At 43.1% G+C, this 72,089-nt stretch overlaps 2 protein-coding genes across 3 annotated transcripts; one reads left to right on the top strand and one right to left on the bottom strand.

The window, feature by feature from the left end:
• Positions 1–16,274: 16,274 nt before the first annotated feature.
• On the top strand, positions 16,275–17,416 carry NKX2-4 (NK2 homeobox 4). Its single transcript, XM_074820590.1, has 2 exons — positions 16,275–16,647; positions 16,749–17,416. The coding sequence occupies exons 1-2, from the start codon at positions 16,275–16,277 to the stop codon at positions 17,414–17,416; spliced, it is 1,041 nt and encodes a 346-aa protein (XP_074676691.1).
• Positions 17,417–20,460: 3,044 nt separating this feature from the next.
• On the bottom strand, positions 20,461–71,833 carry XRN2 (5'-3' exoribonuclease 2). Of its 2 annotated transcripts, none has more exons than XM_074817551.1 (30): positions 71,671–71,833; positions 64,750–64,877; positions 64,555–64,666; positions 63,356–63,467; positions 62,185–62,243; positions 62,019–62,108; positions 60,851–60,923; positions 60,694–60,744; positions 60,179–60,336; positions 59,674–59,748; positions 59,434–59,567; positions 59,284–59,341; positions 59,088–59,195; positions 58,035–58,079; positions 56,704–56,835; positions 55,309–55,424; positions 51,856–51,991; positions 48,154–48,261; positions 47,985–48,074; positions 47,402–47,474; positions 44,732–44,815; positions 43,825–43,922; positions 43,593–43,672; positions 41,720–41,776; positions 39,487–39,555; positions 39,254–39,388; positions 37,740–37,867; positions 31,642–31,702; positions 25,938–26,079; positions 20,461–21,270 (listed from the first exon to the last, which is right to left on the bottom strand). In XM_074817551.1, exons 1-30 carry the CDS (start codon positions 71,743–71,745, stop codon positions 21,208–21,210), a joined length of 2,850 nt encoding a protein of 949 aa, XP_074673652.1. In that variant the 5' UTR covers positions 71,746–71,833; the 3' UTR covers positions 20,461–21,207. The 2 variants fall into 2 exon arrangements, with proteins under 2 accessions (XP_074673652.1, XP_074673653.1); XM_074817552.1 differs by lacking the exon at positions 71,671–71,833 and adding an exon at positions 65,361–65,379.
• Positions 71,834–72,089: the final 256 nt, after the last annotated feature.

Raw genomic sequence — 72,089 nt, 5'->3', positions numbered from 1 at the left:
AGTGGAGATCCAGATGCCCGGAGAGCCGGACAGCACTTGCTAGCTCGGGCTCCAGCAAGATGCTTTCCTATCTTTCTTCAAGGCTCTTTCTCATTTGAAGTGGCAGAGTCGCACTTTACCCCAGGAAGCACGGGCAGAATTGGCAGCCAGCTGCCTGACCCACTGCCTACCCGGCACCCATGGTGGGATTGCACGGTGCACTGATGTTGCCTGCCCTCTGCACACAGAGCAGCAGGAGCTGAATCCCAAATATTTACCTGGATTTGCCAGGAAACCAAAGTAATTTAACCATGATCTTAAATCAGGAAATAACAGGCTAATATGGGATGTGTTGGACAGCAGCTAAAGTCTAGGAATGCAGTGCTGAAAGCATTCCCCTAGTTTTAAAACCTTGCTGTAAATTAGGAAGCATAAGGGCTAAACACCCTTTTTCCTTGATTCTGAAGCAGGTGATCAGTTGATACTGTCAGTTCCTCGCAGTGGGGGAGCTTTTGCAGATGCCCAGCAAGTCCAGTCTCCAGCTGTCTGCTCCAAAAGGTCTTCCTGGACTCGGAGAGCCCTTTGGACAAGGGTATGGGTGGGTAACCCTCACCCGAGAGCCCCTCCCAAGAGAATCAATCATGTTTTTTTGTGGGGATTTCAGTTTCAGACTAATGAAAAAGAACAGGGAACATGGCATGTGCCTCAGTATAAAAAGGTGCCCACCCCTTCAGTCAGGGTGCTGCTCCCAGGGCTATTTGCCCCCTGAAATACACATAGTCCTGCTGTCACCACCTTCGTTGTGACAGTCCAGCTGCAGCCAAGGATGATCTAGAGCTTCCCAAACAGAAAAGTCCAGTTAGCGCCAGCCTTTCTGGCTGATAACCAAAACATCAGCTGGACCACAATAGACTGGGTTGCATTGATATCCTTCTTACGTTTTGGCACTGCGGATGCCATCCTCCATGAAGGAGGACAAGCCAGAGCCTCTTCCCAAACAGCCCCGAAGGACAGCACCTGCTGTGTGCTCAGCAAGTACTGATGCAGCACCCTGTTGATGGGAGCAGACCTGGTGATCACTGCTTTGCATCAGGAGGTGCCAACAAGGACTCACAATTTTATCCCTGCTTCTCACAAGACCGTGGAAACATGCTGACGGAGGGTTTGGACTTCTAACTTCACAGCTCTAGGAAATCAAACATGATGTCTGAAATCTTTTCTAGAAACTTTACATTAGGTCTCCACAGACCACAGTCACATTTTAAAACTTTGACTGTGTATTGTACCACTGTGAATATGAAGTGTAGAAGGGGTGAAACTCTCACAAGATTTCCAGTTTTCACGGTTATGTGGTAAAAATCACATTGGCTGAATCACGCCAGACCTTAAAACCAAAGAATATCTCAGCACAGTTTAGAAATACTTATGTTTGGGCAAGTGTATTACAAATCAGCCCAGATCCTTACCTCTGGACATGCAAGCAATCCCTTGCAACGGGGAGAAGTTAAAACAGCTCCTCAACTTCCCCCAGTAATTCACAGGAAACGGGACCTCTTTAGTGAGAAATTGTTCTGGTTATTTATCCACCACAAAAGCCAGTACTTGCATCTATTTTAAACACAGTCTAAAGTCTGTCAGCATTTTGCTTTCAAGCAGTGTGAAAGTTGTTAACGCACAGGAGTGCTCAGGAACACACGACAGCATCAAGCCTCGCACGGCCACAACTTATGCCCTTGTTTAAGCTCAGTCCTGTGCCTCTAGTTTGCACGAGGAACGGCTATGATTGCCAAGGTGAACCCAACACTTACCTGTGCAAGTGGCCAGCAAGGACCAGTGACAGGTTTTCTACTCATCAAATGCTATTAATACGTGGAAATAAAAAAGCTACTCACAGCCCAGGGTGAGACATTGGATATCTGTGGTGTAAGGCTCACGCCATAGCAAAAGCCAGCCTGAGCTCCACCTCAGCCAGGGACAGGCTGCTCCTCACATCATCGCACGAGCAACACCGTGCAGACAGGCACGCAACGGCTGGCAACAGCTCCAGCCTCGCCACGCAATTAATTGCCTTCTCTCCATTTTATGAGAATTTGCAAGAAGCTCTTGAAAGGTTTAATGGCTTCTCTGCACTGTGATTTTGAATTTAGTGGGTCAAGAAGCAGCCCCAGCTAAGATCAAGTCTCACTCTGAGCACCCCGGGGTGTCTTGAGGAGCTCAGTTCAGCTGCACAGCTCTGAAAAGTTTTCCATAAATTAGGTGTCAGGAATGGAGTTAACCAACCCTCAGCTACATGCTCAGATGTGAAGTCTTGAAGACCCTCATCGCTTCATGAACACTTCATTATACTTGAGCCAATTATCACTTGCTAGGAAGGACTGTGCATCTCATATGTCGTGGTTCCTGAACAAGGATCACCCACAGCTCCCCAAAAAGTTTCCAGCTGTGGGAAAACTTGAGGTTTAAGTCTACAAAATCAGCAGATGACACTGCAAGTGGTGCCACCAGCCGACATTCAGACAATAGAGCTGTTAATGGTTAATATAATATTTTCATTTCATTGTACATGAGAAAAGATAATTACTTTCAGGGTTTAAGAACTGAATGTGTTGATCCAAATGTAATCTCTGTATTTTAGCATTTGATTATTACATTAGAAATATAAATGTCAATGGGCTGTAGTAACCTAAGTTATCAGAAGAAAAAAGAGATGTGTTACTTAAATTACGGTACAGAGGGAAGAGCAGAAGCCAACAAGGGATTTGTAACTTTTCTTAATTAAAAAGATATTACATCTGTAAACCATTTCAGGAGCCGAGAGCTTTTGTTTTTCCTAAATGATTCTTTTGCTACACCCAGAACAAGTGAAGACCAGGACGATGCAACCAGAAGGGAGAACTGCGGACCATTTCCATTTCTTGATCACCCAAATTGGAGATATAAAGATCTGAATGGCTCATCTTCTCCACTGAGGAAGACCCATGTTTTACAGCCACTTAGTGACAGTGTAGGTGTAGCCACCTACTAATTTGTCAGGAGTTAATAAGGGAATCCCAAAATACACTCTTGGAGACCGAGGTCTGAGCAATGCTTCATCAACTGCTCAGCTGATCATCAAAGGCTCAAAGACTGAAGATGCTTTTGTGTTTCCATTCCTTAACTTTTTTTTTTTCTTCAGTCCAGTTGGCATCTTGCTCTGGTACCTTCTTTCATCTCTGTAAGCCCAGATGGGCTTGTTTGTCCCTCTTATCCTAAACCTGTTCTAACAAATCTGGCATGCAAAGAATTTTCTTTACACCCCAGCTCAATTTAATGCAAAAATGATGCAGAGTCTAACCAGTAGCCCCAACAGAGCAAGGCCCATCTATTAACTAGTTTAGAAATTAAGCATTGTCCTCAAGGAAGAGATCCCTATTCTGAGCTTCTTGCTAAAAGCATCCAACACAAACTGGAAGCCAAGACTGTGTGCAATAGTTAACAAGAGTGTGCTGCCACGAATTGATTCAAATTGTTATGATTTGCTGTTGAACAAGCTATTGCCTTGATTTCTCAGCAAAGTTCAAGTTTACAGCAGACTGATTAGTCCCACTAACATTCCTGAAGCACCTACCGTTGTATGAAATTTTATTAAATTGCCAGCATCAACGGCTGTTCAAAGTTTGTGTGCCTTATTGCAATTGATGACAGCAAAATAAGGAAATAAAGAAAGGAGGAGGGAGGGGAACTCTGTTAAGGTTTTTTCTTTTTCCTTTTCAATAAAATGTCAACTCCATTATATAGATGTCAACTCCATTACTGTAATGCTCCTTCTGTAACCTCAACATGTAACTATCTGCTAATAAAACAAGTTTCTCAAAGGGAGTGCTGAGGGCAATCATACCCACCGTACGTTTCAATCTGTTTAAGAAAATGCCTGTTTATCCCGGTAGACACAAATACCATTTTCATTATTCTGTTTTCCTGGTTGTCTTTGTCACCCAAAAATAAAAACCTGCTCCCTATCCCAAGGAAAATGCGGTGGTCACAGACCTGTTCTTGTTATAGGAGAAGCCAGAAAATATAAAGAGCAATGCCCAGCATGCTGGCAGGGCCATAAAAAAGATGCATTAGACAGCAGCAAAGATGGTAGAAAGAGAGAAGCTGCTGCCCCAGGGTCCTGCTCCAGCTAGGAGACCTGCAATGTGCTGCCAAGCCCTCCGAGGGACCTGCCTCAGGCAAATGCACCCACCCCCCACCCCCCAAAAAAAGCAAGATCCAAAGGCCTGGGCGACCCTACAAGCAGTGCGCACTGTAACTGTCAGCCCACAAGCCTCAGCCACATCACCAAACCCCTGAGGGGGCTTAGACAGGTGTGTGTGTTCATGAGGTCAGGATACATTTGGGCAGAGAAGATGGGTGTATGAAACCAGGGGCTGTTGTAAGCACCAATCCCCCCACAGCTCATTTTTTTAAAAATTCTGTTTTTAAATCAACAAAATTATGATGGGGGAAGACCCTCACTCTTTGCCAGGCAATAGCTGTGAGAAGCCTGGAGGAGGGCATATTTCCTCCTGCAATCTCAGGTTTGTTGGCTATACACATCAAATATGAAGACGAAGATGAGTACATATTTAAAAAAGAATAAAGAAATCCATTCCAGAAAGGGAGCTGTTTAGATAATTGATTTCCCTTGGACTTACAAGCACTAAATAACACCCACTGAGCCACATCTCTGAGATAACCTTTTCCTTCAAATCTCTCTTCCAAAGGATTGGCCTTTGACAGAGGCATCTTTCAAAGTGCAAATCTAGCAAGCTTTAAGCCAGCTCATAGGTAAGACCTTTCTGAAAGAACGCGATGATGATTCCTCAAGCAATTATTTTTTCTTAGTATCCTTTGCATAGAGAGAGCTAATTAACTGCCTGCCAGGTTCTGCAGATTCACAGTGAAAAATGAAGTAGTACAAATGTCATAATTAATTAGCAGTTTAATGCTAGAATGAACATAGCAAAGGCGCTATAAATATTCAAGTGAGAGGACCTCCATACCAGCATGCGCTTGCTGTGCAAGCCTGCCCCAGTGGGGATGTTGTTGGTGATTTCATGAGCCAGGGACCACACAACAGGGCCCCAGATCACCATCCTTTCGCAGTAAGCTCAGCTGGAACGACAGAGGAATGAGCACCTTTGTGCTGTTGGTTGTCTTCCCCCGAGGAGCTGTGCAGGGGAAGCTCATGCTGGGCAGTGATCTCCACTGCTTGTAACCCACCACCACCTCCACAGGCTCTGTCCCAGTGGGTCTCAGGGCTCAGGCTGGTTTGCACAGCCCCAAACCCCGCTGCTTTCCAGAGAGATAACATCAGTCCTACCTTTTCCCCTTCTGCTATTGGGACATTTTTTTTCTGTATTTCCAGTGAGCTCAATGGCAACAGTGAACATCAGCTGGTTTCCCAGGGCCTCTCACAACACAGTTCCCACCTTGCACGGGGTAGGTATGAAGACACAGCCATTATTTGCACATAGACCTGAAGGCTTCAAAAGTCTCATGTGAGTAGCAATCCCATTCTGCAGATAGAAAAGGAGCACATCAGCACGCAGAGTTACCAGCTTCCCCATGGACCAAGGCACACAGCGGGGTTAAGGCACTAGGTTTGACCCAGGTCTAACACCAGACATGCAACGTGGATTAAAAAAAAAAAAAAAAAAAAAAAAAAATTCAAAATGGGCTCTTGGGAAGAAAATCCCCTGAGAGACACTCAGCCCCAGCCTTGCCTCTTGAGCAGACACGCCCAGCACTTGCAGGCAGTGGGGAGCATACTCACCCATACTTGGAGCCCAGCACAGGACACTTTGCATGCTGCTGCAGGCTCTGGGCCAGCCCTCATAAGCCTACAAGGTATGATGAAGCAGCCCAGGCACAGTTCTCACCCTAAAAATAAATGACCCTGGGGCTCAGGCATGGTTCCCACCCTGAATAGCCCAAGGGCTCTGGAGCAGAGCAGACTCCTGGGGAAAAAAAAACAGGAGGGGGGAACTTACAAGTGGCCATGGCTCCTCTCACGCATGGTGCTCAGGCATCCACGGCTCCCTCAGCTACACTCTCCTCCCCATCCACCCGTCAGAGATCTTCAGGGGTAAAGAGGAAACAGATAAATGAAACCACTCTGTCAGGCACCCATCTCCAGAGCATCCCGGGCAGGAGTGCCATCACTGCCATTCGCTTTGCTTTGCTGGTTATGGAAGGCAAAGTCTTTTTTTTTTTTTTTTTTTAAACGCCACTATCACTTTGCAGACTGGAACTCCATGGTGACAAGCACCACCAGGAAACCTGTGACACGCACGGGTCAGAGCCTGCACAGCACGTGCGGCAGCAAGGGAAGAAAACAATGAACTGGAGCAGTAACCCACTGTATGAAAAAGAGAATAGCCTTGAGGATGAGAAAACACATAGCAGAGAGAGAAGATCCTTAACTTAAGTCTCCCCTTTTTTTAACTTAATGAAATCTTTTATTAACACAATCTGGAAGAGGCCAGCACCTCTTAAAAATCTGCTTGGGTGCTTTGTTCAAGTATCAAACTTCTCTTTCCTTTGTCTCTGCTGTTTTAACATGCCTGGCCTGTCAATGGCATATTTCAGCACTTCAGAAATGTGACATTTCCAGGTTTTTTTTCCCCCGAAGTGCTGCCTCCTGCAGGTGTCAGCGGTGAAATAATAGCTCAGTTATGTTCATCTGTTATTAGGGTACCACACACTGTGGACCTTAGCCTGTGAACGCCACTCCTTGGGATGCAGCAGCCTGTTCCAGAAGCTGGGAAGGCATCAGCAGGGCACTCACCCCCCTACAGCCTTCCAAACCCCAGAGGTAATGTCCCTGTGCAACAGCTCTGGATCTAGGCAAAGGTGGCTACAGCGATGGGGATTTCTATGGAGGGAATCTCGGAGATGCACCTCTCTACCACTTGCTCATTTGAGAGCAGAACTAGTCTCCTCCAGGTTCACATCATTCATAAAACCAGTTTAACCAACTCCTCCCGAGACCTGGCCTGTCATTTCCAGCTCAGTGGCTCACTGCACCACTCTGCTCTCCTGGATTCGCATCACCTCTATACCAGGCTGTCCCACAAACTTTCACATGCATTGAGAACCACAAGATGCTAAGCTACAGACTCACTGGATATATAAATCAGATTTAAAGAATGTCTACATGGCCTTTGCCAGCCCTGCGCAAGAGGCTGGCTCTTCCTAGGAACAGCGTGGTGTTGTAATCGAGCTACTAATCCTGGCTGAGCCAGGCAGGACAGCACAGCAGAGAACAGTGAGATGGTAACACGGCTGCCCAGCGCTCAAACCAGAGCTGGCTCCACCCTTGTGGGATTTTCTTTCAGTACCTGGAGATGCTGACAGGCACCTGATAAGACAGACACGAGTTGGTACCCAACTGCAGAGTGCACAGATGTTCTGGGTGCGTTGAAGTGGTCCAGCAGCACAAGATGGCAGCCTGAAGTGCCTGATGCCCTTGCAGAAGCTACCTCCCAGTTAGGAGCATGACTTCCATTGATTTTTTGCTAGGGTTTATGGCCCTTCATGAGGTCTGAAAAACCCCAGTGACATCACACAAATTGTCAGACAGCCTGGGCACCCCTGAGCAGATACAGGATAGCCTAAAGGGAAAACTCCCTCTGCACAAAAGGGCAGAGAAATGAGGCAACCAGGGCACAGAGACTCCCTTTCCCAGCCAATGACCACCTTGCACCCCATCACCAGCCACCCCCTCCCATGTCAGCCCAGCTCTGCTCAGTCCGTGTGACAGCATTCAGACCCAGGCTCAGTTTGGTTAATTAATTTCAAGTGTTGCCTCTTGATTCCTGATAGCCAATACTGTAAGTCATCTTACATGCATTGGCTTCCCTCAGCATAATTTAATTAAAAGGAAAAGCTCAGACATGATTTCTTCTTTAGAAAACTGTCTTTCTGGCGGCTCCATTATCCCCTTCTGACTTCTTGAGAACATTTGTTCTTTTATTCTGCATATTCCAGTCCTCCCGTTGCAGAAAGTATCACCACCAGTAATTGCCCAATGCCATGGATCCCAGGGACTCGCACACAGAAGCCACAGGCAGCCAAGTTGGAAAAGCTGACTGGGGTCCCAACATGCCTCACGCAAGCTCAGGTGCCCTTTGCAAGGTCCTGACTCAAGGTGATCCAGCAGCAGAGCCAGCTGTCACATCACAGATCCCACAGGCCTATTCCAGCAAGAAAGCTCTGCCATGCCTGGTCTTGGGCTCCTTCCACACCAAGGGACAGGTGAGCAAGCCCCAGAGCTGCCATGGGGGGTACAAACCCCACCATGTCACCCGTCCAGGGTAAACACACACTGAGGGAGGGAAGGAGAGGACAATATTTCTACCCTTTTCCCACTCTTCTGGCAGTCAGTGATGACCCTGTTATAACCCTCATCTCCCATAACAGCCAATTCCCCCCTACCACCAGGCAGCCTCACCTCATGTACTCACACTGCCCTGTAGCCATGTCCTCCCCTCCTAGGTGGGACGAGCCAGAGGTGCTACTCAGCTCCCCCTCACTTCATCAGCTCCCCCCTTCACAGGGGGACAAACATCCTTGAAGCTTAGCTGAGAGCCGTTTAACACCAGCACCCACACCTGCACCGCTGATGAACGAAGCCCTATGGACCAGCTTCCCTCACTCTCCACATCACTGGGAAACAAACCATTTCCCCAAGCCCCAGTCTGTGCCAGGCCTTGCACCCATGCTGCCCATCAGACACACTCCTGCTCCACAGGACTTGCACAGAAACTCTGCCTCCAGAGTTTCTCCCTGCTCTGGTTGCCACCTTGCTCTGCTCAGCCTCCCAGAGCCAGGGCTCTGAGTAACTATGGTTACTTCTAATTGTACAAGGAATATTATTCTTACTTCAAAGCTAATGGAGAAGATCCTTCTCTACTTTGTAGTAGAGTCTACTTTGTGATTTCCTCACACTGTATCTAAATCTAACCCAAAGAGTCACCTTGACCATGGGCTGACATAAGGATGCCAGCAAAAGAAATCAGGAAATGTCATCTTCACTGTGAGGGTGGTGAGACACTGGCACAGGTTGCCCAGAGAAGCTGTGGCTGCCCCCTCCCTGGCAGTGTTCAAGGCCAGGTTGGACGGGGCTTTGAGCAGCCTGGTCTAGTGGAAGGTGTCCCTGCCCATGGCAGGGGGGTTGGAAGTGGATGATCTTTAAGGTCCCTCCCAACCCAAACCATTCTATGATCCAGTGAGTATGGAAGTTTGTTCATTTTTATTCTCCTTTCCAAAGAAAATCTGTGTGTTGCTAAATGCCTACCAGGGTTTTTGTGTAGAGCCAACTCTGTGTCTGAAGACTAACTTCTCAACCCACTATCCAGGCTGGATACAGGCAGCCTTTGACTCTTCAATTCTCCCTGTTAACATAGAACATTTTGTACAGTTTACCAAATAAACTGTTTGCAACCCGGACTCCTGAACATGCATTGAGACCAGTGTCTGAGGGCCTTCCTGCTCTCCAGAAGAGTTTGGCGTCCTGAAGGGAAAGCAACACACAGCCATGAAACCCTTGGGCAGAGGAGGACCCTGCAGCTACAGCAAACACCAGTACAAACTGGGGGGCAGAGTTTCACAAACCAGCAATGATGTCAGACCTGACAAAGAGCTCAGCCCAGCTCTCTGACCTTGGCACAGGAGAGAACGGTTATGGGGAGATAAAAAAATTAGTAAAATACTTAAGTAAGGGGCCTTAGGGGAAACACTGTGCCTTCTTCAATGGAGGGAAGATGCCACATAGATTTGGGCAGCCTCCACATCAGCAGGATGATGTTTCCCGGATGACAGAGCAGGACAGGAGAGGCGTCATTAAAATTCACCCCAGCGTCACAGAATTATAAGAGGCCCAGCATCCTGTGCATGCACCTAACCAAGCTGTCAACGAGCATGAAAACCTTTAATAATCCCTTTGTCAGCGTTAAGCTCAACCCAGGCCTGCCACCACGTGTGAACAAACAGGCAGGTCCCCTGTGAAAGGGCTCTTCTTCCAAGCTAGAGGCAATGACGAGCAACATGCCTCAGTAGGAAATTTTAAACAGCGACAGAAAATAACCTGAGCAGTAACTCAGGAACCCAGATTTTACTGACGTTCCCTCACAGAGAAATCATCGAGCCCCACACAGTGCAGAGATGAGGAAAGCCAGCCTCGTTATTCAAGCCTACTAATTAAAAAGGAAAGGAAAACAATATGGAATAAAAGAACACAATATCAACAAAGAGAGAAGGGGAAGTTGGCCAGGAGGCTGCGGCACAGCACAAAGGAGCCAACAGCAGCACAAGCCTGCTGCTAGCCAGGAGCGGTGCAGGGTTCAATGAACCCTGCAGAAAAGGCTGGGATGCCAAATAAATATTTACATTCTGTTATTTGAGGAAAAGCTGGACGAGATGCCACCATCACACAGCACTGGCGTATTTTCTACTGCATCAATAATTAGGAAAACATTTAAAGCAGCTCTTGGATATTTCACTTAACCGGGAGGACCAATGTTTCCCACACCTGAGAGCCCCACAGGGGACAGCTCTGTTCACATCAGCACATGCCACCATACTTCATTGCCAGAAACTTTTCTCAGCCAGATCTGAGGGCACAAGACATTTACCTGTGATCTCTGTAGCTGGAAACATCCGCTTCCACAGGCTGGAGGAAAACTGGCTTGCACTCCCACGGCCACAGAAGCTGCCACTGCAGACCTACAACAGGCAAAGCAGGAGGAGGGCAGAGTCCACAGCAGCTCCTGGGGAGCACTTTGCCTGTCCATGGGCCCTAGTAAACTTGTGTGTCTCAATGCAGGAGCCAATCAAGGCTCCTAATAACAGCCCACATCTGTGCGAGCTGCAAGAAGCTGCAAGCTGCCGTGACTCATCCCCGCGGGCTGCCAGCTCAACGGCCAGCAATCACTGGCAAAAAATGCAAGAATCGGGAGCTGGCAGCGGAGTCAGTGCCTGTTAATGTGCACAACACATCGGGGTGAACAATCTTGTCATTATTTCAATGAGAGGAAAACATGCTTAGCGGAGGTAACTGCTGATACCGTCTAACCCAGGCCCAAGGGAGTCACTGAATACGGAGCCAGCGCAGGATGAAATCAATGTAACCCTCATTAACAGGATCAGCAACTGATCTCAGGCGATAGCTGTGCCCGCCGCCTACCCACAGGTGTTTCTAGAGGGGTTTTGTGCTGCTCAGCAACTTCTCCAGTGGTTTGGAAGGAAATCCAAAAGGACTGCTAGTGTTTTCAGCCACCCCCCAATTAACAGCATGCTAAAAGGCTACAGGAAGAGTTTACTTTCCAAAGGTGGTCTGAGCCAGCAGCCAGCTGTGGTGGCACACTGTGTTTAGTGCACCCAGCTAGGTGATGGGGTAGGCACTGACCCAAGCCGTCAGCGAGGATGGGGCAGGCACAGCCAGCCAGAAAAATATGCCCTCGCTCTGCAAGGCTGCACCTCCCAGGAGCAGCAGGTGACAGGACAGACAGTCAGGGGCTTAGAAGGTGATTTCAGCCCTACATGCAGCATCAGTGGGGCACTGCAGGCACCCTGACTGCTGCGGGTGCTGGGAAAAGGGCAAGGAAGGCTCCTCAGGAAAAAAGCCCCAAGGGAAAAAGTCCATCTAGCAAGCAGGGCTTTCAGGGAAGGATTTGAGAACTCCAATACATTTAGTGTTTGTTTGCCCAAAAAGTGGCATGAGGAAAACCTACAGTCGTGAGGAAAAATACTGTAAAAAAGTCTGTCATTGACTTTAGCATAAGCAAAACCCCCAAATCTGCAGCAACATCTCCTGCGGCGACGGTGTCCCCTGCAGTGGCACCACCAGGCATTCCTGCCAGCAAGCACCACTCCCTCTGAGCAAACACCCTGGCCATTAATTCCTGCCCACAATTACTTTTTAAGTGCTTGATTTCCCCTGGAAAGGGAGATGCACACCCACCCAGACACAGGCAGCGAGACCAACATCTGCAGCAGGAGCAGAGATCTCTTTATGCCACATAAATATCTTTCTTTCCCTGTGAACAGGTCATTTAGTGACACTTAAAACTACTAAATCTGGGGTTTATGTGGAAATGATTTTAGAGTGCACTGGAAACCCCAGGTTCCTTTTTCAATCTAACAACGTCTTTAGAAAGCAATTCTTTAAGCCTCCATTTCCAAGACCCTTTTAATCTCTGCAAATTATTGGTAAGAGCTGAATCAAGGCACACTGCCATCAACTGTGATCACAACACCGTAACTGGGCAATGAGCGACTATCGCTGATTATTTAGAAGAAACTATTGCTTTTAGGCAAGCTACCACAGAAATAAATTAGTATTTATACGGGATTATTGAAAAACGCCCCCCAAAAAAATCAGGCTCTATCTATATGTCAATTGTGTCTTGCCAAGGTCAATATCTTTACCGTAATAGGCACAGTCTCAAATAGCAAGAACAACTTACGTGTGGAAATGAGCACCGTAGGGCCAAAATATGTCATTATTATCAGAAAGACAAACTGATCTCTGAAATAACATCTGCACTTTCACAGCTTTAAATAAAGGTGACCTTCTGCAGAAGGTGTGTAATCAAGAAGCTAGGAAAATAATTCAAAAAAATTAAAACCTAATAGTTTGACTTGTCGGTAGGTTCTTTCCTATCACCATCAGCCTTATTGCATTTGTTATGTCTTTTTTGAAAATCTGCTTTTGAAACTACTTTGCTTGAAATCTGCAGCTTGATCTTCCCAGGCTATAGGAGGACATGGTCCATTTTTGCATTGCACTTCCAGGTAATGACTGATTAGGTTAGAAAAATATACATTCTGTAAATGAGGGTGATTTTAAGGGATTTTTTTGTGAAACATTAGCCATATCAATAGGATTTTCTTTACCACCAGTCCAGCTCATTCTAATGAAATGAAACATCTTCTCCGTGTCAGAAAATCCAGTCACTGAAGTTGAACTGGAACAAAGGAATGCATTGGGTTTCTGTTAAAGTAAAACAGCAAAGGGAAAAATCACCTCGATACTCCATTTTCACGAGGACCGAATATTGATATATATATATACAAATAAATATATATACAAAAGGCTCTGTTTTGGGAAAGTTAGAATGCCCAGTTTAAGAAATCATGAAAGCCTTCATTACAATGCTATGCTTTTTATATAAAAAAAAAAAAAAAAAAAAAAAAGTCATGCTACTGATGTGGGAAAAATTCTGGGTGTTTTCTGTGCAAAATAAACATGAGGAATTTTGTTGGCTGCATTTCTTCCAGCTCCCCCCAGGCTGTGCTTCCCCTTTGGCTTTGTAAGGAGATGCAGGGAGCAGCAGCCTCTGTCCCCAGGGAATCGGGGCACAGGGTGTCCCCTGGGTCTCTGGAGGAGCCTGTGGGCAGGAGACCCAGGTCAGTCCCCGCTGTGCCCCCCAGGGACCCGCTGCAGACCTTGAGAGCCCCATCACTGGTGAATCAGCCTGCATCACTCCTCATCCCGGCTCCTCTAACGGGAGTTTGGATGCGGCTGTTGTGTTCGGGGTCATTTTCCCACCAGCTCAGCCTCCCTGGGCTGCCCTTCTGCTGGGCAGACCTGTTGTATTTCCCTCCTTGTACATAATGTCCCCCAGTTAAACATTTCGATGCGTGAGCAGAAGCCACAGGGGCTGGAACTGTGCCCATCGCTTGAGTCCTTATGGACCACCTCATTTGTGCCAGATACTGAAAACCTGGGTCATGCCTGCCAGGCTCACATGCACAGGGCCAGCCATGCTCATCCCTTCACCTTATTTCTGCCTGGTTTGTTACCAAAGCAGCACTGAGGCCTCAGCAACATCCCAAATCTCCTCCCTGCCGCAGCGGCTTGCAGGGAATCATCCTGGGGCACCAGGAGCAGCCTCTCCCCTCCCCGGAGAGCAGCAGGAACACCACTCACCACCTCTCCCGGACAATCTCCATCCACCTCCTGGGGGTCTTCCCTGCACAGAGCCAAGGCTGCTGCAGGGTCCTTGGTTTGCCAGGCTGCAGGTTGATCCCAGGGCTGTTTCCTTGCAGGGCTGGCTGGGGTCCCCCTTCCTCCTCCCACCTTGCCAGGAGGAGTCCCCTGATCCCCATCCACTGGGGCGATGTCACCTGCCCCAACAACAAAAGGGCACCTCGTAAGTCCAGGGAGGATGGAGTTTTCAGCAGCTCCTTCCTGGAGTGTGACTCCCAAAAAGGAGGAGACATGCTCCAAAAATATGAAAATAAAAGTATAACTGTCAGACTTTTGAGGAAGACTCTGGTGAAGTAAAAGCTGAGCTCAGATGATGCTCAGCGCTGCAGAGTGCAGTGAAGCTGTACTGCCGGCGACTGGAAATGGTGGGCACAGGCAGCGGGGGCTCTGCTGCAGGGCCCCATCCCTTAGGGTGAGGGGGCAGAACTGTGTCCTCCGCCGGGGACATCTCCAGAGGCAGGCGGGTCACCTCCAACGGCGGGGGCAGGGCACTGAGAGATGGCAGCAGGCCCTCTGCGCTGCTCCCAACGCGGGCAGCAATGGGACAGCGAGTGTTTAAAATGGGGGGTTTTTTGGAAGCAGGGAGGGGGAAAACAGGCGTAGGAAAAAATAACGCAGCTGCCGGGAATTCTGCCTGAACTGTGGGAAAACTGCAACTAAATAAAATGTTACAGGTAAAATCGGTGGGGAGGGGGAATTTCGGAGAGATGAACAGCAAGAGCAGTAGCGCACGCAGAGGTCTGAACGCGTTTAACTACCGCCCTGCACTGGGGATCTTCCGAGTTTAACGGGGGGGAGCCCAAACTTCAGGAAGCAGAACTGCCCTCTCTCTGATTTTTTGCCTTTTGTTTTTCTTTCACTGTCACGCCGGTGCTGGAGATGCTTTACCCAGGTGCTCTCACCAAAGGGATGGGGGAAAGGATGGAGTTTGGAGAGGGGGTGGGAGGGGAATGGAAGGGAAGGGTCCGGTCCCGAAGTGCCCAAAATGGGGCTCAGCGGGGCGTGGGGAGGGCTCGCAAACATATAGCGCTGTATAGCAGGGCGCGTGTATCCGCGCAGCGATGCGCGGAACTCCGGCCGCGGCTCGCAGGTCCGCCCCGCAAGGCCGCCCCGTCGCGTCCCCCCGGGGCAGAGAGAGAGCGCAGAGACCGCCTGCAGCACCCCACGGCCGCCCCCGGAGCGGGCAAACGCCCCGCCCGGCCCCACCGAGCCCCGCTGTGCCGCGGCCAGGGGGCGGAAAGTTTGGCTGCGCCCCGTCCCCTCAGCCTGCGAAGGGCCGTCAAAGAGCCCCCTCAGCTCCCCGCTGCTCGCGGGGAGCGGCCGGGGACGGGCAGGGGCAGCCCCGGCCGCTGCCCCCTCGACAGGCGCCGGGTCCCCCACAGGAGCCTCCGCAGACGCAGCCCAGGGCGGGGGGGGGCGCGTCCCGCGTCCGTCCCGGCCCCAGCCGGGGGCACGGGCAGCCCCGAGGGAGCATTTCGTTGTCGCAAAACCAACGAACAAACGAACAACGATCCCCCCCGCCCAAAAAAAAAAACCCAAGCAACAAACCGCAAACGGAGATTCAGCTTTAAAAGGGCACCCGGCGCTGCGCGGGTCCCCGCCCGGGCCCGCACCCCGGTGGGGGCGGCGCGGGGGACCGGCGGCCCCGGGGCTCCGTCCCGCCGCCCCGAGGGGCCGGGGCCGCCCGCTGCCTTGTCCCGGCCTGGAGCCGCCCGCCCCCAGGGAACCGGGCCGGGAAAGGGGCTTCCGCGGCTCCTGCCGTCGGGGCCGGGTCCGCGCCGCAGCCGTCGCGCTGTCCCGGGGCCGGTTTCTTTGGCGGGACACACACACAGCGGTGCGGTCCGCGCGCCCTGCCGCGCAGCGCACCGCGACGGGGAGCGGGCAGGTACTTACGGGCGAGGGCCGCGGGGCTCAGCTCGGCTCGGCTCAGCCCGGGCTGGGCCGGGCCGGGGCCGCTCGGAGCCGCTCCGGCGCTGCCCCGGGGCGGCCGGGCTTAAGAGCCGTCCGGCGGGCGCAGGACAATGGCCGGGAGGAGGGGGCCGGGGAGGGCGGCGGGAGGCGGGGAGGGGGACGGGGCCGCCCGCCGCCGCTCTCCCCCGCCGGGCGCTCTCGCTCCGCCCCCCCGCGTCTGGCGTAAACCCGGCGCCGGGCTAAAAGAAACGGCGAGCTACCGGCGCCCGGGGCTGGTGGCCGCCGCGCCGCGCCTCGCCCGCGGGACGGCTTGCCGGTGCCGGCGGCAGCGCCCGGCCCATCCCCTCCCGTCCCCTCCCGCCGCGCCATGTCGCTGAGCCCCAAGCACACGACGCCCTTCTCGGTCACCGACATCCTCAGCCCGATGGAGGAGAGCTACAAGAAGTTCAGCGGCATGGACGGGGCGGGCGGGCTGGGCGCGCCCCTCGGGCCCTACCGCCAGCCGCCGGTGCCCGCCGCTGCCGCCGTCCCGCAGCACGTCGTGGCGGGGCCCACCGGGGCGGCCGCCTACCACATGCCCCACGGTGTGTCCCAGTTCCCGCACGGCGCCGTCGGGGGCTACTGCAGCGGCGGGCTGGGCAACATGGGAGAACTGCCCGCCTACCCCGAGGGGATGCGGAGCGGCGCGGCGGCGGGCGGCGGCTGGTACGGGGCCGGCGGCGACCCCCGCTACTCCAGCAGTAAGTGCGGGCGAGGGGCGGCGGGCGGCGGGCGGGCGGGCGGGGGGAGCCGCTGCCCCCGACGGGGCGGCCGCCGGCACTGAGGCGCCTGTCCCGCTCAGTCTCCAGGTTCATGGGCCCGTCGGCGGGGATGAACGTGGCCGGGATGGGCAGCCTGAGCGGCATCGCCGAGGGCGCCAAGGCCATCGTGCCGCTCCACGCGGCCCCGCGGAGGAAGAGGAGGGTGCTCTTCTCCCAGGCGCAGGTCTACGAGCTGGAGCGGCGCTTCAAGCAGCAGAAGTACCTGTCGGCGCCGGAGCGGGAGCACCTGGCCAGCCTGATCCACCTCACCCCCACCCAGGTGAAGATCTGGTTCCAAAACCACCGCTACAAGATGAAGCGCCAGGCCAAGGACAAGGCGGCCGCCCAGCAGCTGCACCCCGACGGCGGCGGCGGCGGCGGCCTCTGCCAGCAGCACTCACCCCGCCGCGTCGCCGTGCCCGTGCTGGTGAAGGACGGCAAGCCCTGCCCGCCGCCGGGCAGCGGCACCCCGGCCCCCGGGCAGCCCGCCCCCCCGCCCCCCGCCGCCTCCGCCGGGGCGCTGCCCGCCGCCCCCGCCGCCCACCCGCACCCCGGCTCGCTGGGGCAGGCGGCCGACCTGGAGGAGCTCTCGCCCAGCCCGCCGGCGCTGCACGGCCAGGTGCCCCCCCTGGCCCCCATGGACTCGGCCGGCGTCGACTACAACGGCGGCATGGTCAGCCCCAACCTGCTCTACGGCAGGACGTGGTAATCCGTGTGTCTGTCCGTCCGTCCCCCTCCCGCCCCGCCCCCCCGGACCGGACCCTCCCGGCCCCGACGGCCTCCCCGGCCCGGCGAGGCGCCCGCGGGGAGCCCCGACGGCCGCCCGTGGGCCCCCGCCTCGTCCGCTTCCCCCCCACCCCGCGGCCCTTCGGCATCGCTTCGGGTTTTTGACTCTCCGGGATTCGGGAAACTTGGACCGGGGGGCAGAGCCGCGGCGGGGCGGGCGGCCGACTGCGCGCCCACGTGTGCGCGGGGCTGCGCGCGTGTGTCTGCGCCGCTACTTGCGTGTGTGTGTGCGTGTTCGTGTGTGCGTGCGTGTGTGTGCGCGTGTTCGTGTGTCTGTGTGTGTGTGTTCGTGTGTGTGTGTGCGCGTGTTCGTGGCTCCGTGTCCCGTTCGCCTTCGTGCCGGTGTGCGCGGCCGCCGGGGAGCGGGGGGCGGGGGGGGCTCGCCCGGGAGAGCTGCCCCGATGGAGCGCCCAGCCGGGGGGAGGACCGGGGGGGCCGCGGGGCTCCGCTCCCGGCCCGGCCCGGCCCCTCTCTCCTGCAGCCGGGCATCGGCAGCCAAACCCGACCGCACCCGGGAGCCCGCGCCGGTGCGCGTATTACCTTACAGCCCCATTGAACGCGAACAATAAATCTTCTGAAGTGCAACTTATCTCAGCAGAATTAATTTTATAAGGGTGCCCCTGAAGTGCAATTTCATTATTATTTGATTGAAGGTAAATTGAATTGTAACTCAAGGTCGAGGAGGCGGCGAGCGGGGCGAGCGGCGGGCAGCCGCTGCCTTTTGGAGGACGGGGAGCGGCTGGAGCAAGAAAATAAAACAAATCCGAGCCTGGCAGCGGCGGAGGGTGTTTTGACAGAAGAGCTCTCGAACGCCGGTGCTCAGATTTAAGGGGGAAAAACGTTTTTATCGTTATTATTAAATATTGCTTAGTAAATTAATGTACGGACCTATGTACCGCCGCGAAGACGGCGCCGCAAACCCCGGCACTTCGCTGAACTTCCGACGAGCTGAAGAGATCACGGGGAGCCCCAACAATTGCCGGGGCTGGACGCCGCGTCCCCGCCGGGAGCGGGGTACCGGGCCCCGCCGCGGCCGCCGGCAGCGGGAGGAGGAATGACGGCGAGCGGCGGGACGGACCGGGGCGACGGGGCTTGTCCCCTCGCCTCTTCCCCGAGGAAACTCGGCACACCGCGAAAAGCTTCTCGGAAGTTTCCGGCAATTTTGCTTTCTTTTATTTTCTTTTTCTTTTTTTTTTTTTTTTTTTTTTTTTTTTTTTTTACAATAAAAGGAAACGTTGTTCTCAAGAGTTGGCTGCTTCGTTCTCGGTGTACGTACGGATGCGGTTTGACCGCCCCTGGACAACCCCGAAACCCCCGTTTTTCCGCCTCCTTCCCAGCCGACAAGGGGATTTCGTTCCGCGCCCCCCGCCTCTGCCATCCTCGGGGTGGGTCCCCTGAACTCCGGCCCCTCGGGGGGCTCCCGAGCCCCAGGGACCGCCGGGGGTCCGCGCCGCTCCCGGCTATGCCGTGAAGGAACGATTCTGGGCCAGAAAATGAAGATTTCGGCCTCTGCCAGCCCAGGGACCGGCTCCCGGCCACCTTCCCAAGGGCCACCCCGGGGGCCGGGAGGGGAAGGGGGGGATGTGAGTGGGGAACGGCCGTCGTCGCACGGGGACCCCCCTCCCTTCGGGGGACGGAGGAACCCCCGCGGATCTTCCCCCTTTCACGGCAGGGGTCCCACAGGGGACGGCTTGTAGGATGCGGCTCGGAGCGTCCGGGATAGCCCCTGGGAAAGGGGATGGGTGGGGTGAGCGAGCCCCCCGCCCCCCTCCAACCCTGCTGAAGCAAAGGGGATGGCGTCAGGCTCAGCTCCAGCTTGGAAAACATTGAGACACAGAGCAGCTTCAGGACTACCACAGGGATCCTGTCCCCAAGGGCCACCCCCAAGTACCCCAGCAGCTCCGGGGTGCACTGGGATGCAGTGGGGCAGCAGAAGGCACCAGCCGCTGAAGCGAACAGCTGGAGGAGGAGTGATGCTCCACAGCCAGGCCCCGCACCCCATCCCCGCATGACGGGGCAGAGGAGCCGAAGCCCCCAGCCCAGCGCATCGCTCCAAGTGCTGCACCGAGGGTCCAGGTGGGCACCGTGTACCCCGGGGCTGAGGTCAAGCTCCACTTAGGAACACCAACCAGCCTTGAGACTCGTGGCTGTCAGCCAAGGGGGTGAAGAGCTGGGCAAGGGGGAACGGGCGAGGACAAACCCTTCCCAAAGCAGCCCCCCAGAATGTATCCAGCCCCGTTTTCATACCCCCCCACCCCCAAACACAGGCAGCAAGGGACAAAAGGCCATTGGCAACCCCGGTTCATTCAGCCGGGTGAGGATGAGCCACACCGCTCCCTCCTCCAGCCTCACACTCAACCACTGCATTTGCATGAAAATTCATGTTCACTGCTGGTTTTGTTCTGCGGGAAAAGCAAAATTACTTTTTTGAGACCCAAATATTTTCCTGGCAGAGGGAGAAGGCCATTGGCCAGGGCTGATGGCGTTTCCCAGCTCCGGCCAGGATGGCAACTCTTTGCATTACAATGAAAGATTCTGCTCCACCCTCAATCACTTGAAAATAATGAACCCAGTTTCATGATTTCTTCCTCCCAAGGTTACACTGGTCTGGTCTTTTTCCTCGTTGCTGGTGATTAACATCTGGGCCCTTGAAGGAAGGGGCTGAAAAACTCCTCACACAGTGCAGCCTTGTACAGGGGCAACAGGAAAGCTTTGAAGTTTACTGATGTAGGTGATAGATGTGTTTAATGGAAAAGTCCAACAGCAAGATGTCATATTAAGCATTAACGCTGCTCATTCAAATGGGTGCTCTCACCCTTTTTGGGATTAAACAAAGATTTTAAACACTAGTGGAGAGGCTGGGGGAAATTATTTTCCAAGAAATTAATGTAAATGGGTGCAGAGAGGTATAGATAACAGATACAAACAGGTTCTGGAAGGGGTTGGAAATAAACCACTCGATACTGCTCAGAATTTCGAAAGCCACTTTATAAAGCAAATAAAAATATTTACTGATTTGGTACACTCACATGGAAAATCCCTAGAAAGAGTGCTAAAAATGAATGGAAACTCTGTACTCTGCAGCTATTTTAAATTATATATCAAAACAGACAAATACACCTTCCGTGCTTGTTTATGTTACAATAACAAAGTCAAAACCAGGCACAAGTTGTAAAAGTTGAAATGTTTTACTTCGAAGTCCAAAAAAAAAAAAATCCTCCCTCTGTGAGAAATTCAAGGAAGCATCTGACAAGGAATACTGACAGACGTGTCTTTAAACACCGTGCTCCGCAGGCTGCCTGCCGTGTCTTCCCCAAGAGTTAATAAAATCCGATTTCTATGCATTCTTTAAAACTCCGTGTCTGTTTTCAGGCTCTTATGTGTCAAGTAAAGGATGTTTGGAGTTCAGATTGACAGGCACAGCTAAGCACAGCTTGTATACGTAATAAAGACAACTACCTCATCAAATGTCTTACAGGCAAATTAGCAAGTCTAGTTTACTCGTATTTTGCAATATACTATTTCCAAGCGACATAGCCCCCCCACCCCCAAAAATCAGTTTGGTAAGAAATGTGCACATTTAAAACAAATATCATAGTTTAAAAACTACAGGGTTGTTTCTTAAGGATTCCACCCCCCCCCCCCCCCTCCAATAAAAGAACAAAATCAAAAAACCCAGACATTTTCTATACTTTAAAAAAAAAAAAAGTCAAGCTAATTCCAGCTGTATCTTCCTGAGGGAGGTGGTAGCGGGTAGGGCCTCCCAGGGCCATATGCCTGCAAACAAACAAAAGCAAGCATTTATTTTTTGGATTAACATCACAGTAAACAAGTTAGGCGAGCTTCAGGCGCCATACAGAAATGAAACAATACGTCCTTTGCACAGAAAGGTACCACAGGCAGAACTGAACGTCTCTTAACAGCGCTTACAGATGCTCTCCTGCAAACACAAGCTTTAACTTCCACAACGGAGAGCAGTTCTGCACAGCACCGGCCTCAGCTTCCAGCTGTACCGCGGGAGAAGCAAAGCTTCTAAAGCGGAAATAAATTCCCCAAAAGACAGCACTGAGGACAAGTTACTCCCAAGCTGTAGCACCTCTGCATGTTCTTTGCTTTCAGCAGCGCTGGAAGCAAAAAGGTACAAAGAGTTAAAGCCACGTACATATGTATATGCACACAAACTCACCTGAAGGGCAGATTCGAAATGTAAATTTTTAATTTTTACAGAAACCTTGCTTTGCAATATGTACGCTTATGCTTTACACAGAGTAATGATGTAAACGTCATTTTTGTGGACTAACTAAAGTATCAATTTGAGATGCACAATGTCTGTATGCTGTTGGCAGGATTAGTCAGGTGCTTTTTTTTTTTTTTTTTTTAAGAGAGAAAAAATAATTTCCCTCAACTACCAGCTTTCTGTTCTAGGTGTAAGCAGTCTTATGCCACAGCAAGGCAGACGTTTTGACAGACAGGTATTTAGAGAAAAAAATATTTATATTTGTTACAGAAGCAGCATTTTTCAGCGCTCATTCATTTTAAATAATAAATGAAAGATGCCTAAATTCCACCTTGGAAATCACTGCAAATTAGACGTATTTTTGTATTTAAATTTAATGCATCAGTGAAAAATATTTTGTAAGATTTCACAAAAAGTCCCCTTGAAACATTTAAAATTATTTCAAAACCTGCTATACTGCAGACTAGAAAGTTAATTAAATGAGATGCACTAACAACAGCTATAGAGTTGGGGTTTGGTGGGTAGGGGAAGAGGGGCTTCCTTTCATTTCTTTAAAAGAGAAATCCATCTTACCCTGTCCTATGGGGGCTCAGAGATAACAGCTGAAGCTGAAGAGACAGCGAGCAAATCTGTGACAGGGGAGGCTCGCTTCAGCCTGCTTGTGTCAGGCAACCAAAAAATGACTTTCTGAACAAAAACCGATTTGTTACACCCTGTTTTTAAAGGACTCTGAAACAGAGACATGCAGATACACTGTTGCCACTAGCAGGAAGGTTTTATATTTGTTTTCAGGTTTGATTGTTGTTAATTAAAAAAAGGAAATAAGTTGACTATATCCCTGGAAAAATCCTTCCTGTTACATAAATAGCAGCAATCCCTGCACAGAACTAATCTAGAGGTCTTGTAAGAGCTACACAAGATATTTACCTAGACATTCAGTTGTGTATTATTACAGACTAAAATAAAAATGTCAAACACCTGCACAACACGATCAAGTTTATTCTTTAGTTTTCTGGAACAGCTGGACTGCACCAGCAAATACCCACTACCACAGAGCAACCCATATCCATGGCAGTTGCATTAATTTTGCAAGCACTCTGTAGCAGCGTGTTTATTAACCTCTTCAGACCATGTTCTGTATGCTGTAAAAAAAGAATTCAGAGGTGAAAGGGACCAAAGATAATTATTTATGCTGCTATGTGTCACCACTTCCACTTGAATCCCTTTTCAAGGCTTTAAAGCTTTGAAATTTACAGGCAGCAATGCTAGATTCAATTATTGGTTTTGCACCCTGAACCCTTTAAGGTAGCTTCTAATTTTACTCCAGTGCTGTCAGCCCCGAGGAAATAATGACATCTGAAAGTTCATTTAAAAATGACAAAAAAAAAAAGGCAACAAAAATTTAAAAGGAGAGAAAACACAGTTGGAAAAACAACACAACAACTGCAAAGGAAATTTTTTAAAGAAGCAAGTATACTTTAGCTGAAAGATTTGTCCTTAATAACCATCACCTATGTGAAAACAAAACCATTGTCACCACCCAGTTTTAACTTCATTTCATGATGCAGCAGACATGTCCTGTGCTTGTGACAGGTGAAATATGTTTTGGGCAAGACTGCAATATGACCAAACTGCAATATGCCTCCTATTTAATCATTCAGGTGGCAAACAGCTGGGGAGCTGCAAGGGTAGATGTCCACAACGCTCCGAGACCCCACAGTTTGGGGGCAGCTTCCCAAATGTGAACTAACAGGGGATGCCCTCCCTGAGCCGACACTGCAACCATTTCTGGAAGAGAATTCCCGCTCACCTTTGTGATTGCAGCTGTAGCTGTTACGCATGAAGATTTAAGGTTGGGAACGACCAGTTTAAGCACCAATTCCTTTTGCAAATATATCCACTTACATTACCCAGGATAAAGGGTAGAGTACGGCATAGCAGACAAGACTTTTTTCAAGTACCTACTTTCCAGCCCTAATTAAATACCACCCAGACTCCACCAGCATCAAAATCCTCCACTGATTTTTCTATGTTATTATAGCAGCCCCTGTTATGGATTAGTGCAATTATGCATATATTCCTTTGTTTCCAGTGTTTTGTGTAAACCTGTGGAACACCAAATGAAACATCTCTGAAATCTGATCCTATCAATACACCTCATCCAAAACTGAAATATACTTAAAACAAACAGTGGGGACTCGTTGGGCAGCACAGCCAGGATTCAAGCCCCACTGCTTCTCCATTAAGCCTAATGTGATCCTAACCAATGCTGTCTAGTTTTGCTTATAGCCAAAACCAGTCCTGGAAGGATTTGTACTGGTAATACCTCCTCACAATGCTTGGAGCAAGAGTGCACGGTGGCATACTTGCCTCTCTCTTTTCCCCTGTTTCTTGCTGCAACACCAATATGACAACTGAACGAGCTAAAGACAATTCTTACTCCAGTCTTAAAAGCCTCCTTTGCACTAAAAATGCTTTGGGTAGGAGTGGTGGGGGGAGAAGGTTCACTGTTGCTAACAAGGGTTCAGCTGAACAAGAGTTTAAGAGTTGGGAGTGCTGGGGCAGACTGCTTTCTGGCTATAGATCTTTTCAGCAGCACCATGTAATCCTGCAGTCAGCAGACAATGCTGAGAACGGTATTAGCAGCTCACAGGCTGTTTCTGCTGGGCTTCAGTCCTGACAAGCTGAACCAGAGAAGCACACGGCACTCTGCGAAAAGCTTCCCAAGCAAAGGCCAAAGGCTCTTCCCTTACAAACTTGGTTTGATGGTACGTGTTTTTATTGTATTAGCTGCCTCAAAACCCCCACACCATAACGATGTCATGGTGCAAAAGTGGTTATGATAGATAGCGCTACCTGAGTCTCCCAACCAGAACAGAAAAGAAAAACGTAAAGCAGACAAAGAATCAGAGAAGTGCTCAAATTGCTGTAAGACGACTCACATACGCTGTATGACATTACAATTTAAATGGATTGTACTTGCAGTCCCTGCTGTATAACCGAAGGAGACTGGGATATGATTCAATACTCACACTGCAGGACAGAATTTATACCTACGTGAAAATGATTATATGCTGCCAATAGCACAGAGAAACAGTCTCAGAAATCAAACACTGAATTTGACTGTGTTGGTGCTGTACTGTGTAACACAAATGTTTGTGTACTGAGATTGGGCAGACTGGGAAGAAGAAAAATGAAGAGCGTACACTAAAAAGTGACTTGTCTTGAGCACGTTTATGAGAGATAGCTGAACCAGGTCCCAAGAGAAGGCAAATCTCAAACAGTTTGTGCCTTAGTTTCCATATACAGCATTGGGAAATAGTGCTGTTACTAAGCAGCTGAGCGCTCTTCCCTCCTCTTTCCCCATCACTGGTCAGCAACCTTCCCGCAGCTGAGTAATAGTTCTGACTTACCAAAACAGCAACAGAACTTAAGGTTAAATATAGATATCTGAAACTTACTCTAAACTAGTATATAGCATTGTAAGTACTCAAATTTCTAGTGCGAGAGTGTATGCAGATTATGTTTTCACTGGGAACACACACACCCCCCAAAAAAATCACATAAGCAAATTCACCTGCTGCTTTCAAGAAGCATTTTCATTCCGTAGCATTTTCATAAACTGATGACAAAGTGACCTATAATTCTGGATGAGGTTCTTCTATCACATACACTTGTTTTCGTTTAACCACACAAAGCTGTTTTCATGTATACTTTCACAGACATGTTTATTTCTCTGGCTACTAGAATCTAATATTTGCATTTAAGTAGTTTTTCAGCTAAGAAAAAGCCAATAAACATTTGAGGGGAAAAATGAATGATGTCATAAGAATCTACATTTTAAACACACTGGAGAGAAACTCTTCTATCCCCAAAATGTGTAGTTGATAAGATTTCCATACAGAAGAGGAAGACTCTGGTTGAAACACTTCCCTTCAGATTATGTTTTCTCAGACTGCACAAAGTGGGGGACTTGGTAGTTTGTTTGATCAACTTTCAATGAAAAACAGCGGCAGCACAGTCATGGCATGGGCCTTTTGCCAGGGGCACACACGGAGGGGCTGGGCAAGGCTGGGAAGCTTACCCACCAGCACTTTCACTGGGCTAAAACCAGCTCAGGAACCTATGCTGCAACTTGCTCTCCACAGCTACACGTGAGGGAAGCCTTACTCAGGAGGGGAACAAGACGTGCAAAACATTTTCATACCTGTCTTCCCCTGTCCATCCGATCTTCAGGTCTCTGTGGGTAACTCATTGGTCCACCCAGCCCTTGGTACTGACTTGGCTGGTACTGATTTTGGGATTGCAGCATGCGGTTCCAGGCAAGAAGAGGAGCAGCCCCAGCAGTTCTGTGTAAAGAAGAAACACACTGCAGCATGAACTTAGCTCCTAGTGAGAGTTTCACCCCACAAAATCCAAATTTCTACAGTCTTGTATGATAAGTGATTCTATTTCCTTCAGAGTTAAACACTGTCACATCCAGCTATGCCTGCAGTGATACTGCAGACAGCCCAGTTGTTAGAGATACATCAGGGAGAGGGGGAATATCTTCCAAAATTCTCCTACCAAAAGGCCACATTTGCTTACTGCTTCCTTCATCACAGCTTGAAAGCTACAGAACCAGGTACTACCACAAGCAGCAAATTCAATTTTACAAATCAAGAGATTTTTCACATTCCCTGGAAGGATTCTGTCCATATTTTTTTTAAGGGACAAATTTGCCAATTCATCTGCACTGATCTTGAACGCAGATTAAAACCCAGATATCACTAAGTGAGCTGAACGTAACACACCATCCAAAGAGTAAACATGTGCGATACAGGAGAATGAGGCTTTCTTTTCTAAATGTCCAGACTCTTTCTGGGAGTCCATTCTTTCTAGTTAATTGCAGGTTGCAAATGAATTCTTACTGCGAGTATTCTGAATCTAGGGTAGGGGCCTTGGCTGCTTTTTCCCATCCATTATTCTGCTCAATATGTCAGAAGGTCTGATCGGGAAGAAACCTTTTCAAGTTCTATTGATGCCGTTTTCAATTGACCATGGTGACCTAGCAACATAAGCACTAATTGGCATGGACTGACTGACATTTGGTGTACAGTTTATATGGGAACGCAAATTCAACATCCATTATAATCTAGTTTGCCATCCTAGATTACTAACAGCAAGAAATGTTTTAATTGCCTTCAAGTACCTATTCTAACATTACAATTATAACGCAACAGGTATAATACATCAAATCATTGTTTAATTAAAAATATTTAGAAAAATGATATAGCCATGATATAGTCTTTAAAGCTGAGCACAGGAAAGGGTACAACTCCTTGCAGAATTCATAGCAGTTACGTTTTGCAGCACAATATATTGTTGTAAAGGAAAAACACTGGATAGTCGAGACAGTTAATCTTTTCTGACCCCTGTTTAAGAGAGAGTCAGCTGAACAGTGTGCGGCCAGCCTGCTGAGAGACAGGGATAGCAGAGAGCACGAGCACTGCATTTCACATCTACCTGCTGCACCGCTGAACTGAAAGTCACTTTGCACGTCTTCAAAGAGCCTCTGCCTAGATTTGCTGGATTAAATTGGCGGGACTTCAGCCTTGGAGGAGTAACCCTACCCAGAAAGGCTGATCTATTCTTTCAAACACACATGGGGTTCGGGGAGGAGGTATGACTCATGACCAAGGGAGGATTCACAGCCAGCTGTACTATGTTGGGCAAACTGAGCTTTGAGCAACTGAGGAAGCAATGCTGGGAGAGGACTTGTAAACACACCTTTCACCAGCTGGAGCAGAGGCAAACTTGGGATCAACACAGGCAAACATAAGATCAATAAGAACAGGCATTTTGGACATGAAGGCTTTCTGCTTTTGGATGCAAATAGGTTTGGGTTTCACACCAAAGCCTGCATGAGAGCTACTCCACCTAGTCAGATTAAGACCTGCCTGAATTTTACAAAGGCAAGAGAAACTCCTACCATCTCCAGAAATGAAATAACTTGATTCTCCTTTATAAAAGTATGAGTCTTACCTGATAAACACACAATTGGTAAATACGATGTGCAATATATGAAGTAGAAATGAACGTGCAAAAGCTAAATGATAACACTGAACTATGCAGCTAAATGATAACACTGAACTATGCAGTTTTATTTTGAGCTTCTAAGGTATGTCTAGAAATGTGCAATGTTATCCAAATCATTCATCAGGAGGAGCGATACCGTATTTAAAGTTAATAGCACATTACACTTCCAGGGACTAAGCACTCAAAATCAGTACTCTTAAGTATGATATTCCTTTTGATTAAGTGTTTTGAGTACTAACTTTTTTCTCCCCTTTATTCCTAGAAAACATCAGACTCTCCAGGATGAATACACTGCTCAGCCTTAAGGAAAACTACAGGAAATTACCTGTATAGCCCCAGCTCTAGCACTTTCATCAACAGTCACTCTGTCTCTACAACTTTGCTAATGTGCTTGTCATAAACACCCTCAGAGACTGATAATCACAGACCCACACTTGCTATGTGCCCAGAATGGGAAAGTTTGACACAAATTTCATTTGACATTAATACTTATTTGGTACAGAGTTAAAACTTCTTCTTTTAATAAAGTGCTGCTTAGTGAAAAGTTGGGATATTTAACAAATAAAACACATTAACACTAATATCACTAATAATTTTGAGGCATTTTTGCTTCCAGGCCATCTGAAAGAGTGAAATTGGTGATCTTCAGTTAGAACCACTACATATTCTAGAGAATAAACCTAGTAGAAAAAGAAAAAAAAAAAGCTGGAATGCATTTTTCTGATCTTAAAGCCAGAAAACCAGCTTACACCTTTTTTCTGCTCTTAATTCACAGAACTATGTACTATTTTAAAAAATAGAATTTGATTTTCATCTGGTAAACAGAAATCAGGAAATTATAGTCCTCACAGCACTTCACTTCATGATCGCCCAGTGCATGTATTAATTGGTGATTCAAATTACCCGCGGGTGGAGACTTGTACGCAGCAAAGCTGTGTCTCACGGGTAACAGAAAAATAATTGTGCCACTTGGAATATCACATGAATTCACATTGGCAGAGTTACTCAAATGCGCTATCCAGAGTCCTGCCAACTTACAATTAAACGAAAGCGTATACATACAGGGTAGCTAAAAATGCAACTTCAGGAAACTTTATACAGTAAAACATTCCTGTGTTCCAGCCTCAGATTCTTTGGAAACCTCTTCTATGGGCAGGTTAAGCAAAGGATTTGCTTACCCAGATTACAAATTTCCATCAGCCAGGAAACCGGGTAGCAAATTTTATATATATATTTTTTTATATATATATATATATAAAAAAATAAAACCTCTGAAACATATCATATCACCAGCACTGAAGGCAAGAACATGAAATAATCTTTTGCAATCCTCAGCAGTGCAGACCAGGGCCTGAACAGGACATGCTGAAAGGTGTCCTGTTCAATGGCAGCTCATGGATTTTATTTTACTTGCTGCACACTGCTGAACTGTGTCACTAAATTTAAAAGTAAGAAATCTTATGCAGGAGACAAGATCATCTGGATTATGAAGAAGCAGCTTTACGCTACTGGCTTTTTTCCACCCAGGTCTCTGAAGCGACATCTTGTTTAGCCCCCACTGCAATACTCTACCTCTGAAATAGCAAAGGCTCAAAGCTTTCCTGGCAGGGACATGGTTCATTGCTTATCCCTTGCTTGATGTCACAAATCAAGGGTATCGTAGCCTCCTGCCAACCCACTTCATCTGAAAAGGCTGGAGCAGGGGCTGGCCTCTCCCTCAATTACTTTCTTCCCTAGAGCAGAGGTGACGGAGAACAAAAATTCCTTGCTGCTCTCGCTGGTGACACCTTGTTGCTCCTGGAGCACCTGAAGCTGCAGCAGCAAGAGGGGACAGCCTTGGGGCTAGTGGTATGGGAAACTGGCAGCTCCCAGGGAATTAACTGGGAAACCAAAAACTTCTTGAGGGGGTTTCAGTTCAACAGGTCCAGCCATTTTTTCCTGCACCAAAGCCTATCTATATTTATGTTTCTCTTCAAACTTTTGCTTAAGACTCCATGCTTATCTCTATGGCAACTAACTCAACATCAGCCCTGAGCATGTGTTTGTTTTGTTTCCCAAGAACATGGCAAAATTACTTATGCTCAGCACTGAAACTGGCAAGTTACTGATTTTCATAGGCCATCAGAAGTATAACAAAGTATCATCAGGGAGAGGAAGCATTGTAAATATACTGTTGCCACTCCAAAGCTAGAATGGCATTCTCCAAGCTTCTCTAAAGCTTATTTTGTAGGTGAAGATGACACATCTTCAATTTAAAGTCACCTCAAGGGACACCAGTTTTCTCAAGTTTGGGAGCTGAATTGTGAGATCAACGCTGGACAGGTTAGCAGATGGAATCACAAATACTGTCTATCTGCAAAAATGCTCTGAAGTACTTGGCCAGCGTGTGGTCACTTCTAAAAATATTAGCACAAACCAAGCACAGTGACCTTATGACAGGATTCTGATTGACATACAGTTGATTATGACAACTCTAATAAAAAAATAGTGTATTTCAAGCAAAAAAGACAAAATTCCTGGCTGAAATTATTTATATGTGAATTGAGACTCTTCCATTTTGCAAAAATAAACAGCCTGGTAAAATGATAAAAGTATAGCATTGTAAAAGTAATAACAAGTTACAGACATGTAGCAATATTTCACAAAATGGTACTATTTAAATTTGATTTAATTAAGGTGTGGGAATGGCAACTCCCACGGACAAAGTAATATTAAAGTTTGTAATGCAAGATTCATTTATAATGCAATATTCCACATTGATGTGGCACAGGACAAGGGACTTATTTCATGAGGGATCAAAATGGTTGCTATGGAAAGCGTGATTGCAGAGAGCTCAGTAAATTCTCCCAAAGCTCATATTTTCAATGCTTAACACTTGCAAATAAAACCATGAAAAAAAAAAAAGTTGTGCCTCAGAGCAGAAACTTAAGGTCTCACATATGCTCTCATTTCTCTGTAAATATAAATAAATATCATTATTCATAGCTTTCACGGGTATGCTGGAGTTTATAAAGTCCATCTGACTTAAGGACATACAACCTATCAATGAAGAAACGCATGTAAAACATCCCTTATTATCAAACCATGTCACATTCCTTCTATTCGATGGCACTTATTGGACTGCAGATTCCATAATCCTTCCCTGAGTCCCTTCTGCATTTAATTCAGTTCAGTCTTAAGTAGTTAAAGAAACTGTTTTCAGTGGCAACTAATAACTACTGACCTACAGTGACACTGCCCTACAATAGGCTTGTCAGGCCTGAAAAACTTGTACCAAAGAAGCTGATTAGGACTTCAAGAGGTTTGTAGCAAGAATCAATGGCTAGTCTGTACTAATGCTGCGGTTGCGGCACAGAAATGATAAAAGTGGAACACCATTAGTTATGCCTCATTAAGCTCCACAGCCCTCCTAAAAAGAAATTTGTTTAGCCTGTCCAAAATCTAATGCAGTTTTAAGCTCTCTGTGTTCAATTTCATAGTATCTCAAAAGCTTCAATAAGATAAAGGCCAAAGAACCAAGAATGGTACCAAAGCACCAACAGTAAAGTTAATTTTGAAGTCTGAGTTTTAATGGAAAGTGTTTTTGCCTTTTTTTTTTTTAATACAAAGTACTCGAGCCTTTTAAAGGATGAACACCACATAGTGCACTCACAAAATATAAATAAATCATGGACATTAATTAACTTTAAAAAAAACCTGCTGTACAGCATGATTTCAACAAATTTAAACAACAAAGTTCAAAACAAAGAGGAACGAAAAAGTTGTGAAGCCCAGCAGAACCAAGTACATCCTGATGGCCACATTTTACAAAACTTTGAGTCCTCCTGCCTTACCTCTGTGGTGTCTGTTGAAACAAGGGCGTAGGACCTCGCCAAGACTCCTGGGGTCTAAGATCTAGAGGGTAAAACAAAACATTAAAATAAAAAAGAGCAAGTACACTTAAAGAAGTGTGCTCAACTTACTCTTACACGTGCCCCAGAACTTGCTTTAAGAAATGAAACAGAAAAGCTCAAACTGGATATACTACCAAATACGTTTCACCAAGTCGTTGGTCGCTATCGCTGATTTCGATAGAGCCCTCTATGTCCATCAGTGGCAAGCTTAGTATTAATTAATAACAGGCAACTTTTTTTTTTTTTAGTATGTCCAATAAGCTTCAAGTTATAAGAATGAATTTTAATTGCTAGAACTAGCATTGGTTAGTGCTTGGACACTTCACAGGTATCTTTTCTTGAATTTTTAAAATGCAAAACCATGTCTGTTACTGTAACAACTGAAGACTTTATTTAATGTTTAAATTTCTTATAAGTACATCCATCACTACATGAAAAAAGATACATGCACGCACACACGCACCACTGTGTCATCATCACAACACTCCCGGTTTGTGAGCAACGAATATTTAATACTCAAAATATGTGCAAGTTTCCCTCTGATTAGGATAAGTTATTCTATAAAGCAAACTAAAAGAATGACCAGAGCACGTAACAAAGCAAACAGTTCCACTCATTCATGTTTAAATATAATATATTAAGTCATATTTAGGATCTATTTAAAGATAGTAAAAATATATTTAAAAGTTAACCTAGACAATGATAATAAATATCCATTAATGATATCTCAGATAATGTCATCAGACTGAATTAAATGTTTTCGGGTAAAAACTTCACTAGAGACCTAGCACTGCAGTTATAAGAAACTGCAATGAAGAAGACCACCCACTTCTCAATTGTTTTTTCTACCCAAATTAACTCTTTACAAAGACGTAGCAGTAACAACATTGCTTTAACAGGACATGCAATTAAATGGTTGTTGTTCTTCTAAATAAACTGGTCAGTAAACAGGATAAAAGAAACAGCTAATCAATAGCTCCCTGGTCAGTCCACAACACTCAAATTGTGCATCAATCAAAAGCTTCAGTTTCAGTGACACCTTTGATTATTTTCAATGGTGTTTAAGTGTGACCTAATTTCAACAGCTGGTTCCAGAAGTTGTCTAATGGATGCACTGCGATGGGACAGCAATGCTCTGTTAAACTGCCAATGTTGAAGTACACTGAAGCTTTGCAATTGTTTGAAAGAAAAGGGCGGGGGGGGGGGGGGGGGGGGGGGGGGTGGAAAAACCACCAGAGGAAAAATCTGCACCTCTCTCCTAACTCTGGCTGGATTGTCTGCAAGCTGTAATGATCTGACCTGGACAGAAACCTTTCACGGCAGCACTCAAGTGTGCAGGGGGGGGTGCAGGCAGCCCCCACTGAAGATAACACCGTTTCATCAGGGAAAATAAATTCTGATCCCCAGCAGCTCCACCATTCCCCCTGGGCCTCCTCCATGCAGAGCTAATCCAGCTCACCCAGCCCAGCAATGGCCTGAGCAGCACAGGAGCCCGCTGTACTTTATTTATTAAACGTTACACATATGCACACACCCGAACCAATATATACACCTCTCTCTCTCTTTATGTGTATATATATACACACGTACACACAGAGAGACATATATACTGTTACCAACTGATGCTCATGATCAGGTATAATCGGTTATTTCATATACACTGTAACCAAACCAGTCTAAAGCACCACAAGGACTAAAGATGGATGTGTGGCACTTCTATGCTGATCAGCCTGCGAATTACAAGGACTTTTACATGCGTAAACAGGCCGTACTAACACCATGCTTTAGTGATGCTGTGTTTGCTTTTGAATACCAGATTAGTGCAACACCAGAAAGCCCAGGCCCATAATAATGCTGTCTTCAGCTACTTTGGGGGCGGGGGGGGGGGGGATGGAATAAGCAGTTAAGACACAATGTTAAACTGAAATTAAAAAAAAAAAATTACAAAAATGAAATTGCTAAAAAAAAAAAATTGAAATACATGCAATACAGAAGAACCGAGTTCTGCTAAAAATGTTTTCAGGTGCACAAACCCCTCAACCTGTAGCTACTAACACCTGTAGTTCTTCACCTGCAGCAGCCAGGATGAGGACTAGGCTCTGTCACCACAACCAGACCTGCAGGTCTCCTAAGTCTGGCGCAGGTCTCCTTTTGCTTGCTGGGAGACACAAACTTCTAGAAAGAATAATGGCCATGTTTCCCCCACCCTTCTCCTCTGTGCAGGCTGAGCTAGGCAAGACCCCCAAGTATCCAGTCAATTATACAGACTAATACAGTCTCTCCCTTCCTGGCCTTTCCTGGTCAGAACTTCACGTTTCAGTTGATGTTTATTAACATGCTTTCCATTCCACTGCCAGGGTTAAATGGTGCTCTAGTGAGAAACCCAGTGAGATGATGCAGGTCTTGCCCTGGTACAGTGTTTCCCATTCATACAGACACCTGCTTAAAGACTAGTTAAAAACACGTGTCCTATTTAATCACTTTCTTTCCATCAGAAAGGACCCATCTCTCCTGCTGTAACCACTTTTTTTTCAGCCCTAGGGAACGGTTTAAGAAAGAGTTTAATGAAATCATCATAAAAACATTTAAAACCACCTTACTGTTATTCATTTGTATGGCTCAGAGAACAATCTTTGAGGGAAAAAGCTTGGAGCAGCGAATTACACTTCAAAAAGGTACAAAATTGGAGAAGAAATGACAATTAGTATTTTCTTTAGTCTTCAAAACTTATGCATTTCCTAGAGCTATAAGGCCAAATAAACTGCCTTCTCTAGCAGCTCCTCAAGTAACAATTTATCTAATCAGTGTGGCAATCAAAGACGAGATTTTGTGTTTACTGATTGCACTAATCAAAATCACTTTTCAAATCCAGTTAATTGACAAGTTTACTGACTGAAATGAAAGTCATAAGTCAGATATCCTGTGCTGCAGAAACCAAATACGCCATTCATAGAGTACTGCCGTACTGCACTTGACTCTCCAAGTTATCAGCACAGACAATTATTCATCAACTGAAAATTGGCACATCAAAGTCAAATCAAAGAACAACATTAAGGAACACCCACAGCAGGCTCTTGAGGAAGAGATGGCACTTTGGTTGACCGCATTGCCCTTCTAGAGTCTAATTTTACTTCATCATACATATAAAAAAAATACATAAAATGAAAAGTTGCTGTGCATCAATCCCACAAAATGTGGGAATTTTAACCACACCAGGTCTAGTTTTTCAGGAACATGTGGTTTCCCAATCCAATTATGCCACAGCATACAGCTGTTCTCTCACAATTATAAGCTGATGAACATGACTGACACAAGAGATAACCTCCCCCATTAAGAAAACTCAGCATATGTCTTCCCATTCTTTCTAATTTGATTTTCTAGTTGAAGATATCTGTGCTTTGACAGAGACATTTGTGCTTGAACTGAAGGGCGTGACTGCAAAAGGCAAGAAGATAGCTGTGCTATCAGATCTAGGAACACCTTTTGGTACTCCTAGACAGTACACTGTCTGGGTGAAAACTGGCCCACGCACTCAATTCTGACCACAAATTTCCATTGGAGCCCATGCACTGTCCATGCAGACTGTTCCTGTTCAATAAGATGACCACCACCTATTGCAGTGAGGTTCAGAGAGCTGCTGATATGCTCCCATCTTGACAGGTTTGCTTCACACTCAGCCCACACAATCCATAACCCAGGATGTGTTACGGTGTCTGGGTGTGATCCCACTTGCAAAAGCATCATTTAGTGTGAATGTCAAAAAGACTGATTTCAGCAGAAATTTTGGGCTATGATGCTTAGAGGTATTCTTCTAACAAGGGTTTAAGCAAGGGTTTATCCCTTTTACCAAGGTCTCTATCTGGTAAAAGAGGAGTTAAGACACATGTGGCTGCTTGGCATCAATTAAGTCAACCATGGTTGTAGTTAGTTTAAAAGACTTTGCAGTCAGTTTAAATCAGAAGTTAGAGTTTAAGATTAATCTCCTAGGACAGCCTGGTATCATTAATAGAAGAGGAGCAGAAACACAACAAAATTAACTGACAAAGAATACATTTGCAGCATGTTGCACTGCGGTCTCACACAAAAACAGAGTGCCAGGAAACAGCTTCTTGACTCTGGGATGAAGAGCCCTGGAGAGCACCGGCAGGCGCCACACCCCCCGCTTTCTTAAAAAGCCTTTGTACAACAACTGCTGGTGGTGTGCGAAGCAGCGTGCCACAACGGCGGCTGGAGAGACCAGCAGGTTGACCCGGCACCTCTTTTGACTGTATGACCAGGAAAGCACGAGATCAACCTCTGCCTAATGGAAAAAGCAGCATTAAGGAAAGTGGCACAATGAAAGAAAGGAAAAAAGCCTTGCTTTCAGATTTGCCAGGCACACCTGCAGAACAGCAATTGCCCAAGGCAATTTGAGGGTAAGGAACGGACAGGAGATGAGGGGAGGAAGGAACATGTGAAAGAAAGCCATCAGAGTGTTTTTCTGAGGCCAACCAACAGATGGATTGGGATTTCATACCAATCAGTGGATTCAAGCCTCCTCAATTTGAAAGAATGATGGCATTGGGGCATATTTGCATGTGGTATGCTTCTCATACAACACAAGGTGCTCAGATGCCACGAGGACGAGAGCCTTCTAAGCACCTAATTGGCAGGATCAGCTCCATCTATGTAAGGCACAGAAAACTGCTTTGAAATAAGTACTTCCCACAAAGCGTCAAGACTCAAGCTTCAAAAGACATGAACAGCAGTATAGGGACCAATGGGCTCATGAGTACTTTCTCTCTTCTGAAAACCACACAGACTTTCTGGTTTTGGAGATTAATACAAAAACGTGATGTCTGTCTGGTAGTTCTGCCCATTCCCCGTGCTCTTCTTAGATCATGTTTCTTAAATACTTGTTTTCCTTTAATCAAAGTTAATAGTGCCAGGCTCTCATATTCAATCTATCTCTCCATTTAAACCAATCTGATACCTCACACAAGAAAGCTTCTGCATCCACTACTCAACTAAACTTCATCTACTTTGAGACTGGACAATAAGCTTAATTCAGAGTGGCCATACGATATTATTTATTCATTTTTTCATATATGGCAAAAAAGTAAGTCAAGTATAAAAAGGCTCACAGCTTCACTATGCAGTAGCTTGGCCTTCTATATGTGACAAAATCTGGAGTTCAAACTTCATCTGTGTCAGCTGTTTAAATTCAAACACTTGCATAATTCAATATTGCAAGACTGTTCAGCTGGACAGTGAGAACTTCCTACTTTAAAACACCTTTTTAGGCAGTTTAGCCAAGTTTCCTCCTGTCTCAATCCCACCATTACAGAAATGCGGCTAGAAAGACTGAACAGAAACACAAGTAATTCCTTCCCAGGATGAAGAATTCCACGTCAGGTCACACAGGATTTATCTTACCACTTCCAGTGACCCAGCTGTTCACTAAGCCAACAGCAGTGGCATCCCTGACCTCCTGACCATCTCCTCCCATCTGTTTGCCAGAAGCTGCAACACCTACTGCAGGCAGGCAGAAGCCAATAGAGGACCGTGAATCATCAATTTCCATTCACTCTGGCAACTCAGCACCAAACACAGCTCTTTTGCCACTCCTACAATCTCTCCCAATCTGCCACCGTGCTTTATGCATTAATTATTTTCTGTGGCCAGAATCCTTCTCTTGTTGTTCTCTTCAGGCACAAAGCACCAAAGTTCTACTAAGTCTGCTGATGTTGAGATTCAGCCACATACTGAATACGTTCCACATAACAGGTACTATGAACCCTTAGCAGACAAAGTGCTACTCTTCCTATTATATTTCAATACTGGACACACCATTCAAAATGGGATCCCACTTACAGGCATGTAATTACATTTTAGTACATTTCACTACAGCAGTTCCATAAAGGAAGCGCAATAGAGAAGAGCAACAGTTAATGAAGATGGATGCATTAATCCACTTTTTATTTGTAATAGTGCAACAGACCAAAACAAAACTGAAATATTTTTCAAACTCAGAAATGTAGAAAGCAGAACCAACTTACTTGACAACAATTTAGGAATCTGCTGCTGCCCACTCAGAAGTGGCCTGGCGTATGGGCTCCCGTACGTTCCAAGAGGTACTGCATTGGCATACATTCCTGGCATCCCTCTTTCCCTTGGCATCGTATGGCTATTATGTGTAAGAAATGGAAAGGAAAAAAGAATAGGATGTTTTTATGAATGCCATCTTACAGCACAGCTGCCACCCAGACCATCACATGCCCCAGCTCTCTTCAGTGCGTCAATGGAGATGTTCACAAACACAATGCAGTGACTTGCTTACAGATCAGGGTCCCAGGCACACCACAAATAAAGCACACCCTTTGTGAGCTGGTCCCAGCAAAACTCTGAAGTTTCTATAGCAAGCCACAATAAGCAGAAAAACATGTATTTCATGCAAACTGTAGAAGAGTCCAGTAAAACTGAACTGCTGTCACGTTTCCTAAGAAATGAGAGTTGATAGAGATGCAGGATCTGCAAATATTGGTGTATCAATGTTTGCCAGGCCTTTGCTATTTTTCCTGTACAGAACTACATTCACTCTTTGTGGTGTCTGTCACCCTGGACAGCAATTTAATGAGACATCATATGTGATCAATAACACAGCTATCCTTTTTTTTTCCTAACTATGACATGAAACAACAGAAGATGGTTCACAAGTGTAGCACTGGAACAATTATGCTTTCCAACACACAGATGGAGAGAAGGGTGTTGCTTTTTCTTCTACCAGTGGCACCAGAGCCACAAGATGAAGAAAGTATTTTCTCTTCCTAAAGAGACACTTGTGTTCAGTTGCTCAGAGAGTGTACTCTTATTTGTTAGTAATACGATCTCCTTTAAAACATTCTCTTTTCTGGCTCTGACAAAGGTATGGCTCCTTGCCCTCCCCAGTAAGGAAAAACATTTCATTTTATGTGTAATACATAACCTCAGCTCATTCTCTCATCCTGAGCTCAGAAGCATTCTTGCACTAAACTACAGCACCTGAGAAAGTTACTTGGACTTTTGGAGAACTAATAAAAACTGACTGTGGCAATGCCTTGAAAAGTGACAATCGAACAGATTGTATTGTGTAACACATGCTTCATACAAGGGTCTTCAAAATGTCTTAATTTTTAAAAGCATACAAGACTGTCTTCATAATAGTCTTAATTATCACTTGTGTGTAATATTCTCACTGTACCTTCCGTACTTCAAGCAAGTAACCACCAAACAAGTTGAAAAAAAACAAAAACCAAACCCCAGTGGGAAAGCTAGTTAGAAATATTTAGTAGAACCTTCTCCCAAATCAAGAAGAATGCAAGGCATTACTGCAAAACTCCAGTAATCACAGTTTTCATCAATACTGAAGTATCACATGCCAAAGTTTCCAACATGGAACACCAGCACCTAACCTCTGACAGTCCATCCCCACCCATGTTGTTTCTTTTCTTTCTTTATTTTTAAATTAAAAAAGCAATAAATGAGTACAGTCATCTCAGGAAGGCAGTCACAGTAACAACGCCGCCAGTCTTACCCTAAAGTTCTAAAAGCTGACTGGTCCAAATGGACTGGTTTTCTGTCTCGGTTAAAAGACAGCTGTGGTCTCCAAGGCCTGCCATCATTGTTGGTTTTTTCCCAGTCTCCTGGCTTCAGAACCGGAGCAGGTTTCCTTAATATTAAAAATAGTTCCATAAATATCTCTCAGAGCAAATACTCAGATTAATAAGAGAAAATTGAATTATTTGAAAACTGACAACTGATACTTACTTTGCACCAGGTAACACTGTAGCCTTGAAAACAAAGTCTTCATCAAATTGTGGATCTTTGAAAGAGATACTAGGAGAAAGTATTTGAGGATTAGGTTTACTTGGTAATTAAGACAAACAAGATTTAAAAGTAATTGCTGCTTTATTACAGTGATGTACACAACAGAAAAGATAAAATACAAGAACCCATGACTTAAACTGCAAACTGCCTTTCTTGCACATGGATATACCAACTATATTGGACTTGAATGTCGCAATTATTTTTCACAGGGTGACCTTTCTCCTCCCCTGTATTAATAGCGAGTCCAAAAGAAAGTTTAACGTCTAGAAAACAGTTAGTTCTATGTATGGTAATGAAAGTGTCTTCTGCAGATCCTTAGGTACAAATCCTCTAGTCAAAGCACTGATTGTATTTGGCTGCCATAGTACAGACAGGAAGGATATCAGCTTGCTACGCAGTCTAGTCAAAATTGTACAAAACTTAGAAGCGGGATTTCCTGGGCCCCGGAGTTTTTATCCTGAAAGGCAGCTTTGCAGTTGCATGCAGTTCCTGTGGAGGGATATACACCTATTTTCAGACCACCTTGCACCTCTATTTTCAGACACCTTGCAGACCCAGCATTTTGAGCTGCCTAGTATTAGACAAGCTAAACACTAGAGCAAAAAGTGGCCGAAAGCTTAATTTCTGCTGGTACAATGCATTATATAACAATTTGAGTTTCCTCTAGGAAAATTCATCCATACTCCTAGCAGTTCCGATCTCCTGGTGTAAGCATCCAGGTCTCAAGTAGGTCCCACCAGGGACGCGCAGTTCCGATCTCCTGGTGTAAGCATCCAGGTCTCAGGTAGGTCCCACCAGGGACGTGTTTGAAGTACATGGCACCAACCTGCTTCCTGTTCCCTCACTACCTACCATTTGATACAGAAGAATGCTTGGGATGCCAAGAAAGATAAAAGTAAACAGCTAAGCAGAATAATCTCACTGTTCCAGCTGAAATATGTGTGTCTCAGCACAGAGAATGAATGAGGCTTGAAGGAAAGAGAATAATGGTCCCTTGGAAAATTCAGCCAAAGTCACAAGAACTGAAGAGTAGAACCATGACTGCTCATACTATCTCAAAAGACAAGAAGAAAAATCCTTGCAATAGAGAAATGGACAGAAGCATAAAACAATTCAAACCTCCTGACAGTGGCAGATAAAAAGCCAAAAACTACCTTTAACTCATCACTCAAAGTAACTAAATCCCCATTTCAGACACCTTTTCTACAATATCCTGACAAGCCACAACTTAGCATTTCATCCTGCCTGTAGATAGTTGTTCTAGTTGAACCAAGTTATGCCTCCTCGGAGGAAAAAATTATGCAGACAGACCACAAGTGATTTTCAGTGTCTCAAGTATCTTATGTGGCTCAAGAAGTGAAAGGTTATTGGCTCAAGCATTACATACCTATTATACTGTGCCAAATTAAGTGAGAATGACATACAACACACTACATCTACAGAAATTCACTGTCAAGTGCAAGAGTAATTAAAAATCTTCTGCGACCACAAAATTTACTCGTGGAAACTCTGCATTATTTTTTATTCATTATGAAGTTTCTTACTATTCTCCCAAACATCACATTCAGGTAAAGTTAGCATTACTCCTTTACTTCTTAAGGACATGAAACTTGCATTCTCAGGCATCTTCTGAGAATTACTAGGAATAAAAAAAAATGGATAAACACCCAGGAGGCAAAAATCCAGAGCTGGAGGGCTCTCAATCAATACCGAATTCTGTCTCAGAGGCTTGCTCTCATGAACGTTCAGTTTTCTTTAATTTAAAAGGCTTGATACAGACTATTAAGTTCTGTAGGTGTTGCTCTTTGCTTGAGGAAGACCAAGAAGTCCCAACACAGAACAAGCAGAAAAATAACGGGAGAAAAGATGAGGTATTTCTGAAGGGATGAAACACACTGGGTTTGACGCACTGAGAACCTACTGTTTTGGACATCCCTGCAGGGCACACCACTATGCACACTCTGCTTAACCACCCTAACTTAAGCCCACTGTGTTACAACACAGTATCTTGGATTCAATTCTTACACAAAACCGGGAACGTTTAAAGTAAAAGCTTTAGTTTTATTAAGAGATGGATTCTGTTGCAAAGTCAACAACACAAAACACCAGAATAAAATAAGCTTTGATTGCTGCATTTTGTATGCCATTGCATTAAAACTCAGAGTTTACTTACCTGACTGCAGAATTTTGTGCAAGATCACGCAGCATTGGAACAGGAGACTCCACTACCCTGGTAAAGAGAAAAACCTCTGTCAAAACGTCAGGTTACATATTTCTCACTATTACTACCACTTTTGTTTCTCTGTCAACTGTGACACGTGAAAGGGATTTCAAAATTAACTTGCCTTTCCACTAAAGTAAATACTTCAATAAGCAATGGAACTACTGAATCCTTATTTCTTAGTGTCATTACTTTTGCAGCTGATCTGTGTGGATTCTCTAGTGTCTAACAGCGGGTTCACACACTTTCCACTACCCAGCAGTCTGTTTACAAACCTTAGCACTATTCTGTACCTTGGAAACCACCTTGGACTGTCAGGGTTTGATTATAGCAAGCCAACAGGTTCTAGGGGGGCAGGAGAAGACCAGAGAGACAGACACACGTGCAGACACCATGAAGACACAAACCTGATTCACTAGGAAGAAAAATGCTTTGAAGAAAAAAACCCCAAAACTTAGCAGCTGTTTCCACAGCACTTAAAGAGTCTCCTTTCTGAGATTTAATAGGCCAACAGAGCTGCATCTTAACCCTTTCCTTCTTTCCTCCAGAAAACTTTACCCCTTCAATTCAAGCAGACAAACACCATGCTTGGGACAATTACTCATCAATCAGAAACCAAATTTCTTTGTTCACCCTACTGCGCACAACTGTCACAGACCCATGGTACACAGAGATCACAAACTGGACACGTGCTGGCTGAATTTGATCCAAATCTTTTTAGCAAAGTAAGACTTATTTTGAAGTGGCAATATAAATACCCACTTATCTTCACAGAATTCCTAGCAAACTAGTTCTCTAGATAAAAAAAAAAACCCAAAATCATTTCTGACGCCCTATCGAGGGAAGACAATGCCAGAAGAGTTTTCTTTTTCCTGCATTGCTGTTCCCTCCAAGAACAGCTCTGACTTGCTCATATTCTTCACAAGCCATGACAAGAATAGAGAAATGTATATTAGTGAGTGTGACCTAGGATACATTATCTGTCCAAGAAAATCAGAGTGTTTGTGCATTTAATGCAAATGAGTTACTGAACACCTGCTTATGCCTCTAAGCAAAGTTAGATAAATGAATGCACATCCTACAATGTGAAGATTACACTGATAATTTCTCAAACTAAATGCATTATCCAGAAAACAAAAAATATTAGCATTTTTTGTATGTGTAGCTGGTAACAGTCCTGAATTTAGTGCTATAGCCTAAATGGAAAATGGCAAAATATATCTCACATATTTCTGCATCTGGATTTTTCTTTAATGCAATTAATATTAGCATATAAAAAGCAGAGTTGTGGGTTTTTTTAAACAGCATGCACTACTGGAAGTTACAGACAGCATTAAATTAACATTCATACAAAAGCAGAGAGGCCAAAACAACAAGACCTTACTGAATAAGGGCCCTGATCACTACTATTATTATATAGGCCCTGTTTACCTATTAAAGTTCAAACATTACTAAATACATAAAAATCAGTCTTCCAGAGATGAAATGACAAACAAACAAAAAAAATCCATCAGCAATTAAACACACACATTAGAGCGCTTTCAAGATTTCTGATGCTGCTTTAAAAGCGTAGTTCTGAAATAAGAAAAAAAAGGGTCCCAGAATGAAAGTTTTACTTGCTTGGTTTCCTACACATGCTGCTGATAATACACACCTACTATGAAACCTAGCAGAAAGCATGTTCAGCATCAGAACTAAATGCATTGCCTTGTCAGGAGTTTTAGGTTTCTCATTGTGGGCACAAAGATATTTTTATTTAAATGTACACATGACTGAAGGAAATGTCCTTTAGCCTCAAACAACCCATACTAAAAGCCATACTCACTGATCTGGAAGAACAGCATTTTCATTCAGTGTAAGCTTTCCCTGGATTCCATGGCACAGCTCTGGGGGTATATCCACTGGCTGAAAAAAATAGGAAAAATAGTTTATTATTAAAATAATTTTATTAATAATTATTAATATATTGTTATAAAAAATAATTTTTCAGCTGAAGCACTTTATTAGACCTCCATCTTCACCATTTACACAGTCCCTTAAGAACAAGTACAACCTACCTCTGTATTTTTGGTCTTGTACTGTTCTACAACAAAGTCACAAAGTGGATGGTGTTTTCCAACAAAGAGAACATCACCACCAAGGCTATTTCTTCTGTCTAGAAAAGATGAAGAGAATGGGATAAGAGTTCAGAGCAAAGAGGGAAGGAAGGAATACAGCAGACCAGCATGCCATCCTGCTGGCATCTCCATGAAAGGAAAGCTTCATTGTGATTTAGGAGAAGGCTTTGAACATTCCTTGGACAGACAAGAGACTCTGCCCAGAACAGGATGTCTCTGGTCACAAGCGTAGTTGGCAGACAGTAAAACAACAGGAATTTTGTGTTCAGTGGAAGGAGTGTTGAATTTACAACAGAGTAATGTTGAAAATACAGACAGGCTGGGTAAAAAAGAACAAACCAAAAACCCTAAAAAAAACCACACACCTCTTCAGCAGTTTACCTACAAGAACCAGCTATGATTTTTGTACAATGGAGAAAGTAACACATATATCTGCTTATATAAGCTGAACACAAAGCTTCACATATCATAACTGGACACAGCCAGCTTACTGGTCAGAACAGCCAATACACCTATCAAGTTTTACCATCAACTCTAACCTTGGAACCATAGTTTATTCTTTTGATTGCAACATACTAATCTAACAAGTACTTTGACAGTGTATACTGGTAGAAGCTTTTCATATGATTAAGCTGCAATCTAATTTTCAGGTAAAGTCTTATGCAGGTCTACTTGAGTAAAAGAAAAGTATGTGAAAACTACAAAACCAAACCCACTGAGGTTCATTCCAATTACCACGACCATCCACAAAGAGGCTACAGCCTACCATAATTCAATCCAACCAAACATTTATTACACCTTGCTCAATTAGGGTGAAATTGTTGTAACAAAATAACACAATTCCTACTTTCTTCAGGAGTGAGGTCCGGGTAGACTTCTTCCAGGGCAGCTCTAAGGCGTCGCTCATCAACAAATGGCAATAATGCAACACCTAGCAAAACCAAAACATGATTTTTTCACACTTGTTGAAAAACAAAACAAAACCAAACCCCCTAGCATGGAAAGCTCCAATAGATTCTCTACCCAAGAAACAACTGTTCCATCAGTCACACAAAAGAAAACCCTACCTTTCCAGAGGTTGTCATCCTGCAGGCTGAGAAAAATAGTTCAGTGGTAGTGCAGGTTGAAAAGGAAAGCTTATCTCCAAGCACCCCTCCATCCTCCCCCTCCCCAGTCCTGGGTAGGCACTGGGAAGCAGTAACGTCTACCCACACCTGCCTTATTGAGGAACAAGATGAGCTCAGTAAGACAGTCATTATTTGTGTCATTTGCTACAGATACTCCCCAACAGAACTCAATGCTCTTTATTCAAATTAATTTATTAAGAGAAAACAACGGAAGAAATCACTCCAAGTTCAGCAATAAAGCAATACAGATGATATCCATTAGGGAGTGTTCATACCAGCTATTAATTTTACTCCAAGATAACATGGAGACTCCTCTCAGGATCAAAATCTCTCACTAAGCAGCACATCTCAGAGCCCACCCAATCATACTGGATGAAGCTGGAGAATAGCCTTCCCTGGTATGCTCCAGTATATGTTTTCTTCTATTATAAAATTGAAAAAAAGCACTAAAAAATTTACTATGAAAATTCTTCAAATATTTACTTCTGTCACTCTTATTATGAGTTGGAATCTGGAGTCATTACTTTAGTTTTTATTTCCTTTACTGTGAACACTAGAGCTTTTCCTGACCAAGATGACAGTAAAGACTTTCTACTAAACTCATATTCATGGTTTCATATTTGTGCCTGTACCAGTTCTACCAGCAGGAACACGCCAGACACATTTGTCATCACTCTAAGGTACAACATTCACAGAGACTTTGGACTTCCACAGACTGAGATTCCCGATCTAAAACTTGGTCTGCCTGAAACACTTTTGCTTCAGAAGTTATATCTTTACGTGGCTTTATTAAAACAAATACTATTGTCCTGGAGCTGAAAGGGCACAACCTAAAACTTTATCTGAAGTGTAATTACACCAGAAGCTCGTATCCTCTCCTAAAAAAACATAAGTGTTAAGTATGTCACACGTTTAACTGAATCAGAATTTTGTTTAGTCTACTGAAAAATAACCAGGAGCAGAGCTGTACAGCCTGCTGTTGCCAGCCTCACCAAACAAGAAATCTGCACTGTCCCTGCTTATGAAGTATGAGGATAATCTTCACACAGAGTGACTGCTGCTTTATCAAAGACAGCACTAGACCTCAGCCATGTTCAAATTTCAGCTGGAACATAACTACTTGTGAAAGGAAACAGTGATAAGCCTACCCTGGAAAACAATTTATTTTCACCTTCACAACACAGTGGTGGAATGACAACAAAACAGGAAGTGTTCATAGCTCAGGAGATTGCAAAAAGGATCGACAAGAATTCCATATGTTAATCCAGAACAAAGAGATTATAATGGAATTACGCATTAACCAAATCAAAAGTAATGTTACAAGCTGAAGAAAGCATGTGGGAGCTACTTAAAATACTACTGCTTTAGACTGTAGATTTGATAACTGGACAAAAGAACTAAGGAAAGCTGCCAGAATTACAACAGGGGTAAGAAAAAGGGCTTCAAGTTAGAGGGAAAACCTGCCATGCAACAAATAGCTAGGAATATTCTCTTTGATTTTGGAACACTGTCTAATTGTGGCTATTTCAAAACATAGGTGAGCTGCCTTGAGAGAAGAAAAACAGAACCTTTGATGTCAGCAGGAACCTCTGGAGATCATTTAGTCCACTGCCTATGCTCCAGCACAGTCACGGGCTGCTCAGGTTGCCCCGAGCAGGTTGCCCAGGACCACATCCAGCTGGGTTTGGCATCTCTCAGAATGGAGACTCCACAACCTCTCTGGGCAACACGTTCCAGTGTCTGACCACCCTCAGAGTAAAAATGTGCTTTCTTATGCTCAAATGGAATTTCATGTGCTTCATTTTGTGCCCAAATAATTATTTATACCTATAACTGAGATGTTACACTACTGGCTGCATAGGGTAATCACAAAATTTGGCAGACCTTTAAAAGTGATATTCTCTAAAGAAAGAAGTTGCATTAAATACTGTAGCTTTTTTTTCATTCTTTGAATGCATCCAAATATTCCTATATTCCCCAAAGCATTTTTTGCAAGGTACTAATGAGGCACTGATTGACCAGAACAAGATCCATTAATTAAATGCAAAGGAGACAGAAGACAATTACACCGTAAAGCTGATAAAAATAGAAAAATGATTAATCTAGTTCAGGACAAATTAACAAATCTAGAATGACGGCTGAAATTACCAATAATCATTGCCAATCCTAAATCAGTTACTAAACCATAATTTGTTCTTCACACTAATTTCTTTTAAAAAATACACCTGCTGCAAAATACTTCTCCCCCACACCAACTAACACAAGTTACCTGTATGACTTGGTGTATCATTATCTTAAGATAATTTTTCATCTTCTTTCTATTTTTACATAAAATTCTTAAGACTAAGGTCAGTGTACTATAGCCCCCCCCCAAAAAGTTGACATTTCACCTTGCCAAGCGTATTTCTTCCCATTTAAATCAATAGCAAAATCTTCAGGGTAGAAGTCAATTATGCTTGATTCCTGTATTTGAGAAAATTTTAAAAAAAATCATTAAAGCAAACTATGAAATTGATTCAGAATGTCATGTAGTACCATATCTTGCAGAGGGTGAGCAAACACAAAGCTAAGGAGGATGCAAAGAACAGAAATATCTTTTACTAAATACCATTTAAACACAAAGTGTGGTAGGGCACTTCTGTTACTTAAGAGTATCAAAACAAGAAATTAAGCAGGACAGAGTAATTCCAGATAACTGGGTTAAGGTATCTGCTCCCCAATTAAGTTTTGCAAGGTTTCTATAAGAAAGTAAACAGTCTTGCTAAAGTGTAAAAGAGCCAGGAAACAGGTTTTTTCACTGAAATATCTGAATTCAAAGAATCACTTTAAGGATCTTTGATGAATCTCTGCAATCTACCAAAATGTTCCCTCCTGGTCTCCATTATTCTTCTGCCTAAAGTAAGCAGCAGCAAGTCATGCTCACACAACTGCAAGATGACATAACCTTACAAAGAGGAATATAAGAATTCTTACTGGATCTGTCATGAGCTTCCTCCACGTTGGTGGCAGAAAATTTCCACTTGCAGCTGGAAATACTCCCATAAGTTGTTCAAGAGGCTTAAACTGTTGAAATTAAACAAGAAGATGTAGGACACTTCTAATGAGCTGTTAAATCATAAATAAATAAATAAATATGCCCTACCGGTTTTGAGCCTTTCTCAAAATCTGAAGGCATGTCTGCAATACCTTCAAAGTCAGAAGCAAATGGAGCATAGTGAAAAGGGTAATACCAGTTCCAGGATGCGCAGCCCTAGGGTAGAGAAACAAGAGAAACAAAGTCAGACAAATCAGAAAAGAAAAAAAAAAAAAAATCATGTAGCGCAGTCACTAAAGATGACAAAATTTAGCCCAGCATCAACCAGGAGAAAGAGGAGTCCCCATGATTAGAAAAGAAAGAGCTCTTGCCTCTAAAGGTACTCTGGACTTCAGGTTGGGACTTAACTTTTCATAGCCAGACTAGAGCGAGTGAGTTCACTGGACAGTGAATGGAGACCTCGGGCATTTCCTCGGCAGCACAGAACAGCAGATAGACTTCTATGCCAAAGTACTCTTGCTCTGTGCTAGGTTTGAGTCACTAAGGGAGACAGCCAAAGAGACAGGACCTAGCACCAGAACGATACAAAAGACCTTACAGCAGAATCTTAACCTTAGCTTCAGGACACTGTAACGTACCTCATGCCTTTTTCCTCCCCCTCGAGAAAAAACACACGAGCATGTGCACAAAGTCCAATAAAACCAAGCACAAAAATTTCTTGCAAAGAGTAGGAAATCATAGTCTATCTGTACAGTTAACCAGTCCCTGGGGCTAAGCTGTGGAGCCTGTAACAACTGGACACATTTTCAACTTGTGTAGAGTTGCTACCACATCTCAAACAGGGATGACACAGAGAAGGAATTTCCAGGTTCTTTGTAATTATATAAACAGCAGAACCGTGTCAGTCTGAAAGCCATTACAAAGCTCTCAACAGGAACAGAAGAAGTATTTTTCTGGCAGCACACAGTTTGTACTACTGGTTTTCAATGCAAAATCCCACCACTAACTTGGGCATATGGGGGACCAGAGAACCCTATGGGATACACTCTACAAGGTGTGAAAATGTGAACAACATTTGTTGCAGGTTGAAAAGTATTCTGGTTTTAACTGTTACTTTTCTATTCGGTACCAGCACTAATACACACTTTTAGTAACACTTCGCTTTTCCCCTCTTATTCTTCTGTCTTGAATATTGGGAAATATAAAGTACATTCACTTGAAAGAGGCAAAATAATCCTCAAAATGGAGAAAATAAAGTAAACTCAAAACACATCAGAACACAATGCACTTTGTAAAGGAAACGTGGCTCTAGAAGGTCTAAGTCAAGTTTTCACCTCCTCAGCTATTTTTCTTAGCAGTACCACTTGAAACAAAAGCCTACCATTTTGACTTCCAATTCTGAATAAGTAAATGTCAATGAGGCTCCTCCAGTGATATTTTTGGTATAAAATTACAGAGACTATAATTATGAGATGCAGTTCTTCAGATGGTTTCAGTATGTTTCAAAAGCCAGGTGGATGGGTTTGTTTCTTTTTTTTTTTCCCCTTCCCAACCCCCCCAACAGATGTTCCCACTAGTGGAACATGCTCTGCATTATTAGCTTTTTATAAGAATAGACAAGCATGTAATGTATTCTGTCAGAAGTTTTATGGACAATGAGCAGTAGTTATTGGAAGCAATTCTTATTATGGTAAAAAGAAAGAAAAGCCACACACAAACCCTCAAACCAACCTATTCTGGAATTCCTCTAGTCCAACAGCTTCCTATTCTAACTTCCATATGGGCAGAAAGTGAATTGACTGCTGCTTCATACTGACACAACAGACTGCCTATGTACAGCAGGTTACAGTATCTTGACTACACATAGTTCTGTTATGCAAGTACAAATGGCAGCACGTGCAAGTATTTCATTGTTCACTATTTTAAGTCTGCAATGTAATTTTTATAAGGTTTAGAGAGAGACTTGCCTTCTTTCTGAGTAATCCAAATATAAAGCAAAATGGCAAAAACAAAGCCCTAAACATTTGTGTATCTTCTTAAAATTTTCCTTTGGAACATTTCTAAACCAGAAAATATTTTCTGTACAGTTCCTTTTCCTTGAGGTCTTGTTGGCACTCCTTAATTTTCTTGAGAGCACTATGGTCCTGCCTGAAGTCTGAAGTTGTTGTCAACTTCACCAACTTATTGTCTGCAACTGTAATCATCTATCACGTCTATACGCATCAGTCACTTCAGCCAGAATGTCTACAAACTCAGAAGGACAAGGAGTCACATACATACATCTCAGTAACTAAATTGGTTTTACAAGCTAAACTAGCGAGTGTTGCATCGGGACTTGCCCATATTGTTTTAAGCTTGGTATAAGCCTGTTTTCCAGCTCTTATGCATTTAAAGCCACAAATCTCTCAACCGTGCACAGGCAAATGCAGCCCTGGTTCGAACAGTTATAAAAGCACACGATGTCTGCACAAGGCCACGGCCACTGGTCACAAAGCAATGAATGCACACCCCATGCACACTTCTTTGAATAAAGGAAACTCAATTTTACAGTCTTCAAATGAGTATAAATACTTCGGTCACCTCGTAAATATTATCTCAATTTTGCCATATATTCCCTTCCTCTAAGCCCTTCAGTTTCCCTTAAAATCCAGACTGCCTTTTGCAGTGGTTTTGTACTACTACATTACTGAAGGTCACACCGACAGTTTTCCAGCAAGTAGACAGCTAACCTGAGGATTCATTTACACACTTTGGAGACATATGGGCATATATAGAGTTCTAGGAACATATCTTGCCATGGTTAACTTGGTTTGCTTTCAACAATCTTTAACTGTGCGCAGGATCATGGGAATTTCCACCTATAAAGGTGACCACGTGACATTTGTCCTTTGCAAAAGAAACTACTCAAGGATGGGGAGAGCTCAGCTCTCCTGTAGATCAGTGGCAACAGACTTGCAAACCTTAAACTCCATGATTTTCATCCACTGTAACATGCAAGTCAGAGCCCAAACTCAACTAATTAGTACAGTGGAAGGAAAGGGAAAACACTCCCTTTTTGTTCCAAGGAGGGGGGGGAAGAGTACATGTTAACAAACTAATTTTAAGATTGCATAGTTTTCTGCAGGCATGCAAGGTATTTGCCCTGCCTGTGCTCTAAGTTGGACAGCTGTGAGCCACCTATGAAAAATGTGCAGTTTTATCAACATGGCACTGCATTCAAGTTACAAAGCTCTGCTGAGACAGATAAACTTCATCGGCTCAAGCACATTCTGTTCCCAGGTCACACACAAAATATAACTTACTTTGTCTTCAGGGCATGAAGCTAGTTATTAACGATCGGTGCAACAAACCCCAACATGTCTAACTCTTGCCAATCTGACAGCTCAATTATCAAAAGATTCAAATCAGATACAGATTACTTCAATCACAATACACTTCATAGAACATCATTACAATCTATGGAGGAGACTGACAACTCTGTTCCTTTCAAATCTTACTAGCATTTCTCAGGCTTTGTCCTTTGTTCACTTGTTTAGTCATCTGCAATTTCACTATGCGTGGCTATGTATTGCAAAAGAAAAATATGCATCAGTCCTTAATAAACTAACAAGCGCCGTTACTGTATGTGAGAAACAAAAACTGCATTCAAATCTTGAGTGTTGAATAGAATGGGCATTTATTTTATATCTTCAAAAAAAAAAAAAGCACTGCTTTTCAAAAATGAGCAATGGATAATTATTATTTCCTGGAAAGAAATAGGGTGCAGACACAAAAGAAAAATCAAGTTTCAGAGAAGAAATTTTTGAGTACCTGATAATAATATCTGAGAACCCAGCAAAGCCCTTCCACATAGGACTGTACAACTTTACGACGGAATTTCTCATCAGAAGCATCAACATCAAATTTGTTTTTATAGTAGCGCTGTTTCCAACCGGTTTCCCATAACCTGCATAACAAACACAAATAGATGTCAATACATGTTAATATATGCACACTTACATATCTGAATTAAAATATAAGTCAAAGTCACTTGCTACTTCAATTTGCATTTTTATACAATATAAACAAAACCATGAAAACTGATACTCAACAGCAAGAGAGTAAAATTTGATGGTTAACATCATAGAAAATCTAGATGAAATTCTGAAGCTACCATTCCGACAAATATGTCTTCAAAGTACTTGTGAGGAGCTGGGTAGATTTTCAAACACATGCCTGCCGCTGTCAGGATTTTTCAGCAGAGTTCCTAGTCGGCAATTTCATCTTTCTTATCGGGAATCTACTACCAAAACTGCCATTTGAACTTTGTTCTTTAACTCTTCCAACCACTAGAAAGAGAATAAATTCTTCCCTTTATTTTGTTTAATCTACCCTAGGCCAAAATCTTTATTTTACTGGAATATCTTCTCATATCAAGTTAATTCCTCCATTCTTAATGCCCCTCTCAAGCTGAGAAGTGATATAATTTCCCTGCTACTCAAAATAAAAAGTAAGCAAACAAACAATAAGCAGCAGCAGGTTGATTTCTATGTTCTAATGCTGTTCAGACAAGCTATGATTACCAGCAGAATTATCCGCAACTCAGGAATCCCGTGCTTGCTGACTCACATCAGACAAGTTCCCTTTTACATGGGGATTTTTCCATCTTTCGTGCCAGAGATGAATATTGGAGTCAAAAGAGCAATCTCAGACATCATTTATCCTTACTTCACACAGCTCCCCCTTATGTCTGTCTATGGATGGGGCAGGGGAAAACAAACACTTGCTCATCTTTGACAGACAACCATCTGAATCCCTCAGCTCTATGCATAACGTTAAGGAAAAAAGTGAATAATGTGCTATATTGTGTCACATTTCAAGCAAGAATATTCTCTGAAGATTAACAGTAAGCACAGACCATAGGCTCCTTGAAAAACTGAAAATGCAGGGGAACTACAGCTGTGGTGGGCATGGGCAGCAACAGGCATCACTGCCTACAGACTCCAGAGCTTTTCTTCCTTGCACATGTTATCCGCTCACTACACCGGCTGTGTTCCCTGTCACTCAAGAGGTGACATGTCAGTTTTGGGAGAACAGCTGTGCCACAAGCAAGAAGCTATTAATATGCACATAAAACTTCAAGTTGTTAGTCCTAACAGACATGACGTAATCTTGGAAATTCCAGTTCAATTCAGAGACTGCCTTCTAAAGAGGTAGTTTAAGTAATGGAAAGATTAAGCTCTTCTTAACATGTGGTTCAATCATGATATCATGCTTCAGAACTGGCCTCCCTCACAAAACTACCTGGGTGGTTTGTTGGGTTTTTTGTTTGTTTCGTTGGGTTGTTTTGGTTTTTTTAGATTTAACCCTACTATTCACCATAGTACATGTGTGTTTTGGTATTCAAGCAAACTAGAGTAAAGCAAATCACAAATCTGATTTAGAAACTGGTTAAACCAGATAATCCCTTAATTTTTTTTTAAAATTGAATTTTATTCTCAACAATTCAAAACTTGACATTGATTACCACATCTGAAAACCATCATGCAAGACCCCTTTCCACAAAGCCTGTGACCACTTTAAATTACATACAGAATCTGAAGCACACAAGTAACCTGTGAGGTCAGCTCAAACTTACACTTGTCAGAATCTCCTAGAGCAATAAATAGCATATGAAGCCTTTAAGAGAGAGCAAAGATCAACTTATGCTGTTTCACATGATGCATACCCTTTTGGTTTTGCAAAAAGGATCTTCCCTTGCTTCTGTATCAAGTTGGTTGCCTGATACAGAGATACCTTTTAAAGTCTGACCTGAGCTAGTTCAAAGATGATTCAAACTGATGAGGAGGTAGGGAAACCAAGAGATGTTTTCAAGACTTTTAAGAAAGCCAGGTGAGCAAGGACAGAGCTACTGGCACTGAAGTCTTGAAGGACAGAGTCAAGAACACCTCCAGCCTATGAACATCTGACCCCAGGAGCTCCCTGGCAGCTAGACACTTGCATAAATTTCAAAAGCCTTTTCTGTAAGATAATAAAAAAACCGATCTGCCAGCTGACTAGAACTATTAGTTCTAAAGTCATTCTAAACACAAAATACATGCAACTTTGTTGCATCTAGTACATTTATGCAGTTGTTTCTACTTGGAGTGAGAAGCACAAAATTATTTTCTACTCAGAAAAGGATCTGAATAAATATTCTAAGCTACAAAAGAGCTTAAATAACTGCGGACAAAAGTAGCATATCCTTTTGGTTGACAATATCAACCCTGCCGAAACTATTGCTACTCATAAATCACCATGGTTCATGCACACTAGTTGCTACAAAACTGTTAAAGCTTCTTTTAGATCTCTGCTAAAACTCAAATGGAAAGCAACATTAAAATTTTTCCTAATTTTACATAACAATTCTGCTTGCTTGATTTAAAAAAAAAAAAAATCCATTCAGACTGGCACATACAAGAAAGAAAGTAAGAATGAGAGCTAGAATATCTGATATTGGAAGATCTGATGAGCTAGATATCACAAATATATCACAAAAACAGTGCTGGACACTAGTGACCAGTACTTCACAATAAAGTAACCCTTATTGTTTTCCTATGTCCACCTGTGTCAATGGACTCTACAGAAAACAAAAACCTACTGGTTGCATTTATCGGGGCAGAACCTTTAACAAAAAATGATAAGGGCCTTCACCCTTCACTTAAAGAGAGATAGCTTGATTTAAACCTTTGATAAATGCAGACTCACTGGTAATTCACTGTCAGTTAATTCTCATAAAATTCCTATCCCTTAATCATCTAGGGATCAGCCATCCTAAGACATTTAGAGAAACTCGTCATAGATGAAACAGGGCCTGCTACAAATCAAATATGGAGGAGAACATATTGCAATAGTCAAGATAAATAATGCTGTACACGTGAATGTAACTGAAATGTATGGGTTAAATAGCTCAAAAATTCAACTGCAAAACAGCGGCATTCAGCTCACATAATCAAAACTGAGCAGTGAATGTCTAGCCAATCTAGTGCTTGGTCTCAAAGGGAGTAGTGGCTTGGAGGATGAAAACCTGCATGCATACTAATCTAGATACTTAGATTTAACAGCTATAGCTTACACATCTCACTGGAATTTACTGAATATTCTAACCCTCCACATTAATTACCAGTGGATAAAAAGATCATAGAAAAGCATCTGAAGGCACTGCTGCTCTAAGCTAAATGGCATTAATTAGACTGCATCTATTTCAGCAATTTCCTAACAAAGTGCTACAAAAAATGGCTTCACCTGATATTATCCTCTGGCTCAGGTTCACTGTCACTATCTTCAGCTTTTCGCTTAATTCCTCCTGTCAGGGATGGGCTGCCATCAGAAGTGAGGCTGGTATTTGGAGATGAAGTTGTCTAGGGTCAGAATTATTACAGATAAATGGTGGGGAAGAGAAAGGATTTATTAGGCATTTTAATTCAAGTTAAAATTAACAGCTTTGTGATAATCATGTGCATTGTTTTTAGTTCCCCAAAAACTCAAGACAAAAGCTACATAACCCTTAAGCTATTAAGTCAAGTAGCAAAGGAAAAGAACAACACATCTTTGTATCAAAAGACAGGCATTGATACATGTAGGCAAAAAGTTCATTGCACTTGAGAGAAAAAGATGTAATAAACAAGACAGTATAAACTGTTAAAACATGCTATTTTTGATATATTCCAATTTCACTTTACAGCAACAGTGAAAAATGCATACAGACTACCATAAAAATGCTGCTTGTAATTCAGAACTGGCAGAAATACTCGAAGTTTCTTCACAACTGATCTTTTAAACTCTTTTCAAATCTATCTGTTTTAATATTACAGTCTAAAAGAAACTTCTCCCATTCCATAAAGGAACTGATTTGCTTAACCCACGTGTAAAAGTCTGAAGATTAAAAGGGATGAATAGCAGAAATTATACTTTGAAAAAGTATATTGTGTTTAGACTTAAGAGACAGAATACGCATCTTTACAATGAAGAGGACCTTTAATTTGTTCACTGTTCGGATGAAGATTTATGCTCAGAAAAAAATATTTGTCGTAATTGTTATTTAAAATCAACAATCAAGACTTCTAACACAGCACTCAACTTATTTCCAGTTTTCCCTCACTTTCTAGTACCTTTCAAAAAACTTCATTTAAGTTTCTCCTCTGCCCAGTGTAAAGCAATGCTTTGGAAAGCAAAAGCAGCTGACAAACATGTAGCTATGCAGATCACAGATTTCCAAAATACAGGTATCTATGTCTGTGTGCATATGCAAATTCCAAAAAGAACATTAAAAGACCTCCAGCTCAACTATTCAGTTTGTGTCTCTCACAAACCTTCTAAGGAAGTTCCTAAAACTCACAAGGAGGTTTGACTCCATAAGTAGCAAACAAGTTTGGGGAGAAGAGCCACCGTATTTGACTCAGATGCATTCACCTCACACTTGCCCTCCTAGAACTATTTAATAAGCAGTACCATACCAAACATTAAAATAAAGAACACAATTTTATTCAAGTAGTCTCATAAAAATTGGTTATTAAAAGCCACTTCCTTGAAAAGCAGACACCAGAAAAATTTATTTTTCAAGAAAGCTTGCTGGGGTAGAGAAAAAACGTGTCCAGAGTAAGACCTTCTATGTGTAGATATCTTTGAACATCTACTTACAGAATTCTGTCTGTCATGCATTCTCATCTCAAAGGCAGCTTGTCTAGGGTTACTGATTGCTTGAGGACTAGATCGATTTCCAAGAGCTTGAGGGGAAAACTGTCCACCAGGAATAAAAGAAGGCTGATCCCTCTAAAAGATAAATATAGACAAGTATACTGAAAAAGCTGTGTGATCTCCACAGCAGCGTGACTGATGCTCTCTCACAATTTTCAGATTAACATGTTATATAAAACAAGCATAATTTACTCATGCAGTTCAACTTTAGTTATGTTTAACAATCTCAACCAGATGACACTCACAAGTGAGACTCTTACATTCCTATAGTTTATTGAGCTCTTTTAAAAAACCCAAACAAACCCTGCATTTTGTGCCCATGTTCTTTCTACATGGGCTGAAAGGCAGTTTTTTAGGGAACTGAGACTTCATCTAACTTACTGGGAAGAACGTAGTCTTTGTAAGCAAAGTGAATAACCTCTTCCACTCTAACAGGGATAGTCAGAAAATACGTAATTTTAAAAATAAACACAAGATCTAGACAGTACTCAAGAGTGGGGATATCATATGACCCTAAAGTTTTGGAAGCTACACTTATCTGAATGTTCGAACCAAGAACAATGCTATGTTAAAATGAACAGACAAGAGCCCCTTTATAAAATATCAGAATATTTTGCGAATAGAAGAAAACTCAACATTGTTCCAATAGCATAATTTGAAAGAATTCAGCTTACATGGGTCAGAAAGGGCAAACATGATCCCACAACAGCCAATGCTTCTCTATTACATCTGAGAGATATTTGGCAACACTGACTTGCTTGCAGGCAGAATGTGAAATAACTATAGTTTGGGGTAAACCTGCCTTGCTTTTTTAGAAACATGACTCTAATCAAGCAAATCCATTTGATGCAAACTGGTGTATGTATTTAAACCTAAACTCTTACGTGAACCTCCACTGCCCTCAGCAATACAATTGCTGAAAAAACTTGTGTCAATGCATGGAAAAGCAACTCCTGTACAGTGACCATGCTGAAGCATCACTAATACTCATGAAATGCAGATCTGTGTAGATGTGAAGGATACAACATACAGCTACCATCTAGCACATTCAACACTCTTCTTCCTTTCCTTTTTAAGAAACCTTTAATATGCAATTCCTTCTTTCAAAGCTTCAGTCTACAAAAAGCCATGAAAAAACCCTTTAAAAATAAATTTACATGCAGGCCAGAAAATACCATGATTACAACTGCAGTTTCAACCAACACATCTGCTGAAAGCTATAGTATGCATTTTAATTCTTGCTAGTTTTTACACTGTGAAAGAAATTAGTTTACCTTCATTCTTTTTCTTTTTTCTTTTTGTCTCCTTTTAAAGTTATCCTAAATAGAGAATAAAGAGAACTAAAGTCAGTCAAATATACAGATTTCTTGGAAAAAATATTTCATTGTAATTTTCTATTGACCAGAAGGCCATAAGGATTTTATGTAGTGTTCTGAGTAAGACATAGGTCAATTCTTGTGTCTGCAAATCCAATGGAAATGGGATAGAATTTTCTATTCTGTGCTGAAAACCTAGCTGTGTATTCAAAGCCCCATAACTTCAGTAATGGCTTGTATAATCTACTAAGTTTAGCTATAGTCTTACTTCAAGGTGACAGCAGTGTCAAAGGACACAAGCTCCATTGTCTCCACTGGAACAGTGGCCAGAAAGGAAAAAAAAAAAAAAAGTAGGAGACACACAAAAGTCATAGAAACAGGAAAATAAGAGGCTCAAGGAAAACTATTTCTTATTTTCAGGCCATGGAAGCTGAAAACTTGAACATCAAATTAGCATTTCCACTTCAAGAAAGGTACAGGCTGTGGCAATTATAAACAAAACATTTTGCTAGTACTGGCACAGTATTTTTTGACTGGAATTCTGCTCTTTGATTCACAAGGTGTTTTATCCCCTGTACTTAACAAATAAACTGGAATACGTCTGAGAAAAACCGCACAAACTGCAGAAACAGACCAAAAGAACAACGACTTATGGACACATTTCAAATGACAGAAGGTACTGCAAGGCAAGAATGCACTTGGAATTCAAATTCCATATTTCACCTCTGCTCATGGCTTGCAGTTCCACAGGGTGCACCAAATTACAAAACAATTCCTTCTTTGGTTTTAATAGTGGCTATTCAAAAAGCTACAAGCAGTAACAGAACTCACATACAGTTTTCATTTTGCTGTTACTTGGGATAATCAGAAAAAACAGGCCTTGCAATCCAGGAAAAGAAAATCAACTGGAAGCATGCAATTCTTTTTTGAGTATAGAGAAATTCACTACAGTTTATAAAAAAACCAAACTATGATTAAAACCGAACTCCAAGAATGTAACAAAAAAATTACATCATCGTCTTTTCTCTTTTTGAAAATACTATCTTCAACTTCTCCAACAGCTAACATAATCATCTGGACCCTCTGTAGGTTGACAAAACCACTTTCTGTGAGGTAGCCCTGCAAATTAGAAAATAATATTGTTAAAAAAGCAGCCTATTTTTGTAGCAAACACACAAATACTTTTAAAGAAGAAAAAAAATTTTACCCCAGTTTTGTGCACCACATTTTTATATATGTTAACCAGTCGATCAATTGCTCCCTCCCTAAAAGCAAACAAACAAAAGCATGAGATTCTTATCATTTAAAACCACAGTAGGTATACTTGCAGGAGAGGAAAACATATATTCTCATCTACCTGATCTCCAAAGATGGCAGATGAGGAAGAAAGTCATTTCCCACAAAGAAGCACATAAAGACCCAGTCATCAACACTTCTTTCAAAATCAAAAGTGAAAGGCAAACTGGCCATAGTGAGTTCTCTTTCCAAATACTGCAACACACACACACACAAAAGAAAAAGGACATTAGAAAACACTGTGTATAGAGTTTAAAAACTTTATTTATATAAAGCAGATATAGTAACTGCTTCAACATACCTCTCGCAAAACACATAATCGGATGAAGATAAATTCTTGTTCAGCAATAGGAAGACTGTCTGCAAACTGATCGTGCTAAAATAAAAGGAAAGAGTTGCATTACATCCAAGCTCACCTTAAAGTTTCACCAGCATATTTTAAAGGCTTGTTTTGAGAGGAGTTAAGAGGTAGACAAGTACAGTTTCTCAAGTTCTTATGCCAAGCATGCATTTTGCTACTTTGTATGCCTTAAGTTACTGATCATCTTCTCTCACCAGTGGAAAAAAAAAACACCAAAACAAACAACAAAACACCGCAAGCGAGGATGTTAGGTTTGGCATAATAATTTTGTGCTATAGAAGTACAATTTTTACTTATTAATATAAGAGGAAAGCTAGGTAATTCCAATAATATAATTTGTATTACGTTTCAGCTCAAGCCAACAGCAAGAACAATTTGAGGATCTCATTAAAACATAAATTAGCTTACATATAATAAGAATTTCTAGAAATAGGAAAATTCTTACCTTCCCTTGTTTTTCTCTGGGCAGACCTTGGCAATCTTTAACCTCATGACCCATCTGGTTACAAAGAGCACATGGCTTAGGTTTATTTGGTTTAAACTCTTCCCTAATTATAGTGAAGTTTGGTTCATGTGTAGCTAACCCAAGCATAATCAGATCAGCTACCAATCAAAAGAGAAGAATAAAATAGAATGAAGGATAAACATTATTAAGCTTTTTTTTTTTTTTAAAAAAAAAGAAGTTTAAAAGCAAAGTACATTCTACCTTAAGCAAGTGCGAACACACAGATGTGCCTACCCACAAAATACCCAGATACTACAACTAAGTGAAAGTTAGCCCTTCAGCTATGGACAGCGCTAGATCCTTCTCCATATATTACACAGAGCTTTCAAAAACTAACAAATACACTGGATTATTTACACAAATACAAGTGAAAGCCTAAAAACTACAGCTCAGTTCAACCACAAAACAGCAAAAGAAAGCTTAGCAGGACATACTGCTAGCAAAAGAGAACTCACCATCAGCCCCACACAGACAATGATGAGTGTTTGGGTCATGGTTTGGTTGAGCTACACAAAAGAAAATTATATTTAGTCAACCAAAGTCACATAAAATAAATTATTACTGACCGTACTTCAACTTAAAACAAAATGTTCACGTTTATTTGAATTTTACCTCTTTGTCTTCTAATGTAATCCATGATCTTATGTTCACCTTCACCAGGAGCACTAGCATCAGACAAAATAACCTGCAATACATTTGAATTATGTAAACAATTTATGCCGCCACAGTAAAAAAAAAACCACAACTTATGTAGTTCATATACTGAATCTGACTTATGAATACTTGAAATTCTAATTTGTAGTTTTAACTAGAATATTATGATTCAAAATGGAATTATTTAGGAGTTTGGAACCAATGAAGAGACCCTCATTTTTCTCCACTAATTCTAGGATGATGCTGACATATTGATTCAAATACCACTGAAATTATCACGTTGTTAACTAACATATTTGAAGTTCCCTGCTAAATTATCAGGGCAATCAAAATATGCACTAGGGAACCAACAGATAAAGCAGACATATGCCCTCTTCCATTTAGATCTTCTAAACTCGTAGATACACTGATACATTATCACATTATACAATTCCTTACACTGACATCCAGATGAGCATTAGCATTTATAAAACTCCTGTCTGATGGAGGGAATTAAGCAGAGTCAACTGCCCTCTAATTAGACCACTTTAACAGTCAACTTATAGAAAATAAAACAGCTGCATCTGAGAAGACTGACTATTCTGAGCTCTTGTACAGAGCAATCAAAGGGTTGTCAGAAACAAAACTCAGTGAGTGGAGTGGTTGAGGAACACGAGGAGAGAATTTCAAAGTCCAGAAAGATGGTATGTATTACTTCTGTTGCCTGTCGTCTATTGTCTTCTACCATTAGAATAACAAGAGAAAATGCAGCCTATCTGAGGTAGCAAACAAGTTAAAAAAGAAGTAGTGAAAAGAATACCTATACAATGTATCTTGACACTTTTTCCCAAACAAAGAAAAAGTATTCCTAAAACCCTGTCTCCCATTATATCAAACTGTGGTTTCTACTATCCAATCTTTTCATTGCTCTTAAAAGAAATCAAAACAAATGGTGTCGTTAGACTGTGTTATTAGGATGAAATGTATCTCTGAAGTCCCAACAGAATGTGCAAGCTGGTCCATTATTAATAACAGCACAGTGCCAGAAGATGAGACAAATCTGTTAAATTTATACTCTTCAATCATATTCCAACCCAGCCTAATAGATCACCTTAATTTTCCTGAAGTATGAAACTGTGAAACTTACTGTCAAATTTTTCCACCCTGGGTCACTGTTCAAACGGTCAGCAATGTAATAGCGGAGGCATTTAGCAAGATTGTCCATAAACTCAGTTCCCTAAAAAGTGACAGAAGATAAATTTAACCTTCATTCAGACACTGGCAATTGCTGGTTAAAGTGCAGGATTACTTACTGGGGTAATACAGTTGCTGTCGAATCTCTCTTTCACTTCTTCTGGAGGAAGAATGCCACCTAGAGCAATAAAAACATTTAACAGAAGTAAATCAATATGGAACATTAAAAACATTTTTGCATGATAAAAACCCAGATGGCTCCCCTGATATTAATTAACACTTACTGAAAATTAGTTTAAAAAAACCCTAACAAAACAACAAAACAGCTCTTGCCATTACATTATCTCAATCTTAAAATAAAGTGTTAGTACATTTAGAAATGTTGTTACTTCAGAAAAGTGATTTCATTACCTATTCTGTCAAAAGACTGTGAAAGAAAACTCAAAGAAGCTAAGCTTGCTAAATGATATAAAACATTAGGAAATAATTATTATCTTACATATTCTCCCCTGTGTTTCCACTATCTATTTACTTGGGCTCACAAACATGGTTATATCAACTTCTCTCATCTCTGAGTTTCATAAAGGGTCTTCGTAGTCTAGAAATGCTACAGGAAGAAATGTTAAAAAAGTCTTCGTCCTCCCTTTTAAATCTCTAACTAGGTTATACAATGGCCTTCTCACTTGGGCTGCAGCATTCATTCCTCCTACACAATCACCTGAAGTAATTGCTCCAGACCAGACAGCATGCTTCAGCTACACACACTCCTTTCTCTTGAGTCATGTCATTGTCAACCTGAGAAAGCTGCACTCACTGTTTGCTCACTGAGTTTAGAGTTTCCGCTGTCAAGTAACTAGCCTTGCCTGCAGTTCATTATTCCCGTACAGTAGTATTTTCATCTGATCCCTGCTTTTAAGCCTCAGCTCTCCCTTCATCAAGCCCTACAAATTTGTACTTCCTTCCATAAGAGTTTTGGTTAGTTTCCCACTACTACATTTATCCCTGCTCTTCTGTTCAATTTTTTTCTAAAAGAATTAAGAGTATTCAACACAAATCCATTTCAGGCAGGAGACAGAAGAAGAAAAAAGTGGTATTTTGTTTTATCTTTGGTTCTTAACTTTGGAAAACACAGATCCATCCTTCCGTAGGCTTGCTATCCCCTCCTTCTCCTAGTAACGAACAGACGAATATACACGAAGCAAGACATCCCTTTTCTAAACCTTACTGAAACATTCAAAACAAACAAGGTGAGTCTCACTTGAAAAACCTCAGATATGGTCACAGTTTTACCTTTTGCCAGAATTTCTTGTCTTATTTTTTGCTTCTCTTCAGCAGCTTCCATGCCCTCCTTTGATGCTCTGAATCTTCTTGACCGCTGTTGATTCATTTTTGCGCGTGGAGCCTAATTAAAAGGTATCACAACGCTTGGTTCAGTTATTGCATCTGGACAATCACTTCCTTTCCACTAGTTGTTTTTGGCAGACAAGACAAGTCTTTTGAAATTGGCCAGTTTGTAATTATACAAGCATTTAACATCAGCCTAAACTGTAGCTGAAATAGGGATTCCTGTTAAGTTTCCCTTGCAAAATATATGAAACTTTACAGTGTATCTGCAACCATTATTTATTACATACCCTTTCTCCAACAAGAAACTCCTACAATTGTATTCATAACTCTCGACAATAAAAAGACTACAGCAGACAGTAACTAGCTATTGCTTATGGTGGGTATGTTGGGGTTTTTAGAAGGCTACAGCAACATTTAGTTGGGATTATTTCTATATACACACATATGTTAGGAATTTCTGCACTTGAATTCAGGTTAAAAATCTTTCTACTTAATGATACTCATTTTACCTTTGAGAAACCAAAAAGCCTAGAAAAACAGCCAAAGCTTTTGGGGCCTACCAGCAGTCTCTGCTAGGCCATTTTGGCATTTCTCAGTAAGATTACACCATCTGGATAGAAAAATACTCAGTAGAGCAAAGTTATTAAGAAAAGCTGGCATCTTTTATTAGACCAACTGATGAGAATCAGGGATGGAGAAGGACAAGCTTTCAGCCTCAAATGTCCCTTAGGCTAGCCTGTGAAACATGCCACAGCACAAAGGAGTCACTGCCCATTTTAAGTGCATTTGCTTAAACAGTTTTCTGGTCTTTCCCAGGCTGTGGCGTAAGTTTTTACTAAAGCCACAGAACGAAGGAACATAAGTGGTTTCAGAGTGTTACTGTCTTACAGAAGTTTCCTGCTTTTCAGAAGCAAAGTTCAGACTACAGTAGACTGCATTAGCCAGCTCACACAACCCCATGGACAACTAAACCCATGAATACTTTTAATTACCCTCACCAAAATTAAATTAACAGTATATTTTACCTGTAGTTTTTCATGTTAGAAAAGTATTTCCCAAATGATCTTACAAGAGTGGATGGATGGCATCTACCCTAATTTTACAAACTGCCATTACTGGGAACTAAATATATCAATACTTACTACTCCATCTATAGCCATGTAAAGAAGTCGCCTTGGTCTCACAATATTGAAGATCCTGTCAATATACTCAAAAATCGCAACCATCATTTCATCTTCATTTTTGGGCGCTGGCCTAAAACATAGGGCATTCAATTTAATATGTGAAATGCTATCATTAAATCCTATTTGTGAAGAGAATAAAAAAAATTGCCTTACTTGTCTTCTGGATGTGTACAAGGGTGAATTATACCATTCATATCCAAATATAGGTTATCAAACTCCACCTCATTAGGGTTAGGTTTGCTTGTATCAATTGGAGCCTTGACGCCATTGCACTCTTTAGCCTGTGAACAGTCAAAACAAATACTGTAGTACTTGGTTACAGAAGTATCACAACCAACAGATTTATTAATGTACACACTCATAAAAGTTTATTTTTTTCAAAAGCAGTAGGAAAAAAGATAGCACCAAGCTACCCACATAATTACCTGAAGATGCATGCTTACACTATTAAAATAGCACTTCTTTTAAAAAAAATATGTTTATAAACAAGCGCAACTAGAAGATATTATGATGTGTTCCAGCAGAGTTGGTTCATTTCTGTTGACTGGCACGTATTATAAACAAGAAGTTTCCGTATCTCATATTACTCAAGAAAGCAACTCCTTTTACTGCTAGGACCATACTGACTCCCTCAATATTTAGCGAAGGGACTTCAAAGTTTCTAATATGACGCTATAACTTTAACATGATAGCCAAGAAGAATCAAAGTCCTTCTACTTTAAACATTTAGTTCCCCAGCTTGACACATCCAAGCAAACTCGCACCTCTGCCTTTTCTCACTGCAATCCAAAATTTCAGTCACACACACAACTGGGGAGTCAGGGCAGTAGAAGTGATTCATCTATGGCTGATGACATATTGGAGCCCAGCTGATGACATGAGAAGCTTCCCAAAGTATATCAGCACATCCTGGTGAGCAAAGGACAATGAGAAAGAGGACAACTAGAAAGAGGTCTTCTCCCAGACTCCTCTACACTGAGAAGGAGATCCTTTCACATTCCACCAGCCAAATCTCCTCGTTGGGGGTATATATGTCTGTCTTTTCCTCATGACTATCAAATGCACCAAGATGCTCAAACCCCTGAATTCTTCAACTCCTGCCTCCAAGTTTGTCTGTGGATATATTTGAAATGCTAAAGAAAATCCAGTCCTTATCTTCCACAAGTACGTAAACTTTTTACTCTAATGCTGCACTTCCTCTACGTCAGTGCTTTTTCTACTGCCAGGCTGCTGCCTAATGAACATGAAACCCAGGCCACAGTGCAAATGGTTAACTCGATGTGAACTTATAATGACCCTAAACCACCTATAGCCACCTATGTTCCTGTACTACTCTGACATTCTTGAACACTTACAACAGGTGTTACAAGGTAAACCCAGAAGTACAAAGAAAACAAATCTCTGCTGAATTGGAAGTAATAAATAATCCCACATTATTCTGCATGTGCTGTCATGTCAACGAAGGTGAAGAGAACAGTCTCTCTAATCAGCCCCAGAGCAGAGACTGGAGTTGGCACTGTAACACCTACATAAAAAAACCCCTCATCCCCCTCTCCCAAGCTGTCAAAGCAAGCAGTTTTGAAACACTGGTGAGTGTTTCAGAGTGGCTACCCTACAAGATGGATTAGCAACCACATTCAATTTTGTTTCCTCACCATATGCTTGGGTTTTTTTGTTTGTTTTGTTTGGGGTTTTATTGTTTATTTCATTTAGTTTGGTCACAGGAATTGTGAGCAACTCGGCATTCTCCCTTTTCAAAGCAATACCACCAGCCAAACATGTAAACCACCCAATTAAACACCAACAGCATCAGTGATGGAAGAGACCTAAGCTGATCAAGAAAAAGTCAAATGATTTCCAGAGTAATTATGACCAGAAAGGGTTATAACTTCGCAAAGTTGGAATGAAGCATACTCTTGAATAGCTTGGCGTAAAGCAAAATTAAAACAAAATTAATGTCATGTTGTTACATAAAGGCTATGATTACAGGATTGCATGAGACAGGAAGGAAAAATGTGATATTGTTGGTTCTCTCATTCACGTGAAACTTATTGGTAGCTGATGAACCAACATCAAGCATTTCCTCTGAACTTCTATTTGCAGACTTGCTGCCCACTACTCATTAAATGAGTTTCCGTATCTCTAATACAGAGCTCAAACTATCAGATTCAAAAGGAAAAAAAGCCTTACAGATTGTACCATCATCTTCCTTACAATTTTCCTGCTTAGAGAAGCAGCAGAACTAGCTGAACTTATTGCAGTGTTAAAAGGCAAAAATTAAAACCTCTAAAGCAAAATAAATCTTTATTCAGTATTTACATTTTTCAGTCATAGGTGTACAGAATTCTTCAAAGGCAATTTGGTGACGTAATTTTTAAATAACCGAACGCTAAGTCCCTCTATTTCACATCTTTAAAACAGGTGAAATCTCTGCTCGTTCACATCTATCTTACACTATTCATCCAAACTAGTCAAATCCTGACAGATGAAGTCTTGCCCACTGTTTGCTTCCTTTAGTGAACTTTCTATAACACACACACAACAGTCACGTGGTTTTAGAAGAAACTAATTGTCAGGTACAAACACTGTACTGTAGCTTGCAGTTCTAATAAAATTACTCTGGGCAACCAAGATTTACAATTTTAAAAGAAGAATATTCATTCTGGTTTACATCAGATAAAAGGATGAGAAGCTTGCCTTGTGTTCTACTTGATCTTTCATCAAACCTCTTGCCAGAGCTAACTGTGACTCAGAAGATATCAAAGGCTTACAACTATGTGATATGGAAAATAAAACTGCCCCCATCACAGATCTTACTTTCAGTCTTGAAGGTAAAGCAAAATAAGTACAATCTCTTTCAGATGGCTTCGAAAGCCATTCAGTTTTCATCTGCACAGTGCTATGTCAGCAACTTTACCATTACATCCTCATAAACCTATCAGATTTTTAATGTAACAGCCCTGTAAAAGGTTTAAGTATCTGGGAGTGATATCTCTTGTGATATAACGAACTGTTCACTTTTAATCTACAACCTCTTTTGAAACCATTGAAAATAGATCTTCAAATATGATACTTTAGTTACAGCTTTATTAATTTGTATGAATTTGATTAAGAATATTCTCTCCTGGATTTTATATTATCTTCAAGATCTTCCTCTTATTCTTCCTGCTCAGCTTAAGAAGATTAATCAGATTTAAGAAAAAGAAATAATCTAGCAAGGTAAGAGAAAAAGGATCAACTTTTTAATATTTCAAAGAGACAAGCTACTGTGAGATACAAAATTTCTGATTAGAGAGATTTATAAGCAATCCTAAAATACACATAGAGCTGATTACATCGTGAGAGAAGTTTAAATTCATCTACAGTAAGACAAGCTACAGCTTCTCACTACTGTCCTAGTTCGCTCTCAAATCTATGATCAAATTTGAATATAAAAATACTTAATGAATATGATTTATCCATGTGCTTCCTTACTGTAATTGCGATGCGCTCTTAAGTTGGAACAAATCAACACAGATGAGGACATCAGGATCTGACACCTCAGGTACAGTAAATCTAACTTAGCCCCATGGAATTTGTCATATCTTTTAATAACGAACATTCGCTGTTACAAGCTCAATTCTTAAAGATCAAAAAAAAGGACAAGCACAGTAAAACCAAGACTATACATACCCTTATTTTACCTAAATATTAGAGCAGTTTTGATTACATAAAGATTAATCTAAATGTTTACAAATGTGATGGAAAAGATAAGTCTTCTGCTCCTAGAGAAAACTGTACTTAATTGTTACAGATTGCAGACATATTTGCTGTTTAAATTGTGACCACTTTTATATAGATCTTAAAGCATTAGACAGGAACAGCTAGACAAACTTGTAAGACAAAAACGTAAACCACCCATTCATAGTGAAGACAAACCTGTAAAAACAACCTATGTTATACTGTCAAAACTCTACATGCACCCTTTTGATCAGAAGAACACTGCTTCAAAACATCACAACTAAACTTCACCTCATGGTTACTGAGTGCCAAGGCTATCTTGCCAGTGTGTTATAAATATGACAGATAACTATTAAAGCTGCTCTCTCCACAGTCTAACTTTACTGCTGAAATGGATGTTCATTCATCCAGGTGAACTTTTGATGTAATGAATCAAAGGGGGATTCGGTGAACAAAAGGCTTAGACTGTACAGCCAGCTGTGATGCTGACTGTAAACAAAAGAACAAACCGTTCACCTTTGTGAGTTCCAGGCTTTGGTGAAAGGTGATAAAGCAAATCAACCAGCACAAGTTGAAGACAACAGGCAGGATACACACACACACACATCCAGATGTTAATACTCTGAAGACCCACAGCCCTGGCTGGGAGAAAGCGAATGCCATGTCAACAGTCATATGCTCCATAGGTGTAGCTGGTAGAGACACATCATTCCCCAATCCCCCCCCAGATCCCCTTGCCACCCACTTTTCTCCAGCAGACATGAACATGACACATGTACCGGACAGCCCTCTAAACTGAGGGTTACCCAGATCCTCAGAATAGATGACATCAGAGATGACACAAAACCCAAGTTTGGTTAAAGCAGCCACAACAATCACTGCTAGCTCTCAACAGCCTATTCCAGAGTAAGCACTCATACGAGCAGCTATTAAGCTATACTTGTAAACCCACAAACCACCTTTTTCTGTAGTAGTTCCCCCAGGCAGACAAATCCTCAAATCTTATCTACCCACTGGAATAAAAAATCCACTCTTGCAGCTACAGGTAAAATAAACTTCACACATCATGCTGAGAGAGCCTACCTGAAACCACAATTGTAACAAAAACAAAAGACTAAATCACAGTATTAACTGTGCAATATCTGATTAATCCAAATCTACAACTCTGTTTCATGACCTAAATCTGAAACGCAGTAACACCCTGAATGTGTTCAGAAGAACCTAATACTAAAACTGATCTGCCTGCCATTCGCATACACTGAATCTTGCTGAAGGCAGGCAGGTCATACATGCAGTCAAAAAGAAACCAGTGCCAATAATACAACCACTTTACTCTCTTTTCCCTTACCTTCTCCACCTTGCCCACACATTTCTACTTATCTCCTTCACAGCACAGTGTTTCCCAAATGCAAGGCATGTCTCTCCCAGTGAAGGATAGGAGGTAGCAAAAAGACAGAAGCCACAGCACGTGCTCAGCAGCAGGTACATGAACTTTCAAAAACAGTGAAGAAGAGCAGAACGCAGCTACTACAACCTGACAAAAAAATGATACAAATTATTTGGAAAACTATACAGGAAAAACAGTTTGGGAAGCATAAACTCATGGGTTCATCTTCTCTGAAAAACTTTGGCTGTTAGCCCTGAAGAGAGTAACTTGCACTGTAAAGCTACCATAGTGCAGCTATTCAAATCCAATGCAAGTCTGCACTGTCACTGAAGGGAAACACCCCCCTCCTGCCTGTCACCTTCCATCTCCTACTGTGTCCCTAGGACAGATGGCTCAAGCATTCACGTGGCCGCAGTGACATGCACAAAGGAGCCAGCCTATCCGAGAACCTGCCTAGCAAAAACATATAAACAAACATTATTTCAGCTGCGTTATCTCCTAGAAAGGGCTCCCTGGCTAACCGTACAGACCTTTGTGCAAGGGAAAGCACAGACAGAAGCCATCAGCTGAAGGCAGTGACCAGCCAGCTTAAAGCAATCATCCATACCTACTACAAGCTGCAGGTTAGTGAAGACCACTTGTGGGGTCCAGCTGTTAGGTTAGGACTGAGACTTCACCGAAAAGATTCTTTTGTTGCTATGAAAAGACAGATTTTAGAGGATGTCTTTGGAAAAATCAGCTCCCTGTTTGGGCAGGAGGTATTTCTCCCATCCTAGAAAATACCAGCAATGAAACAAAAAAAGCCAAAGCTGCTCAAGGTTAAAGTGTACAACTACAGACTTGTTTTAAGTCTTGGATGCAAGCATGATATCCTGTGTCAGTGGACACATTAAAAAGAAATAAATATTAAAGTAGGAAGCTGCAGAAACACTAAAACATGAAAGAAAAGACCGACAAAAATAATAAACAAGATCTGAAAATGATACAACTGTGAAGTATTCCAATGCTAGGAGAATGAGAGCCTAAGGAAGTGTATGACCATATGTACACCAAGATAGCATTTTAATCTTATATAAAACCCATGTAGCTATAAATGGCAGCCCAATTTCTTCTCACATGTCTCATTCCTGCCCTCACTCCTGTGCTGGCACCAATGTTCCTGAGTCCACATCACTAGCTGGATCGTGGAACTGATCTGCCTGCAAATACAGTGGACTCATGGAGACAGATGAGTTTCCAGACCCACAAGTTACTTTCGACCATTTACACTTGTATTTCCTTACTCTTTTCAAGGCAGACGGCTTCACTTTTATTTTCAACGAGTCCTAAAGCTTGTTTCAGCTTGTAATTTACAAAAACACTGTTGAAAACCAGAGACTAGGAAAAACATACACAGAAACAAAACAAGAAACAGAATGAAGTATCCCCAGCACTCCTTAGTCACCCTAAGTTTTGCCAAACACTTTCACAAAACCTACTTTTTTTGCCCGAAGCAACACAAAGCCAGAGACTACTATGCCGGGAAGGGCTCATATTTCAATGAGCCATCTGAAGGCTAGAAAATTGTAGGAGAAACATGATTCTCTGCTCCACACCCCCCACTCCTCTCAAACCACTGAACACCTCATGCACGTGAGTGGAAACCAAGCAGGCGCTTGAAGTTCTCGACACCGGCCGCTTTCACCGAGATTAAAAGCACCCAGTTCAAAGGAAAAAAAAAACAACAAACCAACCCCCCCCCCCCCCCCAAACCCCTTGAAAAGGCACACGGAGCGCCCAAGAAAGCAAAGAGGAGGCTGGAGGCGGCACAGTCAAGGCAGGCGCTAAGTACCGGCAGGTAATACTTCCCAAAGTGCCCAGATCTCCCCTTGGCCCCCTCCCGACCCACGGCGCTCCTTCGGTCGCGGGGAGTCCCGGGGGGCCGTCAGAGGGCTTGTCCCCGTCCCGGGACGGGAGGCCCGCCTCACCTTCTCCTCCACGCAGTTAACGATGATGGAGGGGTATTTGCGGCTGAGCCAGCGAAAGAAAGCCGGGACTCCCATGGCGAGCCGGAGGTGCGGGAAGAGAGGGCTGCCGGACCGCAGCCCTGGGCGGCGGCGGCGGCGGCTCCGGGCAAGGCGGCGAGCAGCACTTCCGGGGGCAAAGGGCAGCGCGGGGCACCATGGGGGAGCACGCGCGCCAGCGGCGGCGGAGAGAGGGCAGGGAGCGTCACGTGAGGCGCACGCGGCGGGGCCGCCATTTTAGAGGCGGGTGCGCTGCAGCGCGCAGGCGCGAAGGTGAGGGAGCTGGAGTGGCGTCCGGGCAGAGCTGGCGAGGCTGCGGGCAGGGCTTGCTCGTGTCCGGCCGTGAGGAGCCCGCGGTGTCGCCTTTCCCCGAAATTTGTAGG

This window comes from Strix aluco, chromosome 3 (genome assembly GCF_031877795.1).
Source record: "Strix aluco isolate bStrAlu1 chromosome 3, bStrAlu1.hap1, whole genome shotgun sequence".
Classification (NCBI taxonomy): Eukaryota; Metazoa; Chordata; class Aves; order Strigiformes; family Strigidae; genus Strix; species Strix aluco.
Note: the sequence above shows the minus strand (reverse complement) of the source record. Positions and strands in the feature narration are given on the sequence as shown.

Coding starts and splice junctions, on each gene's coding strand:
- XRN2 (XM_074817551.1), bottom strand. CDS start 71,745: ATGGGAGTCCCGGCTTTCTTTCGCTGGCTCAGCCGCAAATACCCCTCC. Junction 62,109..62,184: donor ACAGCAACTGTATTACCCCA/GTAAGTAATCCT, acceptor GTCACTTTTTAG/GGAACTGAGTTTATGGACAA. Junction 41,777..43,592: donor AATGCTGTTCTTCCAGATCA/GTGAGTATGGCT, acceptor TCTCTTTACCAG/GGTAGTGGAGTCTCCTGTTC.
- NKX2-4 (XM_074820590.1), top strand. CDS start 16,275: ATGTCGCTGAGCCCCAAGCACACGACGCCCTTCTCGGTCACCGACATC. Junction 16,648..16,748: donor CGACCCCCGCTACTCCAGCA/GTAAGTGCGGGC, acceptor TGTCCCGCTCAG/TCTCCAGGTTCATGGGCCCG.